The sequence below is a fragment of the Phaseolus vulgaris genome, chromosome 2, assembly GCF_051622355.1.
Source record: "Phaseolus vulgaris cultivar YP4 chromosome 2, ASM5162235v1, whole genome shotgun sequence".
NCBI classification, from domain to species: Eukaryota; Viridiplantae; Streptophyta; class Magnoliopsida; order Fabales; family Fabaceae; genus Phaseolus; species Phaseolus vulgaris.
This window is the reverse complement of record NC_143499.1, coordinates 2,150,892-2,222,980: the sequence shown is the minus strand read 5'-3', so window position 1 is coordinate 2,222,980 and position 72,089 is coordinate 2,150,892. Positions and strand designations below refer to the sequence as shown.

General features: G+C 30.8%; 7 protein-coding genes across 9 annotated transcripts; 3 read left to right on the top strand and 4 right to left on the bottom strand.

Moving 5' to 3' along the window:
* Positions 1–3,252: 3,252 nt before the first annotated feature.
* On the top strand, positions 3,253–4,870 carry LOC137810113 (uncharacterized). The gene has a single exon (XM_068611244.2). It carries the CDS (start codon positions 3,498–3,500, stop codon positions 4,722–4,724), a length of 1,227 nt encoding a protein of 408 aa, XP_068467345.2. The 5' UTR covers positions 3,253–3,497; the 3' UTR covers positions 4,725–4,870.
* Positions 4,871–12,584: 7,714 nt separating this feature from the next.
* Positions 12,585–24,594, bottom strand: LOC137810121 (zeaxanthin epoxidase, chloroplastic). Its single transcript, XM_090298059.1, has 16 exons — positions 23,715–24,594; positions 22,657–22,819; positions 22,428–22,502; positions 22,027–22,127; positions 21,798–21,913; positions 20,396–20,607; positions 19,168–19,259; positions 18,787–18,901; positions 18,581–18,684; positions 14,967–15,012; positions 14,781–14,845; positions 14,594–14,677; positions 14,118–14,172; positions 13,950–14,038; positions 13,782–13,866; positions 12,585–12,865 (listed from the first exon to the last, which is right to left on the bottom strand). Exons 1-16 carry the CDS (start codon positions 24,224–24,226, stop codon positions 12,785–12,787), a joined length of 1,995 nt encoding a protein of 664 aa, XP_090154185.1. The 5' UTR covers positions 24,227–24,594; the 3' UTR covers positions 12,585–12,784.
* Positions 24,595–30,882: 6,288 nt separating this feature from the next.
* On the top strand, positions 30,883–33,892 carry LOC137810120 (Remorin family protein). Of its 3 annotated transcripts, none has more exons than XM_068611253.2 (5): positions 30,883–31,409; positions 31,513–32,247; positions 32,736–33,063; positions 33,208–33,289; positions 33,545–33,892. In XM_068611253.2, exons 2-5 carry the CDS (start codon positions 31,632–31,634, stop codon positions 33,749–33,751), a joined length of 1,233 nt encoding a protein of 410 aa, XP_068467354.2. In that variant the 5' UTR covers positions 30,883–31,409; positions 31,513–31,631; the 3' UTR covers positions 33,752–33,892. The 3 variants fall into 3 exon arrangements, with proteins under 3 accessions (XP_068467354.2, XP_068467355.2, XP_090154183.1); XM_068611254.2 differs by having other exon boundaries at positions 30,982–31,409; positions 33,394–33,892; XM_090298057.1 differs by having other exon boundaries at positions 31,205–31,406.
* A 1,401-nt stretch (positions 33,893–35,293) lies between these two features.
* On the bottom strand, positions 35,294–39,657 carry LOC137810112 (RNA-binding (RRM/RBD/RNP motifs) family protein). The gene is made up of 14 exons (XM_068611243.2): positions 39,468–39,657; positions 39,071–39,295; positions 38,846–38,935; positions 38,173–38,238; positions 37,978–38,043; positions 37,770–37,855; positions 37,599–37,644; positions 37,356–37,410; positions 37,088–37,164; positions 36,727–36,871; positions 36,521–36,648; positions 36,288–36,392; positions 35,681–35,812; positions 35,294–35,543 (listed from the first exon to the last, which is right to left on the bottom strand). The coding sequence occupies exons 2-14, from the start codon at positions 39,089–39,091 to the stop codon at positions 35,487–35,489; spliced, it is 1,074 nt and encodes a 357-aa protein (XP_068467344.1). The 5' UTR covers positions 39,092–39,295; positions 39,468–39,657; the 3' UTR covers positions 35,294–35,486.
* Positions 39,658–40,678: 1,021 nt separating this feature from the next.
* On the bottom strand, positions 40,679–45,371 carry LOC137810119 (triacylglycerol lipase OBL1). Its single transcript, XM_068611252.2, has 5 exons — positions 44,852–45,371; positions 43,302–43,492; positions 43,173–43,206; positions 41,989–42,602; positions 40,679–41,136 (listed from the first exon to the last, which is right to left on the bottom strand). The coding sequence occupies exons 1-5, from the start codon at positions 45,183–45,185 to the stop codon at positions 40,882–40,884; spliced, it is 1,428 nt and encodes a 475-aa protein (XP_068467353.2). The 5' UTR covers positions 45,186–45,371; the 3' UTR covers positions 40,679–40,881.
* A 14,404-nt stretch (positions 45,372–59,775) lies between these two features.
* On the bottom strand, positions 59,776–60,971 carry LOC137810111 (transcription factor HEC2). The gene has a single exon (XM_068611242.2). It carries the CDS (start codon positions 60,739–60,741, stop codon positions 60,010–60,012), a length of 732 nt encoding a protein of 243 aa, XP_068467343.1. The 5' UTR covers positions 60,742–60,971; the 3' UTR covers positions 59,776–60,009.
* A 7,703-nt stretch (positions 60,972–68,674) lies between these two features.
* RALFL34 (ralf-like 34) lies at positions 68,675–69,425 on the top strand. Its single transcript, XM_090298056.1, has one exon. It carries the CDS (start codon positions 68,789–68,791, stop codon positions 69,164–69,166), a length of 378 nt encoding a protein of 125 aa, XP_090154182.1. The 5' UTR covers positions 68,675–68,788; the 3' UTR covers positions 69,167–69,425.
* The last annotated feature ends 2,664 nt before the right edge of the window (positions 69,426–72,089 follow it).

The following is a 72,089-nucleotide window of genomic DNA, read 5'->3' as shown; positions in this document are numbered from 1 at the left end:
TGTAATACAGATACGGATACAGACACTGACACGACACAAATACAGAAGATAAGTATAATCTCTAAAATGTAAGATATAATTTTGAATTATATAAATTGAAAATAAATATTTATGTGTAAATGTTTGTTTCAAATTCTTTTGGAGTAAGAATATATTTTTCATGACTTGTTCAAAAAAATTTGTTCCTTATTTTTATAATTATAATAAAAATTTATACAATAAATTTGAGTTTTTAGAAAATTATTATATTTATACCTTTTAAAATTGTGTTAAAATTATGCTAGAATTTTTAAAAATTCAATAAATATTTTTTAAATTGAACCCTTCACCAATAAGTGTCCTACGAGTGTCGACACTGATACGTATGTCCGACACGGATAAGTCCATTTAAGAGAAGTGTTTGAGTCTCACTGTTATTCCTTTCCTAACTTTCCCATAATTATCATCTTCGACACAAACCTCAAATTTTTCAGTTTTAAAATTATATATAATACTTATAGGCATGCTGTTTGTAATCAGAACAAAATTAAGTAGTTAATACAAAAAATTATAACCCCAAAATTTATTTATATGATCCATAAGTTCACCACCAACACCGTACTCATGGTGCATTATCAGATGTACTGTTTATGTTGTCTATCCATGTTATGTGCAACTATAAAACCTGTCACTTCTACCCAAAAGATGAAAATGAAACACCACCACTTCAGAAAAAAGAGTCACTTACAACTTTATTATAGAAAGATTTTTGTTTATAACTTATTTATTTATTATTAACTTGAATAATTAGCTTTTAAGTTTTTACTTAATAACTTCATTTGATTTTGACACACTATTAATGTGGTGACGTGGATATATTTGAATGTATGGTCTTGAGTAGTCTAGAGTGAACACATAGTCACTTAAGAATAAAATAGTTCTTCTCTGTTTTTTTTCCTGTAACTATAAGACATTTTCTAACTGATAATTTGGACTATTTTGATATGTAAAAATAATGTAAGTGGTTTTTTTCAGTATGAAAAATAGGATCATAATTCCAACCTTTTAATAACTCATTTAAAAAAAATCAAATTTTTACACTATTTAATGTTTTTTTATTGAATTTTAAATTTTTAAAATTCCTAGTTTGATTAAATTTTTTATTACATAGATTATATATAAAAATTATATTAATTTAAATTTTTTAAATATATATTTTATATAAATTAAGATTGATATACTTTATAACTTTTATAATATATCAAACTCAAAATTATTTGATCTTGTTTTTATTCAATTTTAACAAAAATTAATATGAATAGTTACAATGAAACGAGTGATTTTTTTTTTATAAATTTATTCACAGTATAATATTTTATGAATCTTATATAAATGTAATTTGATATATATATATATATATATTTTTTTTTTTTTCTTGGAGTGGTGAAAATTATATTTAATTAAAGATAACATTGGAAATTATTTGCATTTTGACCTGTTATTTAATGTAAGACCTATTGTTAAATATAAATATGTGAAATAATTTTCAAGATTTATAAAAGTTTGCACTATTAAAGTAAGAAAAAGTTGTTAAATTTTTAAGACTGGTAGGTTAGGCTCATGAAAAAAATTGTCAGAAAGAAATTATATACCTTATACGGGTTTAAGTTTCCAACTATATTAATTATTGTTTTAAAAAACTATTATGTATTAGTGCCATTGCAAAAAAATCTAATGATTCAAAGCATAAGCTATTCTCTTATTGTTAGTATATTTTTTTAATTAAATGCTAAAAATAATTTTAAATGATAATGTCGTCCTCTTTAATTATTATATCATAATTTAATTACTTTATCGAATTAAAGGTAGAAGTAAAATAACATTTAAGTTGATTCTTCAATGTTTTTTTTAACAATGAGTTGAGGTGTATTTGATCATTCAATATTAGTTATATTTGATATTGGGAGACGGGAAAGTAATCTATAATATGTATTTGGTGTATTAATCTTCTTTGTGCAAATGTTGAGAAAGATAAATTTAAAGCACAAATAGATAAGAAAATCTTTTTACATTATTAGAAATAAAGAAGGAGTGAAGAGATAGAAGTTGTAGAGGTTAGTACTTAAAAAGACAAAATAGTTCATTTGAATGAACAAGATATTTCACAAGTAAAAACTCAATGAGAGATGAATGACAATGATGTGAAGAAGATAAAAAAAAGTAAAAAGTTCAATAATGTTTTTTTAAGTAGTTTAATAATATTGTCTAGTAGATTATCAATTAATCCATAAAAAATAAATAATGTAATGTGTTTAATGGTTTATTTAGATTTATTAATAATGTATTTGTTTTCCATTGTTATGCAATTTTATTATTGTTGGGAAGGCAACATCTGTGTAGTCATACTTTTGTGCTGTACTTCAACATCTACCCGTTGACAATAGCGTCATACCTAGATCTTGCCTTGGAACAACCATTGCAAGGAAGTTATGGGAGAATGAGTAATTAAGGTCAGGAGTGTGGTATAAGAAAATGCAGTGAACATGGAAACTAATTATGCGTATTAATAAATTATAGGTTTCATTATTAATTTTGGTAGAGGCAGAGGAAAAACATGACAATATATAGTTGAACAGAAAAATAGTACTGGTACTATATGGGAGTTAACAACGCCAAACATAGTAGTTTCATCATGATCATGTGTAAAATAGATATTGGTACTTGGGATGGGAGGCCACTTAATTGCAAGACTTCACCATACTCTCTATTTCAGGGACACCTCGTTAAGCTAATTCTTAATCACTAATGATTACTTCAATATAACTTTTTCTTCATGTTTCTTCTACCTCCCCAAAAACAAAAAGATCGCAAACAAAAATGAAACAAAGAAAAAAAACAGAGATTAACGTTAGAGTACAACACAAACACAGCAATAAGCCATGATTATTGTGTGCTTAACTTTAGGTTCCCCCACCAAACATACCCATGATTGCTACTGAGCCAAACATTGGTCATGCATACTCACTAACATTAATAATAATAATAATCTTAAACAACCAAATAGTGAAAAGAATAACATCAAATATATTTATCTTCATCACCAAAAAAGAAAAGCACAACTAATCTAGCTAAAAAAGATGAAGGGATTATGATAGATAAAAAGATTAGTAGCAAAAAATGACGTTCCCATTGATAAAGGAATACATAACCAATAATAATAATAATAATATAAAAAAAAATAGACTGACTCACTCACAGGTGTTTCCTGAATGAACCGTTGCTCAACAGCTATTATATCATATCACGCCTGCAATTTGGAATTTCCTATTTACCATTTACGACAAAGCATGGGTTATGAGAAAGAAAAAAAAAACGAAAAGAAATCCAAAAGTGGGGTCCACCGTTTTGGTGCTATAAATTAAAGAGGTATGGAAGTTGAAGTCCTCTGTGTGTTAAGACACCAAAGAGAAAGAGAAAAAGCACACTGATTATCACTACTCTTCTTCGATATAACTGCAATGGTGGACGTGGACCGGAGGATGACCGGTCTAAACCCGGCCCATGTAGCCGGTCTGCGCCGTTTATCGGCTCGAGCAGCAGCACCTTCGTCTGTACCGGTCCGTAACGGCGTCGTTTCATTCGCTTCCTTGGCAGATAAGGTCATAAACCACCTTCGGGAATCGGGCATACACGTGCAGCATGGTCTCTCCGACGCCGAGTTCGCACGTGCCGAGGCTGAGTTCGGGTTCGTCTTCCCGCCGGACCTCCGCGCCGTCCTCGCAGCGGGGCTTCCCGTCGGTCCGGGATTCCCGGACTGGCGCTCCGGCGGCTCGCGACTGCATCTGCGCGCGTCGCTGGACCTTCCGATCGCAGCGATTTCATTCCAGATCGCAAGGAACGCGGTGTGGTCGAAGTCGTGGGGTCCGAGGCCGTGTGAGCCGGAGAAGGCGCTGCGAGTGGCGCGGAGCGCGCTGAAGAGAGCACCGCTGTTGATTCCTATCTTCAACCATTGCTACATTCCTTCCAATCCCTCCCTCGCCGGAAACCCTATCTTCTTCGTCGACGAGAACAGAATCTTCTGCTGCGGCTTGGATCTCTCCGATTTCTTCGACCGCGAATCGCTTTTCCGGTGCTCCGAAGCGGAACCTATACTCTTCAAGAAGCAGCGATCCGTAAGCGAGAAATCAACCGGCGTTCCTGTTTCCGCAGGGTTCTCGCGGCGGAGCCTGGACGCCGGCGGGAGGACGCCGCGGTGGGTGGAGTTCTGGACTGACGCCGCCACGGATAAGCGGAGGAGAAACTCATCGTCGTCTTCGTTGTCGTTATCGGCGTCGTCATCGCCGGAGAGGTTTTTCGAGATGCCACGGAGTAAAGTCCCGGGTTGGGTGGAGGAATATATAGGACAAATCGGGTCGGTTTTGAAAGCGGGTGGCTGGAGCGAATCAGATATAAACGAAATGGTTTCGGTTTCGGCTTCTGGATTCTTCGAGGGAGAGATGGTGGTGTTGGATAATCAAGCGCTGTTGGATGCTCTTCTTTTGAAAGCGGATAGGTTTTCGGATTCGCTCCGAAAAGCTGGGTGGAGCTCCGAAGAAGTTTCGGAAGCTTTGGGGTTCGATTTTCGACCCGAGAAGGAGCGGAAACCGGCCAAGAAGCTGTCACCTCAACTCGCGGAGAGGATCGAGAAACTGGCTCAGTCGGTTTCCCGGTCAAGACACGATACTTGGGAGAGGGAAACTGGATGAATAAATTTACCCACACTTTTTAATTTTAATTTTTACGGGTTTGGTTTTCCCTCTTTTGGGTTAGAAAAGAAGGAGAATTGGGGAAACGCGTTGTACTATGAAAACAAAGTGCACAAAATAGATGAAAGAGGTTTCAAATTACACTACTTGATGATCATCTTTTTTTATATAAATATATATATATATATATATATATATATATATATATATATATATGGTATAAGTTGATAATAAATGTTGAACAGTTGAGAAGTTTTGTGCACAGTAAAATGAATACCTTAGTTTTGATTTATTTTTGTTTACTTGCTCTGGTTTCGAAATGGGCACCACAGGTGCACGTGTGTATCTGGACTCACTGCACTTGTACGTATAGTTATTTTATTTGAATTGAAAGGTGAGCCTCCCTCCAATGAGATGAAGATGAAGATGCAGCAGCACAGCACAGGTGAGCATGGTCTCATATCCCATCCAATGCCACTGCACCAAATGCTTGAGGTGCTGTCGTTTTATCTGCCACACAACACCACAGCCCAAGGAATGAAAATCAAACTCCCACTTATCTGTCACATTACAGGATTAGGAAGACCTCTTTTCACTCTAATTTCAATTTCAATGTCATTCATTCACAGAGATACGCCAATTTTTTCCCCTTCTTTTTACTGAACCTCACTTTCCTTGGAATTTGGAAAAGGATGTGCATGCAATGTATGTATGGGCTTGCACGCTCAAAATACCGACAAAAATAAAACAGCAATAATAGTACAACATCTTAGTAGTATTACCATCCAATCAAATCATCTTAAACTTTATCTTTTATGCCAAAGTAACATTCTAATTTCAAAATTGTCTCCACACCTTTCCACTAATATTTTAATTAACCCTTTCATGTTACCATACTCAAATTAAGTAACTAGCCGTTGAATTATGTCATAACAAGGACTTCTCTCATTGCATCAGGTAGCCTAACATTAGATTCAGATTCTCAAATGTTAATAACACGACATCTCATAAAAATTACTGTTGTTACTGTAGTTTATATTTTTGTGTCTTTGTTTCCCGTGCAAATGTTTTGGGGATCATGTCGATCCCCCTAACTTCAACGATCCTTTGGCATCAAATCCATCTCCCCCAATACTATGTTTTCTGCATCTTCTTTTAATACATCCTAAACCTTACTAGCTCTAGAACATTCCAGCTCCTCCAATGTATATAGTTTTCATGTTCACTGAATTTTCTTATACCACACTCCTCAACATCATTGGCAATGGCTGTTCTGAGATAGTTTTATGGTGTAACGCAAGATCAAGGCACGAGACTATTGTCCCAACAATAAGAAAATTACATAAAAAGAAAAAAAAAAACTATTCTCACACATCATTGTTATTCATGTCTCATTGAATGTGATATCTTGAGTTGTGAAGTATATTTCTTCTTCTTAAGAGAAGTATTTGTTTCTTCAAGTTCCAATCTCTAGAACTCATATCTCTCCACTTCTTTATTTGTATCCCAACTTATCATTTCTCTAATACATTATCAGATAAAGCTAAAAATATTGTTGTTTGGAATTTGTTGAGTAAAACTAGATTTTGTTTTGTGTGAAAAGAGGTAGAAAATTTGGAAATAAAAATTGAAGAGGAGGGAGGGAGGAAAGAGGGGGCACGTGACAGTGGCCTCTGATGTCCCAACCCAATGTGTTTGCTCACTTCATCACCGTTTTTTTGTAAACTTCGTAGCTGTTTCCACTCAACTTTGAAACATTTTGTTGGGTGATGAAAAAATGCAATGAAACTCATATTTTGTATTTTTTTTGTTAGCTGTTTGTCTTAATTTGGTTGTTTTGTAAACATTTTGGGGAGCATCTCATCTAAACCAGACACAGGGGCAGGTCCTCATGTGGAGGAGCATTTCTATTTATATTTCTATTTATATTTCATTGCCCCTTTCCACCCACTTTTCAATTCAAATTACTTTTGGACTTTACTACATATTATTCAATGTTAACATATCCACACACACTATTCATTATCTGTCACATCAATTATATTTTAATATCATAAAAAACCTTAAATTAATCAAACTACTCTTTCATCTTCAAACATACTAGTATTATTAGAGAATCACTACAAGAAAATTATGAAATAGAAACCAATTTTTAAATACTAAAATAATTAGTTACAATAAAAACTAAAATAGAGACCATTTTAAAAATTTAAAAAAAAAATTGATTTTTAAATTAGTTTATATTATTTTTTATTATTGTTAAATAGTTTCTAAATTGGTATCTAATTAGCAACTAAGGTTTTAACTACCAATTATTTAGTTTCTAAATTTGGTAGTAAAAACCTTGGTTGCTAATTAGATACCAATTTAGAAACTATTTAACCATAATAGAAAATAATAGAAACTAATTTAAAAACCAAATTTTTTTTTAATTTCTAAAATGGTCTTTAATTTAATTAATATTACAACTAATTATTTTGATTTTTATAAATTGGTTTCTATTTCATGGTTTTCTGGTAGTGAATCAAAACAATTTACCTCAACTCAATGTAACAATGAAAGATAAGTATTGGAGGACAATTTTTTATTTTTATTTTTTATTTTAATAAAGTAATTAAGCTAAAATATAATAATTAAAGAAGACAGCATATCTTTTGGAATTTTGTTACTATCTATTTAAATAAATAAGAATTAATTAGACTAAAAAATAAGAGCATATCTTATCCTTTGAATTATTAGATTGATACATATTAATTATTGTAAGAAACAATCATTAATATAATTGGAAACATAAACGCCTGTAAGGTATATAATCTCTTCTTCTGATATAACTTTTTTTACCAGCCTAACATACCGGACTTAGAAATTTAACAACTTTTTTTACTTTATATAAACATTTTTATATATTTAACCATTAAATTGTAGTTTTCTATCATTGTAATTATTCATATAAATATTTTAAAAAATTAAATAATAATAAGATCAAATCATTTATATTTTAATACACTATAAAAATTATACACTATTTTCATTTTAATTTATATAAAAGATATATTTTAAATATTTTAAATTAATATAATTTATATATATAATCTATGTAATAAAAAAATTTAATCGAACTATAAATTTTAAAAATTAAAAATTCAATAAAAAATATTACATAGTGTAAAAAATTGATTTTTTTAAATGAGTTATTAAAAGGTTGGAATTATGATCCTATTTTTTCACACTGAAAAAGACTACTTACATTATTTTTACATATCAAAATAGTCACAATTATCAGTTAGAAAATGTCTTATAGTCACAAGAAAAAAAACAGAGAAGAACTATTTTGTTCTTAAGTGACTATGTGTTCCCTCTAGACTACTCAAGACCATAAATTCAAACACGTCACCACTTTAATATTGTGTCAAAATCAAATGAAGTTATTAAGTAAAAAAACTTAAAAGCTAATAATTCAAATTAATAATAAATAAATAAATAAATTATAAACAAAAATCTTTCTAATCCTTCTATAATAAAGTTGTAAGTGACTTTTTTTTCTAGAGTGATGGTGTTTCATTTTCATCTTTTGGTAGAAGTGACAGGTTTTATAGTTGCACATAACATGGATAGACAACATAAACATAATGCACCATGAGTAAGGTGTTGGTGGTGAACTTGTGGATCATATAAATAAATTTTGGGATCATAATTTTTGTATTAACTACTTAATTTTGTTTTTATTACAAACAGTATGTTGGAGATCCCACACCGACTAGAGATTAGAGTCTTTCATTGTATATAAATGGGTGCAAACTTCAACCATATAAGTCGATTTTATGAAATTGAGTTAGGCTTAATATGTGTATTATATATAATTTTAAAACTGGAAAAATTGAGGTTTGTGTAGAAGATGATAATTATGGAAAAGTTATGAAAGAGAATAACAGGAAAATGAAAAAGAAGTGAAAAAAGAAAATAGTATTTGTACTATGGTGAATGGCAGTAGAAGTAGAAGATAACATAGAAAATGGAAAAGACAAAAATTGTAACTACAGTAACACAACCCTTGCATTTCCAACTTAGATAACAGAATGAATTTGCAATGCTGCAATCAATAAATGCATCCACCAACGGTCATAGCAGTGCAGATTGGACTTCTTTATTTGTCTTTTATGTGATCTCTGAACTTGACCGTTGATCACTCATCACCTTTCTCTCCCATCATTCATGTGACAGGCCAAGACTTGATGATTTATTCAGTCCATGTACCTCTCTCATCATAATCATAAATACTCAGAAAGAAAAAATGTTGTGTAGTTGTATCTTCCTATTCAAACATTTACACAAAAGTATAATAAGAAGATTGATTAGAAATATATATTGTGAAAAAAATATAGAATTATTCTTATTAAGGTGGCCCATGATTATGATGAGTGTGTTGCTAACTATGAAGCTCAGATACTTCTCTTAAATGGTGTGTCGGTGTATCGGACACCGACACTCGTATAATACATGTAGGACATGTATCCGTGAAATGTTCAATTCAAAAAGTATTTGTTAAATTTCTGACAAATCTAGTACGATTCTAACACAATTTAAAAAAAAAAATACATTAATTTTTTAAAAATTCAAATTTTATTATATAAGTTGTTATTATGATTATAAAAATAAGAAACAAATATTTGTGAATCAGTTATTAAAAACATCTTTCTGCTCCAAAAAAATAATCTGAAACATACTTGTGCACGTAAATCTTTATTGTCAATTTATATAATTCATAATTATATAATATATAGATCTGTGTACCCGTGTTTATTTTAAAGATTTTACGTATTCATGTTCGTATCGTATCAGTATCCGTATCGTATCAGTGTCCGTGTAGTATTTGTGCTACATAGGTTGCCAACCCCAGAGTTGGGATCCTTTGTAGGCTCCACATACCCTTTCATTGAATCCTAGCCATGCTTATGAATGCATAGTTGAAATTGAAGAGTAGAAAGGAGTGATGTGATGGGGAGGTGTGAGCATGGACGGTGGTGGTGGTGAGGCTGAATCCAAGTTATCTTGTCTGGAAGAGAGAGGGTGATGGTAGTGGCCACCACTTCACCCCCTCTCACACTCCTAGTTTGGACTTTGATCCTTCACTTCCATTTTGTTCATGCAAAGGGAGACATCACTGCACAACGTGAAGAATTGAGGGATGGTGACTGTTCCTTGTTGACATTAAGCCAACCTTGTCGAATCTTCCAACATTGTCCTTTGCTATACGGTTTGTGTTTTTACCATGCCATGTCTAGTTTCTTCTACTACTCTGCATTATTAGTTGTAGGTCCAGCTCCATGCTTCAATCCTTCTTACTTTGCCCTTCACCTCTATGCTTTCTCAATCTCATCATGCTCTCACAACACACAAAACCAATCTCAGACCATTATTAAACCATCAACACATAAATCTGTACTTTTGATATGTATCCATCCACGGGCCTATTCAATTGATTACTTCTTCTTCTGCATTACCATAATTATTATTTCAAAACTTTATATATTCACTTTCCAAACCTTGTACATAAACCCTCCTTAGTCCTTTCTGCCAATTCCACGTCATAAATTATACATCTCTTCGAACATGAGTGTGAACTCGAAATATACCCATGTTAAAAGGCTAACTGTTTTCAAAGTTTTGAGCATTTAAGGATGTCTGAACAAATATTTTGAAAGTTCTGAGCATTTAAGGATTTCTGAACAATTGAGAAACTTGGGCCTCTCGTTTTGTTACTAAATAAATATTTCTCTACCATTTGAAAATCTTTAATCAAATATTTTTAGACATGATGACCTTAAATCCCTAATAAACTAATTCACTCACACTTAGCAAACAAGTTTTTCTCAATCTATGTTGCATGCAAAACATAAAAAATTAATTTTGTACTTATTCAACTTTCAGTGGCTACAATACCTTTCTTCAACAATAATAAGCTCTCCATTACAATTCCTAAATTTTGACTCTATTTTCATCAATAATTTGTGTCTCATTCTTAAGTTTAAAATGACTGAGATCAAGTTCTCTACAACATAGGAAGATGTTTTTTTAGATAAGATATATGTTAAATGATTTTGATATTATATTATGGAGTAAATTTTAAATTTAACTAAATCTTACAAAAATGACTTATGAGGTAATGTCTATATTCATTTATATACTATGAAATGTTTTTATTTCTAGTTGACTTAAGATCTCTAATATTCTTCATTATGTTTTTTTTTCCTTAGCTGATTTGCATTTTATCTTGCAACAAAAATTTCATCCTTCATTATGCTCTTTTTTTCTTGGTTCTTAAAGCACTTATAAGTTTTGTAAGGTCATATTTTAATAGACTTTTGATGTTTTCCAATAAAGTAATAGTAGCCTCGAAGGATAATCACCAATACTTTTTTACCTATTCTTGATCGGAAAATTCATAAGTAAGCAATCTCACCTTGTTAGCAATGTTACGAAGTTTGTTAGCATACTCCTTAAATTTAAAGCTAAACAATCTCACCTTGTTAGGATGTACTTGATTGTTTCAGACTCTTTCATTTTTAGCATCTGAAACAAAATACAAAAATTTCATTCCTTGATCATTTTATCTCTTTCATATTCATCTTTGAAGAAATTCTATATCGATTGTCATGATTTTGGTAAAAATATCTTGTGAGACGAACAATAAACAAAAAAACTTCTTCTTTTTCACTTTCTTGCTTTGCTTTCCTTTTGATTTTAATTTGGGCCATTGTTGAATTGATCGGCACATCAATCACAGGGGCTTAGCGTTATAAAAAGCTTAACTTCCTCAAAAGTGAAAGCAGATAAGTTCACTGTACTGGGATGACCGACCGGGCTATTGACCCGGTCAACCTACGCAACCAGACTCCACCTTAAGGTATGAGGTCGACCACGTGGCATATGTGGCCGACCGACATAAGATACTCAAGTCAAAGGTTGATCCGATTAGCAAAGGCTAACCCATGGTTAGGAAACGACATAATCCAACCCTAATCGCTAAACAACCCCCTAATCCGGCCCAACAACAAGGGTTCATCAAGGTAATATAAATATCACGCATTCCAAGGAAGAAGGTACGTCATTATCTACAGTATTCTAACCAGCCGAATACGATACCTCACTGACTTGAGCATTGGAGTGCCATCTGCAGGTACCCCACCCGCCTGAGGAGCCGTTCGGCGAGGAAGTTGGAAAGAGGAGCGTTGGACGCAGTTAAACCGATAGGGTAACATCTGAAGATAATAGTTCTCCCAGTCCCCAAACCAGTTCGAGAACATTCACTAATTTATATGCTTAAATAATTTTTTTGTAATAGAAGGATATTTTTATTATAAACAGAAAGATCCTAAACAATAGCCCACATAACTGCTAATACCAGATAATATACAGGTATTCAATACACACGTTCAACAGTAAATTCAGAGCCTTTGATCATTAATAAATTTGGAGAGCAATAAAAACACTATTTTGTTCCCAGTATGTGACAGATATGTGAATATGAATGTATGAAAAGTATATCGTTGCTTGATATAAGGTCTGTCACCATCTCACTGCAGGGACAACTTGGACCTTGTTTATCGAATAATTGGCCTTAATAGTCTCATAGAAATAATAGCCCTACACTTTCATTCAAACTGCATACGTGTGAATATGAAATGAAACCATTATACAATGACATGAAATGAAACCATTATACAGTGGCATTCCCTATCCAATAAAGTATCCGAGTCATTCTAGATAAAATGCTAGTGTCTGCCTTTTGTTTGCCTTTTGTATGTCAAGTATGAGATGAAAGAACATTGCCAGCAAAATTACATTGCAACATACGAGCACAATTCATGAACTCAATTTCCTTTTATTCTCTTAAGCACAATCAGAAGTTCGTACAAAATGTTCAAATCATGAATGATTGGCATTCTTGTATTATACCCTGCACTAAAAGAATGCAGATGTTGGCTCTACGACTGAGATTTTTGTGCTGTACAACTTTTCTGTAACTTATAAAGACAAACTGTGACTGAACATAATCATAATCATTCTTTCTGATAAGCCTTTGTTCCTTCCTTTTCTGACTCTCTTGGAGCAGATCTTGTTACCTTAACACGATATGAAGCCTGCAAACAACTTCGATAGTTAGACACCATACAAATACACCATTTGAAACCAAATTTTGATATCGTCAAACAAGGACATTAAAGGAATGCAAAAATGATTTATGCAAAAATTACTTAACAGACCTTTTTATACTCATAAAATTATTTTAGTTTAAGTATTTAACTACTGAATTTTGTGTACTCATTAAAGAATTCACTGAAAAGGTTAGTGAACCTAACTTGTACTAGTACACAATATGAGTGGCCTAACCTAATGTTTATAGGTTACAAAGAATGTTCAATTGTTTTAATGTTATGATACTGTTTCCAGGACTATTTCACCTGAATTAACCAAGATTAAGTCAATCCAACTTATACCCAGAGGAATACCTAGCTATATAGCCCACCTACAATTTTTTTTTTGTAAAATAATCTTGATAAGATACCAAGTGCACCTAACGTGTACCAGTGCTGGATCAGTGGAGGCTTTAAAACGTTCAGTTATTTACATGTTTTGCTGTTTCCAGGACTATTGCACCTGAATCAACAATGATTAAGGCATGCCTAGCTATACCTCAAGGCATGCCTAGCTATACCTCAAGGCATGCCTAACTTTACATGTCAAGCAATTTAAGGCATACCACAATTATTTCTTAAAAAAATAATCTTGATAAGTACCCAAGTCAACGTGTACCAGTACTGGATATGTGGAGGCCTAACCTAAATGTTTTGTAGGCTAAAACTTACAAGAATGTTCAATTATTTTTGTGATGCTGTTTCCAGACTACTGAGTATAAAACTTGGTTGTGTTTAATGCAGAGAAGGCCTCAAAAGTTTGGCTACTCTTACCTCTCAAGCATGCACCTATTATAATTTAGAAGCTTTACAAGACAAAAATGTGCAATATTTATGTAATGAAAGTACTTTTTTCTATTACCTTATCAGAACCAAACTCAATCACATCAGATGGACGGACACGAGAAGGATAATTTGAAGGTATCCTGTATCGCCTTCCTTCATTGCTGAAAATGTGAGGGAAATTAAATATACATTTTAAATAATTTAAACTTAGGATAAAATATTAGCCTCATATTTGTTTACTTACTCAGTGATCCAGGTGCCATATAGACTCCGCAAATCAGTCAAGAAGAAGGCACCATCCTTATAGTTAATTCTTGCATGCAATGGAGAAACCTTTAAAATAGAAAGGTTGTTGCATGATGTTTAAGCTTTATGTTTCAAACCATGTTCAGTTCATGAGAAATTATTTTACCTTGGGTGAAGATATTATAATTGAACTGCCCGGATGATCTTTATGCTGTGCACTCCTGCAATCACAAAAGCCTGTCAAAGCATGGATTGATTCAGAGCAAAAGAAACCACAACACAATAAATTAGTCCCTACAATCATAAGTAGTGGTTAATTTAATCTCTGAAATTACACACATGTTGTTTTACTCCCTAAAATTGTCAAACATCAACCATTATTATTCCTTCTATTTATGACTATTAGTAATTTCAAAGACTAGTTTGATTGGTACTTATTTAAGTGTTAAAGTCAAGGACTAATTCAATAATTCATGGACTAATTTCACAACAATTTCTTTTTAAGGACTGAGGAGGTAACACGAGAATTTTTTAAAGACTAATTTGGCGACCAAAGACTTTGAACAACTTATGTGGTAACACATACTCTGTTTGGCATATCAGAACACAAGAATATGTAAGTAGGAGTAACTGAAGGCATACCCGATTATGCAGGGTTTCGTCTCATCTTGACTTAGAGATATAGGTTTTATAAAACCTGCTTGATCACATGGTAATAACATCCACCTATATATCATAGAAGGATGGACACAACAGTTACGTGATTTATAGATAAGGAATAAATTATCCTAAGGATATAATATTCATTCATATTTGGACATGGACATACTCTCCGTTAATGGCACGCTCAAGTGCATCGTTGTCTTCAAACCATGTGTGTAACTGGTCGTTTGCCTTCATAAATAATCAAACCCAATATCTAGATCAGAAAAAAATCTAACGGACATGACCAATAAAAGCCAAGCTAACAATTGTTAGAAACAAAGACAAAAGTAACTTTATTTGAGCAACATACTTTGTCTGAGAGCCTGCAACATATTGGTCTACCTTCAAGTTTGGAGCTGCAAAGTAGCACCATTTTTCATGTAAATGATGAAAGTAAAATTGCACAATTTTCCAAAGGTTTAGTCATGTAAAATGTTTACATTGTTGCAGGGTTAAAACGTAAGTAAGAAACGATGGGCAGAGGAAGATACCATTTAAATGAATAATAATCTGCTTAGATACAAAGATTAGTCAAATAATCTACTACCTCAATACCCTTAACAGCTAGTACATAACAAAAATATTAAAAACTAAGTCTCCTACAAAATTAGTCAAAACTAATTGGCAGATGTTTAGGGATTTAAATTAAGCAGCAACTGATGCAAACATTCAACACTCCTCCTTGCCTCGATAGCAACAAACTAAAAGTTTTTCTCTTAGGTTCTCAAACTTTCCGATGGGGAGTACCTTCATGAAAAGGTCAGGCCACTATTCCCCTGCTTTACAATATAACCATGAAACTTCCCCTTCCTTCTGTACTTCTTTAAGAAAATAGAGCTTGACATTGAAGTGTTTAGCTTTTCAATGTAGAGATTGTGATTGCTGCTTGATTATATACAAACAGCTTGGTTGAATCCATTTGAGCCAGTTGTAGATCACTTAGAATTTTTCTTATTCATAATGCTTGATTAACAGCTGCTGATGCAGTTAGAACTCTACTTCAGCAGTTGATTGCGCCACTAAATCTTGTTTCTTTGAGGCCTAAGAAAAAATTCCAGAACCAAGTGTAAAGCAATATCCAGAAATACTCTTTCATGGAATTCTCCATCTGAAATTTCTTTATTATTTATTTTGCATATTTCCTTTGGCAAATAAATACTCCTTTCTCATCTTGCTTGACTTCCATTCCAAGAAAAAAAAAGAGTCATATATCCACAATCTGTCATTTCAAAAACCTTCAACAAACTTTGTTTCAAATCCTGAATAAGTGCACCATTTCTTCTTGTCACCAAGAGGTCATCCATACACAGAGATACAATCAGAATTTAGCCTTTAAACACTTAACATAAAGAGTTGACTCACTTGGGCTTTTTGTGAAACCAAAACTAAGTACATACACGTCAACTCTACTATACCAAACCATTGGAGCTTGTTTCAAACCATAAAGAGCCTTCTTTAGCAAATACACTTTGTCTTCTTGTCTTGTAATTGCAAATCCATCAAGTTGCTCAACATATATCTCCTCTTATAAATAACTATTGAGGAAAGCAGATTTTACATCTAACTGAAATACCTTCCAACCTTTTTGTTCTGCCAAAGCTACTTAAGTGTTCTTGCAGTGATGACAAGCCTTCTGTGAGATTTTTCCTTCTCATATAAAGCCGTGCAACATGATTGAAGTTACACAATCTTTTGTGCCAAAGCTAGGTAGCATTAGTTGAGTTTGAAGCAACAACTTGTTCTTCTTCCACTAGATCCAAAGAAAAACCCTCTCCTTTCATTTCAACTTTAAACAAGTTTTGCCCATTCACATCTTTGATAAAAGACATTTCATCTTCAAATAAAACTTTGTAACCTTTATCAAAAAACTGACAAATACTTAACAAATTCTTATTAATATCAAATTCAGTGATAGTTTTAGTACCTCAGCAGCCTTCTACTGCATTGCAACAAAGCTCTTTCCATTAAGAGCTATACACTCTCTATTACCTATTATCACCTTTGAAACAATTGTTTTGTTCAACTCCTTGAACAACTCTTCATCATAGGTAATGTGATATGTACATCCATTGTGAGTTAACCAACTCTCATTGTTGTTGGTGGTGGCAAGTCCTTGCAAATTACTACTCTTCTTTTTTGTTGATCAGCCTAGAGAAGTTTAATTAAGTTCGGACAAATCCATTCTCCAACCCAATAAAAAAAATCCAGTTGGATTGGCTAGAGTTTCTACAATTCTTTTGTTAAACTCAATCCAAACCAACTCACCATTTATTGGGTTGGAAATCTGTAGAGTCAACTGGGTCACACAAGTTTTGAAAAATACTTGTGTTAAATTTTATAATTTTCAAACATCTTTTGTTGTTAGATTTTTTAGAATAATTTTTTTAAAAAATGGACTATAGTTTTTGTAAGTGAAATTAAACAAAAAATTATAGATACAATTCAAGTATTAAAAAATTAAAAATAACAAAAAATTAAACTTTGGTCAAGTTCAGATCTGTCACCTAAGCCATAGGGATTGGGTCAATTCAGGTTGGATTGGATTTGACTCAATTGTAAAGAAAACTTAATTCAATCTATTTGGGTTGGGTTGGGTCATCAGGACCTGATGAACAACCCTAGATCAGAGTTGTTGGGAGTTTCAACACCAATGAGACATGAGTAAACCCATATAAAGAATTGTCACCAACTCCAACCCAAAACTTTAATGCTTTGTTTGTGGCTTTTTTTTTAATTTTGTTACTCAACTTTTTCATTTTTACTCAAAGTGAGACTTTCAATTCATACTTAATTCCTAACAAGAAAAACTCCACTGAACCTTCTTTTTCTTCCCTTTGCAACCTTGATTGAGATGCAATTTGGCTTGTAAGGCACCTTCAATCAAGCCTTCCTTGTCTCACAAGCCTTCTTTGTTCCTGGGCTAGCAAAGCGTACAATAATCCTACGAATGAAATATTGTCAAATCTTTGGAATTTTCAAGAGAAGAAATGGTGGATTCAAACTTCTCAGCCATTGTCACCACGATCTTTTGAAACTATCCTTCTATCAGGAAAATCACTTCCAGCCACCCTCACCTTGCTAAGGATGCTTAATTAGAAGTCTGCCAGAGTACTCCTAATTGTTCCTAACTCCTTCATTCGTTGCTTCTCAAACTCCCAGATCAGATTCAGCAATTGCATCCCTTTTGAATTTCTCATTGCCTGCATACACCTTAAGAACATCCCAGAAGGCCTTTGCTGACTTTAGTGTCATGATCCATGGAAAGATAGCTTGGGATACAGTACAAAATAAACACCACTTTGCATTTGATTTTTGTTAATAATGGAGGAATCATATAGTCATCCTCAACAGTCTCCCGAAAATCATCTGCATCTAGATAGGCCTCCACTTTTATTGTCCATATATGATAACTTTGACCTTCAAATATTGGCTATGCTATGATTTGATTATCAGATTGATTTTGACCTCTACCTCAATAACATGTTTAAGTGTTTGATATTTAACTTTAAACCTCACCAGGTCCCTCAAGAATAATTCGATTTTGTGATACCAATTGTAGAATTAAAGAAAAATGAGAAAAGGAAGATACCATTTTGTTGAATAATAATCTCCTTAAGCACAAAAACTTTAAAAGAAAAGTAACATCTTAAACTTTACCTACTACCCCCACTACCCGTAACAGCTGGTAAATAACAAAGTATATGTAGATATTGATCAGCAGATATTTGAATTAAACAGCTATAGATGCAAGCAAACATTCAACAATTTCTCACAACTGCCAGTTTCTTGATCCTCCCTTCCTTTTGTAGAAATAACCTGTTGGCTCAAATTTCTAACATGCATCTTGCATATTCTCAGATATAAAAACTTCAGCAAATCATGATGAAATTTATAAAGCAAAGAAATGTGGGTTTTCATCATTACCTATTGCCACCCAAGACCCAGTTCAACATCAAAGGCATCATCTTGTCAATAAAAAATCTTCCTCCAACTCTTCCAGGATGTGGTATCCGAAACTTGGTCAAAAACTGCAAATGAGAGCAACCATGAATTTGTGAACAGGATGGTATTTTGCTAAGTCACCATCACTATATTCTTCCGTATCTCACTTTTAAAACTGAAGTTCGTACCTCTAATCGCCCAAGACCAACACCAAGATATGCCTTGTAGGTGGTAGCCATCAAAGCTGCCATTCTAGCCATTCCATGAACAATGGCAACTCTTAATCTTCTTTCTCTTTCATAGCTTTAAAGCAACAATGGAATGGGTAAGATACATACTATGAGTCAGCAAAAAGGATTTATAATCAAATCACCCCAATTTGCTAATGATGTAAGATTTACTACTAGAGTATTGGTTGATATATGCAAGCATTTCTATGTTCATATCAATTCCAAAACTTCATTATTTTTCATTTCTTAGTGCTTTGCCTCCCTCTCATGTGTTCCAAAAATAAAGTAAATAAGGTAGCTTTAGATTCAAATTCAGCATTCATTATCATGTTTGGTTACCTTTTTAAGGAACAATCAATATCAATTGGATACCCTGATTTGATACTTTGTTCCCATGCATTGTCTAATTCCAATGCAAGTTGATAACTGTCCTGTAATGATAAAAGAAACTAGTTAGAAAGACTTCACCTTAGCTTTTGAGTGTTCCAAAGATAGTTTGACTACGTTGATGTCCATTCCATCAACAAGTAAGAAATAATTTCATTTTATGTATTCTTTTTTTGGGTTAGTTAGTTCTACATGACGGTTAGTTGCAAGAAAAAAAGTTGTTTTAACAGCTATAAGGAAAACAAGCATAAAGAGGAAGTGAGAAATCTTGGACATTTGTATTAGGTACAAACATGTATGAAACTGCCTTAGTTATGAAGACTACATGCAAAGTCATGTTTACTAAAGCTCATAAGACTTGGACAATGATATACGCATGAAATTGGTGAAGTTAACTGAAAAGTAAAGATAAATTTCATACTTCACTATTTGGTTTAATGGAAATAAGAGATGAGAGTGAAAATAAGATTGGTTGTTTGGTTGAGTGAAAATTGTATAGTAAAAGAAAGGATCCCACTAATACTTTTTCACTCTATTTTTCTCCCATTTTCACTCATCTATCTATCTCTTCAATCAAATACTTCTATTTTGTACTTTATTTCTCACTAATTTTCATTCACTTTTTCTATTTCCACCCACTCTATTCCTTTTCTCTCTACTGAACAAAGAGGAAATAATAGACACAAAATAAGTAAAAGGAATATATATAACTCATGAAGTTCTTAGGGACGTAAGTTGACAAGCATTCATTTATCAAAGGGGTGCATGGGATTAAGATTTTAAAACACTAGTTTGAAATAAATAAAAAATCTCTGAGAATTTGAAAGACGATGTAAGAATGTCATTTATAAGATTTTTTTGAAAGTTCTTTGGATTTTAATAGATTTATATTGTAATAATTCTACAGATTTTAAAAGAAATTAAAAATTACAAGTTAATGAAAAGGTTTGGATAAAAAATCAATGCAATTTTTTCAAGATTTTAATTGCTTCTAAATTATGTCCTCTATGCATTGTTCCAGCTCTTGGATTACTCAAAATTATTGGAATAGCACACACAAAAAATGTTCAATCATTTGAAAGTCTAATGGAATACTCATGACCTTTTTATCAGAAAAATCTTTTAGAATCCTTTCACCTCCTAACCTTTTATGACAATATTTAAGATATATGAATTATACCTCAATAGCCATGCATCCTCCTTGGCCCATATTTGGCTGCATGGCATGGATAGAATCACCAAGCAAGGTGACACGGCCCTTTCCCCATGTAAATGTTGGGGTCCTGTCATATATGTCTCTTCGAAGAATTGCCTCTTCTTCTGTGGCAAGTATCAAATCAATTACGTTATCACACCAACCCTCAAACATCTTAAGCAACCTTTCCTTTTTTCCTGCCACATAGAATTCAAAAGTAAGACATGATAGCTTATCATTTTTTAGAGGCAATCATGTAAAAAATAAAGATGTGCCACAGTTACTGTATTCAATGTATATCTGTGGAGTTATTAGGTTAGACTTCTCATTGTAGTAATCCAGGAAGAGCATCCAGTGGGAGTAGGACATCTTGCTGCTCTTGCATTAAGCTCACTCAATCATAATAGAGTGAACTGCATTGGAGTTGCATGAAACTTCTTATAAAACTTCACACTTTCAGAGAACATGCTTTTGGGAGTGAGTACAACTGATTTTTTCCAAATATGATATTAAAGTCCTACTATTTTTTATGTTGAACCATTCACAAATGTTCCATCTTGTAAATATTTGTATCAGATGTCCCAGTTGGGAAGAAATATGGTAAAAGAGCACTTCTAATAATCCTCAAGCTATAAACTAACTGTGAGAGTTTCATCCATCCCATTTCTAATAATCACTTTGATTGAGAAAGTTGCTGAAAGAGTTTCAATCAAAGCTTCATTTACTTTGACAGGCAAGCTGCAATTGCCATACAAAAAACAACACTCTTGCATGGAAGAACCAAACATTCCAAGATCAAGTGCCACTTTGTCAGGAAGGTAGATGTTCCCAAGTCTGAGTTTGAGGAGCAGTGGGAGTAGTTAGTAAGAGTGTTGGGCTCTGGCCTATTTTTTTGATATTTCATTTGATTTTTCGGATGAGTTTGTATCTGTTTCTATTATTAAGGGATTGGAATGGCAATAAATATCTAATCTAGTATCTATTATTTTGAACTATAAGCGTTATTATTCTGCTGTTTCTTTTATTTCTCTGGTTACAATATATAATATATATACAAGTTAGTATCAGTAATCGATAAGCCAGGACAAAAATTCAAATAGAGGAGTGCTTTAGATACACTCTCTTTACCCTTGATCAAAGTTCATTGGAAATTATATAATCATATGTGAAACTCGTTAAATGAGAAGTAAGACCCACAAACTTTGTGATGTCCAATAAATTTCAGCCAATAAAGAGTGTGTTTAAAAGAATACATTAGAGAGTGTGATGTTAGCATTTCTCATTCAAATATTATGTCTTGTTTATAAATGGAGCACCGAGGAAATTAAACATCAGGAGAACTGTGATCTGACAGATGTCAAATCTCAAACACAATAAAATCACTTACCATTGGGGATATCAGCACCACCAGCAGCTTCTTGATGAAATGCATACCATTGCATCTTTCCAGCACCAACATCCGAAGATACAAAGTATTGTTTATGTCCTAAGAATACTCGGTACCTTCCAACCAGGAAATTCAAGTAAGCTTGTCAATATGATAAAGGTAATACTAAAAGAAAGGCCAATAAATATGGATAACAAGGCATACAAGACATGAATCACGGCCAACTTACCCAACAGATTCAATGTCAGCAGGCACAAAATCTGCAATACCAGTGTAACAAGTATAGCCTGAGTAAGTAGCTTCTGTTTCGCCAAATAACTTACTCCTCACCTATTCACAGAATAATACCATTTAAGATTGTATTAAGAAAGAGTAAATATGAGTTATGACCATAAAGGGACTCTACAGAACTGAATGACATAAAAGAGTTCAGCATTTCTAAGTTCTACTTGGAAGAACAAAGCTGAAAACAGATTCACATGCACACATCAAACAGGATGCGACTAACTATTCTCTAGAAGGATACTTCTACCATAATCAACTTTGTAAATTCCACTGATGTATTCAGATAAGTAAACCTTGGAATTTGCTAAACAAAAAATCTTGGAATCAAAGAGAATTTAACAAGACCTTGGACCATATCCCATCTGCTCCAACCAAGAGATCTCCATCATATTTCTGACCATTCTCCAGCTCCACAGTTACCTGCAATTGTGAAATGCGGGATGACACTAGTGATAAACCAAACATTGTTCAACCACCTCTTCCATTGCACGTTCTTGAAAGAAAACCTTCAAATATACCTATGACAGCAATATGAGGAGAATCTTCAACTTAAAAGCTTTCTTTAAATAATTACCTTGTCTCCATGGTCAACAAAATCAATAACATTACTGTCATTCAAAATGGCATCTTCCCCAACTGCACGAGCAAGGATTTGTTGTAAAGCCATTCGACTAATAACTCTAGTGACTGGAAGCCCACGCTCTGCTGCAGGAGTGAATGTATCAAACTTGATGTACCTAATACCAAACTATATATCAATTCATGGTAGGCATAGTACATGCTAAAATTTCATTAAGTAAACCTTTAAAAGTATATTCAATTTATATAAAATATTATGGAAGCAAGATTCTTATATTAGAAAGAAATACTGTTTTACACTGATTGATCAACCCTGTGCATATATATTCTGGAACCTGCTTCATCCTATTGTTACATGCTAAATGAATATTAAAATTTTACAAATAAGGGATATACACATCAGTTGAGATTTTTGTATCATTTACAAATTCTACCAGCAATCAATTGTTCTTAGAAACTGCCCAGCACTTCAAATAGATTCTCACAACTACACCAATTCCTGAATAATCTCAAACAGCATTGAACAAATTTTTTATGCGTAGTTTGTGGCAAATGAAACATACAATACATGTTAACCAGACTCGTGCAATGAATTGTAGAGCTAAAGTATCATCATGTATAAAGCTCTAAATACTTTAATCAATGTCAATGGCAAACATGATGTTAGTAAAAAAAATTTACTGGAAACACTGACATAATTATCACAATTTGTGTGGCAGTGACACCTCGGAATAAGCAAGCCGGTCAAGCATCAGAGTACATTGTATTGGCACCTCTGAATTAGCCAACCATTCATTTGATGCAGTTCAATTCAAAATCTCTGTTTTACCACATCTTTCTCCCAAACAAGAGGCCACTGTCACGTTTGGATGAACACACACAACACAGTAGTAAATTGAAACTAAATAATTTAGGACTAAAGTCTAATAGTACCCAAATCCACAAATCATAAACTAAAACCAGTCAGGTATCTGATGCAAAAACATTAAGAGCAAGAAGAAAAGCAAGGTACTGAAATCAAAGATTTGTAACAAGTTTCAAATTCACACTTACCAAGAGCCAGAAACCCCATCCACGAGCCCATTGATCCTATCACCTGTGATACAACCAACGCTCAAAACTTCTTCCGCAGCCTCACAATCTATAGCTTCCAAAGCAGCCAAAGCATTGCTTTGTATCTGAATTGGACCCCTATACTGTCCCTCCCCTCTTATAGCACTCATATCCTTCTCAAACACCACCACTTCGAATCCTCTTCTCTTGGCAGCCAAAGCAAACACCAACCCGCCAATCCCTCCACCAGCCACAAGCACCCTAAGCTTCTTCCTCTGAGGAACACCATCCCCTCCATTTTCAGCCACACTTTTCAAAACATCAGGGGGTGCCTCCGCCACTGTTGCTTTGATCGGCATCAGCTTCTTCCATTGCTTTGCTGTTCTGCTTCCATAACTGGCACAAGGCCAAATATCCAGTGAAAGCTCTTGGCACACAGGAACTGAGAAAAGAGTTCTTGAGAAAAGTGGCATTGAGGGATGGAGAGAGTTGCAAGTCAAGGTAAGAGTCATTGTGGAAAGCTGGGATGAAAAGCAGCAGAAAGTCAACAACAGAAGGACATGCAGTGAATGGGAGATTAGATGGTGGCAAGAAGATGAGAAAGTGGAGGCAAATGCATGAATATAAAAGAAGGGAAGCAGGCACTAACAAGGGAAAGGTGGTGGTATACTTTGGGGTGGAAAAAGGCGGCTTCAGAAAAGACATAAAATGTAAAATGTTTGAGACATTTAGATCGACATTCACCAATATGGAGAAAGTCAAAGCCAGGTGGCACTCTGTGGATGAAGAGACTCTTACATGACAGACATCTTAGATTTTGGAACTTCAGAAGTGGAGCAGGTGGCTCTCTCCTGTAAGGTCACCCACATATCAATTATATGATACATCAAATCCCACCGCCAGATTATATAATATTCATCTTATTTCTCATCCTTAAGCACACCACTGTTCCACTGGAGTTAGAGTATACTATTTCTTTTTATTATTTTAAATATTATTTTTTTTATAAAAAAATCACAATAAATAAATATAATATTAAAGATATTCACATTATAAATATATAAGTTATTGCTATTTTTTTATTTGTGATATCCATGTTTTTATAAGAATTCATTCTCACATAAATAAATTTAATTAATTTGTAACGTTGAATTTATTCTGTATTTAAGTCATTAACTAATTATTTATGATGTCATTAAGATTTTTTGTTGATAATATAAGAGTTTCACCTATTTTATTGAACTCGGATGAATAGTTCATTATCAAAGCACATGTCTTGATTATTTAATAATTATAGTGAAATTATAATAGATAATGTTAATAATTTAATTTGATGCGCTATAATCAAAGCACATGTCTTCATAATAAATGCATTGGGTTTTCTTTCAAATTTATAAAGAAAAAACTCAGAACAATTCTATTCTTACCTTTTTTAGAATATATATATCAATTGAAATATTTACAAATGAGCTAATAATTCTTTATATGATATAGTAATTAATCCTTGGAACTTATATTTGATTGCGTAACATATTTCACTGTAATATGTGGCAACAATAAAAATAAATTAAGATATAATTAATTTTTATATAAGATAAATTATTTTTTTTCAAATGAGTTAATGTACAAATTAATATTAATTTAAGAATTAATTAATTATTTTCATAATTTTTTAAAAATTTATTATCACATAAAAACATTTAAATATATCCCAAATGATTTTGCCTATTATCGTAACATGATTAATAGGACAATTAATAGATAAGAGCACTTAGGGTGAGTCGTCTTAACTTAAATACTGCAATTAAGCTATTAATAGGAGGACAGATAATTGTTCCAGCCAATCATAATACATTTTTCCTAAAACAAAAAAAAAAGTATACATAAGAAAATGAAATATCAGTTAATAAATTAAAGTGAGTCTATACGATACCTAATATTGGTTGTACAATTGTTTAGCTGTCGGTCGTTTGATCACTCTCTTGTTTTTTAATAATGAGACAACTTATTTAATTTGGTGCTCGCTCGGAATTAACAAGTAAGTACTCAGTATTCAGTATATCAAGAACTAAGTACTTTATTCCTTTGTAGATAATTTACTTATAGTGTTTGGTCAATATTAATGTTAACTTATTTTCCAAGAAGGTTCCTTGATTTTTTGAGACATTACGTGTATTTAGTGGGATGTGACTCTAATTCTTAAAGAATTTCATCAATTGTTTTAACTACTATTTATTATAACTCCTTTAAATATGTTATGACTCAATCAGTCAATTGTCAATAACAAATAACATAACTCGATCGATACAGACTAGTATACAAATAATATAAAATTAACTAAATTTACTTATATTTTGATTGAAGTACCTTCGTCTTTTTTGCCTTTATTGTATAATCAAAATATCTTCTATTTTATTAAAATATTTTATTAATAATTATTGAGTCATAAAATGTTTATTAATTTTATTCATGATTGATTTTTTATTGCAAGACTTAATTAGCTATGTTAAATAAAATCTGTCTTCGTAATCATATTTTTCATCTTCAAGATTTAAATTTATAATTCTAATTAATTTTACCTTAATTTTATTTGGACTAAAGATAGGTTGATATAATATTTTTCCTTTTGTTACGTTAGTTTATATTTTTTTTATTTCAATTTATATTTTTATTTTACTTTTATGTTTAATATTTATGAATTAATTTATAAATGTCTCCCTATTTATTATGTTATTTTTTTAATTAAAAAAATTTGTTTCCATTACATATATAATACATTCATATTAGATAAATTGTTATTAAAAAAATAATATTAACTAAATTATTTTTTGTAATATACTTGTAATTTTTAATAATCATATTTATTATTTTGTTATTAATATTTTCTGAAAATATTATTTATATTTTAATAAATAATTTATTGTTATTTATCTATATTTATTGATATATTTAATATGTATTTAATATGCTCTTCTGTGATAATTAATAGTTTATTCATTTATTTATTTGTATGCATTTATTTATATGTTATATATTTTAATCAGTCAATTAATGCCTTGTAAAAAAATTCATTTATGGCAATTAATTAGTTCATTTTTTTATTTTATTAATCATATTTTTTTATATATATTTATGTTATGATTGTTTTGAATTTTTTGTGACTTTTTACTATTATTGTGATTTTTTTACTGAGGTGATATTCATTTATATTAACATGTTGTGGTAACATGTACAAGTTTTTCATTTCAGTACCATTATTGTAAAAAAGTATTGTACTTTTTAATATTGGTGCTAGTGCTGTTTATTATTTATAATAAAATTTATATAACTAACTCTATGTGTTTTAATTTAATATAATACTTTATTTATTTCCGAATAATTATAGAATGTAAATAACATTTTTTTAACTTTATTTTTTATTGAATAAAATACATTTATAGTTCTTAAAAAATCCAAATTATACTTAGATATTGATTTTATACAAAATTCTCAATTATTTTAAAAATATTACCTTGTTACTTCTTTTTAAATTACATTTTTTTAATTTTAAATACATTGTATTTATATCCTTGTAACTTGGAAAAATCTCATTAGTAATCTACTTTTTTATTTAATGTTAAATTTGTTTTTAATTAGTATTGATCTTAATTCATTAGTTAATACTATTAGTCAACACTTATAAGTGCTAATTTTTCAGCAGTAGGAGATAATAATACAGAAAAATCAATTATTTTGTTGGCTTCTTTCTCTCTCCATTCAACTATGATACGTTTCTTCAATATGGTATCACAACTTTTTACTTGAAGAACTTTTTTTTGTATACGTGGTTTCTTTAGTTGTAAAGATTGTTATATTTTTTTTTTTCTCTTTCATTTCTTTCATCATGGATTTTGAAGTTGATCAATCATTGAGCTATATTATTTGAATAATGGAGAAAACGCACTTATTTTGGTTTGATTATTATAACTCTTAAAGTAGACCAATGCTCACCGTCCTACCCAGCAAAAAAACATAAGAAAGTTTGTTGATGACTTATTCTTTCAAGTAGTTTTGAATCCCTTATCATTTTCTACTTCCTACCTGGAAACAATGTAACAAAACACTAGTATTATGGTTTATGCACTCTGATTTAATTTCAATTTGGTAAAATATACCAGGGATGAATTATGCACTTAATATTGGAAAAGATTTTTTGTTAAAATATTTTTAAGGGGACTTATGCTTGATTTCTAATCTTCAAAAAGAATTAAACATCAATATTTTCTCAAACTAAGAAGGTTTTATTTCAATAGCATTTACTTTTTAATTTTTGTTTTCTTTTTGTACTTTTATAGACTGATAGGATCCAAATAGTACATTATACTAGTTGGAACAATGGTCTATGATCTTTCGATCGCTCCTCCTTTGTCGTCTTTCTAGTATTCGGTCGATAGTAAATTCGCAAAAGGTTCTCCAATGAAAGTAAGTGCTTTGTATTACAATGAATGATATATTAATAAACTTGTAGTGTAACAATGCTTATTTATAATGTCAATTGGCCTATTTCGTTTATGGTATGTATCTAATATTATCTTTAATAAAAGAATATTACCTGATTTATCACATAGTTACCAGATTTATAGGATATTACTTGATTTATCGTGTATCTTTCTATTTTCTATTAATGTAATCAGTTTGTCCGGTCGGTTACCGATACCGAATAACATGACTCACTCAATTCTGACCGGTACAGTTTTTATGATCTTGTTCATGTTGCACGACTCATAAATTTTGTTCACACATTTTCTTTAAATTTCCATATGAATGTTTTTATAACACATGATATTTTTATATTGCATGTTTTGTTTTATTTATATTATTTAAATATTCTAAGTTGTAATTGAAAGAAAATTGATCCTAGATTTTTCATTATGTTTCAAGGAATGTGATCTTCTATTAAGGGCATTTTCCTTACAATAATTTTGAGTAACAAAACAATATTTCTAACCTCTAATGAACATTCATTTAATATTTCTCAATCTTCATTATCCATTATTTCTCTTTCCCTTAAATACAAATCTCTTATTCATCACAAATCACAAGATCTTTGTTCACTTTGACTCTAACATCCTGTACAAAAACTTCTTTAAATAAGATATAATAATATTGCTGATTTAATATTTCTTTTCTTCTATTGCTTTTTTTTTCTTTTACTACTTTTTTTTCTTTGACTATGATTTTTGTCAGCACCATTTTCTCTCCAATCTTACCTAGAGATCGTGATAGCATGTTATGTAACAATGAAAAAAAAAGGATTTAAATTGAAAGGTATAGAAATAAGTTATGGAAATAATTAAAACAAACCACAACATAAATAGACTCTTTTAGACAAGCTAACTCCAAAAATTCAAAACAAAATATTAGACTAATCATAAAAAAAAATGATGATAATAATCCAACTCAAATGGTTCATAATAAAGAATTTCTCCTCACTAACAAAAATAGTTTTAATGATATAAACATTCCCTACTACATACTATAAAATATATCATTATTAATATCTTATGATATAATTAAATCATCATTAATACTCTCCTACAAGAAAATCATGAAATAGAAATCAATTTTTAGAGACCAAAATAATTAGTTACGATAGTAACTAAATTAGATACCATTTTAGAAACTAAATAAAAAAATTGGTTTCTAAATTAGTTTATATTATTGTTAAATAGTTTTTAAATTGGTATCTAAATAGCAACCAGGGTTTTAACTACCAATTATTTAGTTTCTAAAACCTTGTTGCTAATTAGATACCAATTTAGAAACTATTTAACAATAATATAAATTAATTTATAAACCAATTTTTTTTAGTTTCTAGAATAGTCTCTAATTAATTATTTTGGTCTCTAAAAAATTGGTTTCTATTTCATGATTTTCTTGTAGTATTTGCGATAATAATTTTAAATATTATTAAAATTAAGTTCTATTGTAATAATTATTAATCATTTTATATAATAATAATAAAAAAAAATATCATAAATATATAAGAACATTATCTTTTTATCCACGAATATATAAAACAATAGATTAATTGTGACTATTGTAACTATGATAAGAGGATGAGTGATCATCAAACATTACATAACATGTTTGATATGATCAAATTCTCCATTAAAGATAAAAAGAAGTAGTGAGAGAGTGATGAAATGTAAAAAAGACCGGTAATGATGTTTGGCAAGGGTTGCCTGCAGAACCATATCAAAAGTACTACAACTTGTTTCACTTATTTTACTTTAAGATGACTACAAAAACATTTTTCCCCTCTGAGACAGGACAGATAACATTTGACGTTATGCGCAGGTCTGGTGATGTCTTCACTGGATCTGCCACACAAGATTAACCTTCTGTATCAATAGGGTCAATTGCACAGTGTGGGAACCAACAACAAGACAACTTTCATTCATCACCTGTCACAACACCACAAACTGTTACACCCTTATACGATTCACCTGTTGCTACTGTTGCTGTTGCTCATCTTGCTTATTGCCACAATTAGTTATCATATCCTATTTCTTGATGCCACCAGCCTCAAACTTCGTGATTTCTTTAGTTATAACAACCCAACACAAGGCAATAATCTCGCACAATCAAGCAATGAGTCTCTTCAATTTGTAAGGCTTTTAATTTTGAACCACAAAGTCATAACTAAAAACTGATTATACTGTTTTGGAGAAAGGGAGATATTTCTGATGATGATGATAAGATTTGGCACCCCTTTTCGTCTAAAATAACGAATTATACAAATGCTTGAATGAATGCAACACGTCATCAGACAGTGATATATAGAATGGTTCGATCTCCATTTTGTTTCAATGAAAAGAGTCATTGTTATTCCTGTAATAATACACCTCTCATATACAGCTGGCGGGTGCCATAGTGTCGTTGAAAAGTGTGTGTATCAATTATCATGAAATAAAGATGTTTTTATTGTGTTATTCATATTTTTTTTCAGCTACAGTGATTGTAAAATACTGTTATACTGGTTTCTAAATACCACTTTATACTATGTCTCAGCTTCCGGGCCACAGCATGTGTCTGCTCTTAGGAGTCCCAAGAAATTTTACGGAAAAACCACGTGACAAATGCAAGGACGTGTTTCATATAATGTCTCCCAGAAAAATATTAGATTATGTGGAACAGTTATATAGCTATGATCTCCACTGATTTTCATGTTATGTACGGTAGATATTTTGAAGTTAAAAAGAATAGAAAAGTTAGAGTATGTGTTATGCAAAGATTGAATGGAACAATGGTGGTTTAATTTGCATTATGAAATAATCTGTGATGTCTCACAGCTCATGTCTTCCTTGTCCTATTATCGTTGGTAAGACCACCGCAATACAACGCTTCTTATCTCAAGAGAATGGCTTGGTTCATTGTTATTGGACTTATGCGTTAAGTCTCAACCTATAATTGTCCACACATATGTGTTGTACATATCCCTCTAATATCGATAGAAGCAGAAAATGTTACTTAAACCAGTCCATCATTGCCACTCGACAAAGATTGATGACAGGATGTCACGCTTAGCAACTAAGTCAGTAATAGACTGAAATTCAAGGCTCTAATTTCAGCATTTGGTGTCTTAATTTAACCATTCAAGCCTTTCTTGCTTAATTCTGTGACCCGGATTCAACCATACCAAGTGATTGGGTTGTGAGTGGTCAAAATCTACTACAAATTCTCTTTTTTTCATACAACCAGCATACAGCTTAGTTTTCCTTTGGAGATTAGTGTTTTCTTTTCTTCTTTGTTTCAGAATCATCACCACCAATATTTTCCGACAACTCAAGAGAAAGTATACATTCGAAGTGCCAGAGTGCTTCCTCAAGAGGCTTTTCCAACTGAAAGTAGCTCCAAAAGTGATAGATAAGTGTCATGAAGAAGAGTTCTGGTTCCTCTCAGAAACTTGGTTCATTTCTAAGTCCAGGAGCACCAAACTATAGAGAGAGAAACACTGGGAACCAAAACGGGTGGAGCTCAGAGAGGGTGTTGCAGGCATCGAGCAGCAGCATAAGGCAACAAGCTGGTGTGGCTAACTTGACACCCTTCAACAGTGGAAGAACAATACCCTCAAAATGGGATGATGCAGAGAGGTGGATTTGTAGCCCCGTTTCAGGCTATAGTAATCACAAAACTAATTCCTATGCACAACTTCAGCGGCGACCCAAATCAAAAAGTGGTCCTATTGTGCCTCCAGGAACAGGCTACTGCTTCAATTACTCACCCACAATTCCATTGCGCCAAGGTTTGGCAGTGAAAAACTTCATGATGGGTGGTTCCCCTTTTTCAACGGGAGTGTTGGCACCGGATGCTATTTCTCTTCACCATTATTATGCACATGACGCTGTTTTTGGTCCCCCTTATGACTTTGACAATAGTATGCAATGTTCTAGTCCTCTTCTCGACAATAATACTGTAACTCTCCCATCAGTGTCCAGTGCACCGGTGTGGTCAGAACTGCTGTGTGAGCCATCTTCGCCTAATTCTCAAGGTATAAATATTGGAGTTCTTCTTCGAAGTAGTAGCCTTTCTAAATTTACATTGCATACTTCATTTAAGATGCTGTATATGTATCAAATGGATAAAGATTAGTGGAAACTGATACATTGATTACACGATATAGTTTATAGCCCAGTGTATGTGACTGATTAGTTTCAGGGAACATTTAACTCATACTGTATTCAGAACACAGATATTCAGTCCAACAAGATTAGAAGTCATTCATAAATAAGAGATGCGTATCAAGTACAGATTGGTTGGTCACACATTCCTTTGTTCAATTCCGTAGTATAATTAATGTCTTGGTCTATTTGTGGGAGATAACTCTATCAAAGCAATGATAAGATTTTCTATTTTTTGTGCAGTCACCACAATGAATATTGGGCTGATACGTTCGTTGAATATGAGCAATTATATAACTGTGCATTGACATGCAAGAGAATTCACATATTTAAACGTTTCAGTTGTTTTCCTTTACAGATGAGAAACAAAATGAGACTAAGAATGAGGAAGCATTGACATCTCCTCTCTCTAGATGTGATAGAGGCACTCAAATGAGCCCTCCTGAAACTCAGAATGATGCGCCAAAATCCTCACCCACATCGACCATGAATCAACAAAATAGCCATGCTGCAAAGTTAGAGGTCAGAGATGTGGAGGTAGACACTGAGGCTACTATTATTAGGTGGTCTAAGAGCCATGTACCCAGGCTGAGCTTGCTACCTGGTAAACACTCTAGGAAAAGTAGTAGTACTGAAACCCAACCTTCAGGTTTGGATATTACAGAGTCAACGTTGGACTCTACCAAGTATGTTCTTAGACGCTCAGCTGATTTTAGTGCCATGCATGCCTCTCATTGCCCAATATCATTATTATCAAGATATTTGAATCTCTCCAACATTCATTCAATGATCTAAACAGATTTGATGTCATTGTTTCTTTTTTGGCGCAGGTTTGAGACAGAGGAATCCAAAATCATTGCATGGGAGAGTTTGCAAAAAGCCAAGGCTGAAGCGGCAATGCGAAAACTTGAGGTTTTTTATTCATTAAACTTGAATATATATTGAACTTTCTCATATGATGTGTGTCCCTATTCGAACTCAAATTCGTAAGCAAGATATTACATTCACCAATGTAGGCTCCATCCCTAATCAGTAAAATCGTTGTCGTGTGGTGTCATGCTGAATGATAAAACTCAAAACATTATACACACACTGTATGTATACAATAACTACATTGGGGACATCTCTACTTTTTCTTTTCCCTAGTGATGGAAGTATTTGACACAGATGAAATTGGAAAAGAAGAAATCGTCGTCGATGGAAAAGATTCTAAACAAGCTGAGAAGGGCGCAGATGAAGGCTGAAAAGATGAGAAGCCAAATAACTGCTGAACAGGATCAGCAGCAGGTTTCCAAGACTCGGAAAGTATTTTCATTTCAAAAATATGCCCAGATATGGTCTCCAAGGAGCTGCTTCGGCACTCATGCTCCATGATTAATATTTAATCCAATATACAAGCCCTTAAATTACTAAGGTTTTGTCCCAATGAACACAGAAAAATCATATTCAAGTCATAGGCCTTTTTGTTTGCCTTTTGTACTTCCCAAATAATGTCAATAGTAAATTACTACTGCATTCTTGGTGCCATTTGACATTTTCGGCATTCTTGGTGCCATTTGAATTACTACACCTAATTTTTTATTTTCTTTTCCCTGAACTCAAAAGCTATGAGGTTCAGCCACTTCTCTTAAATAGGCGTATCTGTGTGTCGGACACACGTATCGGTGTCGACACTTGTAAAACACTTATCGGTGAAATGTTCAATTTAAAAAATATTTGTTGAATTTTTAAAAATTCTAATACGATTCTATAACACAATTTTAAAAGGTATAAATACAATAATTTTCTAAAAATTCAAATTCATTGTATAAATTTTTATTATGATTATAAAAATAAGGAACAAATTCTTTTGAATTAGTCATGAAAAATATCTTCATGCTTCCAATAGAATTAAAACATATTTTTACACATAAATATTTATTTTCAATTTATATAATTCAAAATTATATAATATATAGATCCGTGTCTTACATTTTAGAAATTATGCATATATCCGTGTTCGTATCCGTGTCGTGTTAGTATCGTTATACCTCAAAAAAAAAAGTAGTCACTACCATTAATCCATGCAACCTGTGATTCGGTATTAAACAAGTCTAATTGCGGGTGGTCAATAAAATGGAGCGTTTCCCATGACAACTATCACAAGATTTGCATTATAAATAATGTTTAAAATATTTCATTTCTTTAAAAAAAATATGCACATCAATTTAACTTAAATTCTATATCACTAGGACAAACCTGTCGACGAGCTTCCATCTCAATGGCCAAGATAATTTAATTGGTGCCGACACATCATAGACCCGCTTTTAAAGTGCAGTGAAATAGAAGAAAAATATTATTTTCACACACTTTTTTTCATTGCTCCAAATTACAACTTCCACAAAAATATTGTTTTTGCATTACTTCAAATTACAACTTTTACATTATTTTGTACCTCACCTTTTACATTGATCTAAATTACAACTTTTTTTTATCATTTAATGAGGTGTAATTTGGAGGGTTTCAAATTATCAATGCTGTTCTAAATTACTACTTTTTTTTGTCATTTAAAGAGGGGCAATTTCGAGCAGGTGTGAAATTATCAATGTTCTAAATAGAATGATTGGGAACACATCCTTGTGACATCTTTTCAGCGCCAGTCTATATTTTCACGTCAAAACGGAAGAAAAGAGCAAAAGCTCTTATTATTTGTAGCTTCTAGCTTCATGCGATCCAAATATGTTGCTAATTGAAGATTAAGTCAAAGCCCTTTTTCGTTACGTCTATATTACAGGCTTGACCACCAAATGACTGAAAAGCGCAGCCAGGTTCGTTCGCAAATATAATATGGGCATAAATGAATAATTTATTATGGACCATTCATCAGCATCCACTCTGAGAATACACAAGGAACAATACATGGCACGAAATGTAGCATTGTTCTAGAATATATCATATTTTCATAAACTGGGCTTTAGTACAAATGGATACAAGACAATATGTTCAAACAAAAAAGTATTTTCTGGTTTACGATGGATAAAAAAAATCCAATCCATGGTTCTTACAACTTCATAAATCATGATTAAATAACAGCACCACAGTTCGCTGTCATCAATAAGCTGTGTCCCTACTAGTACGGTCTGTACCTCCAATCTGCTCTAGATGGTCTCCCAATTCCATAACCCCACTGCAAAACAAAATTTATAATCAATAGCGGAAACATGAAACTATATTAATACTTCAATGTTTCTTAACATATTGTCCACATTTTCATTTCCCTTATATATATATTGGTTATAAAATCATTAGTATGTAAATACTCACATCGTCAAAGTCTAAGCTACCATACATCCTCCCATAAGATCGCACAGGACCGCCATATCCCCCAAAAGATTCCATCATGAAATTCCCACTGGGCCCTGCATCATCAACGGGTGTGGCCGAATCTATTGCAACCTACAGGTGCAAACCACTAATCAGTCAAATGGTATTTAAACCAAAAAATACATTGAAATAAAACAAAAATATAATTAAATCATATTCACATCCTGATGACATATCATAAGGAATTGACACTTTACTTCAATTATATTTGTCTACTGTGCATATACGATGTGTAATGCAATTACAGTAGAGAGTCCCGTTATATCACACAGATCTCGTTAAGAAATAACAAAACAAATCCACACTTCTAATTACATGTTCTCTCGTGATTTGAATGAACAAAGAGTTAAGCTGTTAAAATATAGTGAGGCTAGAAATGGGCCTTTTTAAAGGAGAGAAGTTAATCTCCACCCTGTACCTACACAGATTCCCTTCAACCACATCTATACATCTAAATTTCAATTACAGAAAAATGAACAAACAGAAACTCATAGCAGATGAAAGTTGGGTAGCACTGCAAGCTAGCAGCAAATTTAAATTACAGTACCTGATGCCCACAAATCTCATGAGACCTTCGTGAGACACGATCTGCAACACCATCTTCAGCAAAAGTAACAAATCCAAAACCTCTATGACCTGTTCTCTTAGGATCCTACCCAAAAAAAGACAGTCAAGTTAGCAAAGCTTTCTCAAACTCGCATGTGCATTTTTTTAATATCTTACCCTTGCAACATAACCATCTAATATCCAGCAAAGTATATGCATTTTTTAATATCTTACCCTTGGAACATAAACATCTAATATACGGCCAAATCTTCCAAAATATTGACGAAGATCCTCAGAAGATGCTTCTGGGGGAAGACGGCCAACAAAAATTTTCTTACTGGTTCTCCGAGCAGGTTCTCCCCCTATTTGATAAAATATGGCAGTCACTAGTTAGTATGAAGCAACTTAAATCATTTTAATTGAACACTTTGCATGCTTACGTCCATAAATTGGGCCAGGATGATCATACAAAGTAGGAGTACCAAGTGCTGCATATCTAGTGGCAGCAGAAATGTAAGCATTGTATGCACCATATCCACCTTGTGGTGGCATTCTGCTGCTGCCAATAGGCTTAAAGTCTTCATCCTGGAAAAAGAAATATACAATCTTATTTAACTAAAAGGATAAGGAAATTTAAATTTTAAATAATTAAACATTTTTTAATCATTAAACAGTACACTTGGGTAGTGAATGATATCCACTATCAAAATTTAATTAATTTGAATAAAGAAGTCTTGGTTATTACTCTGCAATTTCCAGAGACTATTCTACAATAAAATGACAAGCTATAAAAACTCTTACCTTAGGTGTAGCTCGATCAACCACCACCGCAGAACCTCCCAGTTCATGGGTTTCTGACATCAAACTCTCCACAGAATCTGTAAGACAAAACATGTTCCTTACAGTAATTAAGACATCCCATCCACGGTATTTCAGAATTCCAAAAACCAAAATAGTAAATAAAAATATTGCATGTAAAAATTCCAAGTGATACACAAGATCCCAGATAAAGTAGATAAAATATGCAGAAACTTAAGATTAGAGCACACACGCTAATATATATGCCAACCTGCACTTGCAAAAGTGATGAAACCAATTCCACGATGTGTTTTGGAGCCTTGATCCTGCAGGAAGAAATGGTAAATTGTCCATAATTAAGAAATATGTATAACCCGCAAAAATCTGAAGTTTATGTGCACAGCCATAAATGAGAATTCAACAGCGAGCATAAATACAAAAAAAAAATAATTAAATATACATACCAACTGCATTTAAATTCTGAATGGATAACAACCAAATAGGAGTAACGTACCTTTGGCATGTACAGATCTGTTATATCACCATACTTCTCAAAATGACTGAAAGAAAAAAAATATATATATAAGGTCAGGTCGTATAAATTCAATTAACACAAGAATATATTACTAAAGGAAAAAAAAAAACCTCGGTGAATTATTATAGAAGATACTACACACTCATATACCTTCGGAAAGCAGCTTCTGTAACTGATTGTGGGATCCTGGCTACAAATATTCTAGTAACTTTTTTTACCGGTGCCCTCATTTCCTCCTTTAATGTGAAAGCATTACAAGAATAAGTAGTAGAATCATAATATATGGTTCTTGTATTTTGTATAAAATGCGCATGAACCAGACTAAATTTCAAGTTTCGAATTAAAATTTGGTTATAACCTTCGGTGTGGCCACTTTGACTTCCAGCGTCCTATTACCAAGAATATGTTCACCTGATAATACATCCTGCAGCCAGAAAGTCATCCAAATCAAGATATAGTAGACATTATAGAGGGGTGTCTAAAATGAGAGCTAGAGAGATGAGAGGAGGTAATCTTGACCATAAAACTCTCCCTTTCTGTGTAAAGAGGCTACCTTAGCATCATCCACTGAAGCAAATGTAACATATCCAAAACCACGAGACCGTCCAGTTGACCGCTCCTAAAAGAAATAAAGCGGATTAAAATGCGTCTTCAGACAAGTTAATGGTATAGGGGCAATCTAACCTAACCCTGTGCAGAAAAATTATATTTCACATCACCGGCGCCAGCTCGATATTTCTTCTCTTTTTTTCTCTGTATTTGTGGAACTAAGACCAAGTATGTTACTTTTACTCTACCATAACCTTTTGACATCAAATTTGGACAATGAAGGACCAATTTGATGTATTACTCTGATAGTACCAGAAAACTAAACTAATTTTATTTTCGGAGGGCCAAAATGGATGTTTACTCGAAATGGATTAATATTCCTAAAGCTTTGAGCTCAAGTACATGGCAGTTGGATGAACAAAAACATCTTCAAAAGCAGCATAAAGAATTAACCACCACTTCCTTCTTAATTTATTTTCTTGAAAAAAATGTAAGCAGCAAGGACTTTTAATTAAATTCAAAGCAAATAGGAGTAGAGACGGGACGGGATGAAGTAAAATTACAGCGGATAAACACATAAAATAAACAATCTATTGCATTTAGTATCGACACAGTAGACGAGTATAAAAAGATTATGAAATAACAACACAACAGAAGAATGGAAAGTAAAGGCTAACCTTCATGACAATGCAATCTTCCAGCTCCCCAAATTTGCTCATGTATTCCCTTAATCCTTCAGTATCGACATCCCACGGAATTCCCAAAACCTAATACGCAATTTTAAAGGACACGAATCAAGAAAAAAAATAAAATCAAACGATGCCATTTTTTTATATCATAATGAACATGTAAGCATACGAATAGAGGAATAAATATGAACAAATTGAATGAACATGACTAACCACAAGCTTTCGCTGCTCCATCAAAAAGTTCAACAAATCACAATGAAAGAGAACGAAACGCTGCACAAGGAAAAATCCCTGTCCACCACTCTGAGAATAAAAACACACAAAAAAAAGGGGGGGAAATAAACTATCCACCTCCTCCTCCTCTTGGGGTAATGGAATCTCTCAGCAGAGCACTCAGCGCTCTCACCCCTCTCTCTCTCAAATCCTCACACTCGCCGCCTGCACATAACAAGCACACTTCTTTCTCACACACAAATATCGTCGTCATCATCATCATCATCATATACTACCAAATGAAAATCAGCTTTTGGGGGTTGGAGTCTACTGTAAAGGATAAACAAAGATGTATTACAAATTGAAAAAAGATTCGGTGAATTAGGCGCTCACTGACCTTGGTGAATACGAAATTGAAAACCCTAAATCGAAGATCTTCCTCTCTCGCTAGCTCTCTCTATCTCTCCTCCTTCCTCTCCCGCTCGTGACGCTTTTTCGCTCCGTCCCTTCTTTCCTTTACCGGGCCATCATTAACATGCCCACTTTGCAATCTCTATCAATCAATTGGGCTGGGCCGGGTTGGACCCGGTTTAGTGTTGAACCAACTATTAACCAAACCGTTAAAATACATCCTCTCCTTTAACATTATTTATTTTTGAAAATCGTTAATTATATACATTACTATAATAATTACTGTATTTTTTTACAAAAAAAAATATTCTATTAATAAATTATAGTTTAATCTTAAACTTATTTAAATATTTAAGTAAAATATCAATAAATTAGAGTATTATTGAAAAAAAGTAATAAATAAGCTAAATTAAAATGTTTTAAATAACATACAATATGTGAGAAAAACTGTGATGAATGTGTTATTGGCATGCAAACCATCTAGTCAAATAATTCTTAGATATGAGAATGAAATTTTTATTTGTGGATTTTCTCAATTTCTTGGTTTTTCTGTCTTTTTTTATTAGATGAGTTGTTCTTGTTGACAATCTTCTATGGCTTCAAGCTTGTACCGAGTTACGCTGGATTGGAATTCTTTTGGATTTCAAAATTGTGGTGAATCTTTTGATTTAGAGTTAAAGATATTTATGGTGTTCATCTTTACCATTGTATTACGAGTATAATTTTTTATAACTATTCTTGGAATTATGTTTAATTAGATTTTTTTTGTCAAATGAAAAATTTATTATACGCGATGAAAAAATAAATTAGTAACTTTGCTCAAAAGTAATGTCATAATATCATAATGTTTCTACTAAAAAATAACTATTGTTAACATTAAATCATACAGGAAATACAGTTGCTGATTTTTATCCTGATAAAATTATTTATGTATATATATATATACAAGGTCACACTGTTAATATAAAACCATATTTATAATTTAATTTTTAATAGATTAATCAGGGCAAGCTTGAGCAATTGATCGTTTCAATATAAATTATAAGTATCGTGAAATTAAAATTCAAAATTAATTTTTTAACATAACTTTAAAAAAAAACAAGCCAAACTATCATTAACTATTGCAATCAAGTCCAGAACGCTTTGAAATTATGGTTTCCTCCATGTCAAAGTCAAAATATAGAAACAGAAAGATGATTATCAGAAAGGATATAAAATTTCCATATATTTCCATATATTTATCAGAAAGTAGCAAACGAGGAATAAACATTTACCAAAGTTGAAATGAAGAACTTCACATTAGCCTCATTAATGATAAATGATGCAGCAAATGAAACAGACTTTAAGGTTGGCTCGCTTATTAAGGAAATACTAGTAAGTCACATTATTGGACTCATGAATCAATCTGCTTTGAAGTGCCTTTCAATTGATCCGAGAAGAGTGGAATTAACATAATCTTGTGTACCATGAGCAGGTAAACCAGGCACAACTAAACCAAATAATCTGAACCCAAACAGAAACCATCCTTCTCTATAGTGGGTTCCATGTTTGGTGGCAATGGTAAAGCTCCTTATCATTTCCAAAACAGCATTGAACACCATTGGTATCACGCACCATGGCGAGAAATAGTTCTTATTCGGCTCTTCTTCCAGAATCTGCAATAACCAAACAACTTGTTAATTCTTCGCTTCACCTTGTTCTTCGGATCCATGCATGTTATCAAAAACCATTTTGCAATCTCGATATACTATTTTTTCTCAAACATTGTCTTTTCATAAATTTAAATTTGTATTGGCTCAAATATCCTTTTGACTGTATATGATCCAGTGACACTAATAGTGTAGGTGACTCTTTTATATATATATGTATATTATATATTATCAGCAAAGAATAGAATGAAGGCTCTTAAATATCTAATTTTCATTTAATTATTAATAGGTTAAATAACGAGTTAACTCCTTTATAACTAGATACTATATTATACAAAATTATTTATTGTTGTTTTCCAAAATATATATATGAAATTAGGCTTCCCAACAAAACTGTTAACTTAAGTGCATATAAAATTAAAATATGGGCTTTGAACAGAAGTCTATAATTTAGTTTAGAGTGCTAATACTTTGACACCTATAAGAAAAAAAAATACTCATTTAACAGCTTAAAATATTAATACTTTTTTTTTTTAACTTAAAATACCAGTGCATATTTTATATTGTTAAAATGGAATGTGTTGTTACTTTGTATGAAGAATACTGGTTTGTAAATTGATATTACTTACTTACTTGTATTCGTCTATATTAATATACATTTATGTATGCTGATAAAAACTGAATCCATGTGCTATGTTTTCATTGACCAACTTATAAGTGTTTTTTTCTAATAAAAAGTGATACTTATGTCTCGTCCTCTAATTAATATTATCTGCATTAAAAAAATGCAGAGAGATGTGATTTGATGATGAACAGTAAAATCAAACGAACGAATTCAGAACAAGAAAAAGTACTTACCCTGAGTTCATAGCGCCTGTTAAAGAAAAGACAGACCCCGAAGTGCTTGAACAGCAAGTCCTTATCATCGTAGGGCAACCTCGGAACTATGTCATTGCAATAAACAAACCTGCAATACCTGATAGAATTCTCCCTCAATTTTTGTTTCATGAAGTCTGCATATGCTCCATCTCCAACTCTAGGTTGCCCAAATGTGTAGATCCCTTCACACCTCTCCAACAGCAACTTCTCATCATGCAAGAACATGATCGTAGGGTACAGAATTGCGAGCGCTCCTCCCAAACTATGACCCGTGATAATGAACTTTGCATTGGGATTTTCACTCAACCCTTTCCTTAAAATGTCTCTGATAACATAGTAGGCCAACGGGGGAAGATTTTCATCCCTTTGAATCTCCTTAGGCCACCCCACGTTTTTTTGTAGCCCTAAAGCTTTCATAAAGCCACCATGCATTTTTCCAACGCCGGGAATCCCATACCACGAGATGTCAAGGTCAGTGCACCATGCATCTGCATCAAAGGGTTCAGTTCCTCGGAAAGCCACCACGTAAGTATCCTGCTCCTCATTCTTGTCCAAAAGAATCAACACTTGGGTTGTGGCCTTTCCTTGAAAATCTGCCATGTGCAATGCAACCAGGGGTTAAGCACAAGAGATTAGTTAACGCTGAATTGTGTGAACAGACTTCTCAGTTTTCAATTAAATTTGGTATTACTTCTTAATTGTGACTAATTATAAAGTTTATTTAAAAAATAATAGAAATTAAAGTTAATTTTAATGAAATTTTTGAGAGATTTAAAAATAATTTTACCTTCAACTAATTATTCTTCCACACACAAGTTTTTTAAGAGAGCTAAGAACTAACACGGTTAACTCTCTTATAACTATACACTGGAATGAGTAAAATAACTTTTACATTTAACATCAACCAAGTAGTTAAGTTGATTAAATATTTTTGTTTTCATATAATATATAAAAATATACTCTTTTTAAATTACCTTTAATTATATTTATTGAGAATGATAGTAAAATTTAAAGATAAAAACCATTTTTGAAATAGTAATATCAAATGTGATTTAGGAAACTAAAATTTGATATTTAAGTTGCCATGACTTTTTTTTTTTTTTTTTACTTGTGAGAAAGTGCGTTAAGACATGCAGATGAGATTGCTTATTTTTAGTTCTTACCATTCCAGCAGTCAAAAAACCCCACGAATTCCATCTGTAAGAGGTCACAAGTCTCAAACAATATTAATTAGGAATGCATCTCAAACTGAGGAGAACACAGAAAATGTAAAGAAAAAATAATTGTTTTACCTTCCATTGAGTTTTGACTAGAGCTCTAAGGTAAGCTGCATTCTCGTAGGATGCTTTTGAAGCCATCATGGCTAATGAAACATAGTACCTGCAGTCATCACGCTTGATAGCATCCAACTTTATTCGCGCATCCAAATTTCCGATACAAGACAAATAATTTGGTGCATTACGATCGGGGACGACCAAGTGACCTGTTTTGTTTAAATTTTAGTTCGTGAGATTTTATACCGATGACTTTCACTGGATAATTCATACATATGTTTGATTGGAAACTGTAGTAATAAATTAGATTTAAACTTTCTTTCGATACAAATTTTTTTATTTTGAGATTGACTCCACTTTTTTTTGGTTCTTTTATTATGTATCTTTCACAATTATTTCTTATCAAATAACACTTTTTTATAAAAAAAAAAAAAACTGAAAAGTAGAAAAGGTGATGTGCCCGTTATAAAAAATGAGAAAACAAATAAACTAAAACCTATGAAGCTTATATTTTATTTGTACTCTAATTTATATGTTTCCACTCTTATTTATTTTCTATTTCTGCCTTGAAGTATTATGAGTTAAAATAATTATACTTGACAACCCACTTAATTATATATAATCTCTGATGTGACAATTTGTAATAAAAATATAAAATAAATTTATAATTAAATAATATAAGAAATAGTAAAATAATAGTATTGATTGATAATTATAATGCGAGTTTAAAAAAAAAATTATTGAAAATCGTTCTGAGTTATGGGACAACGAGAGAGAAGATATGAAAGATAATATTTCTATTTAATGCCAAACAGCACATTTATTTATTACTACAAGAAAACTATGTCGGGGCCCATTTCTCCAAATGTTCCACAATGAGCCTGCGACACGTTCAGGGGTGAATTTGTTTTATAGTGTTACCCAATCAGACTCTGATGAATAATATTTTGAAAAGGAGATTTAACAACTGGCAGACAATTTTTTAATTGAAAAAGTTTGTTCAATTTTAATTTAACCTGTTTTTTTAAATATATGAGATAAGGTTATATCAATATCAACATCAACAATCAATCAAATATATCGATTATAATGTACAGAGAAAAGTGATGACAAAGTTCGAATTCATCTAATACAAAATAAAAAATAAATATAGCATGTATTATACAAATCATGAAAAAAGTTATATCATTAACAGATAATATATAATTAATTTTTTCTAAATAATATTGAAGGCGAGCTAGAATGAACTAAACCCAAAAAATATTAAATCAATGGGAGATAAATCAGAACTAGTCATGGAGAAGAGGAACCAAAAACTCTTGTCAGAATCACTTGGACTACTCTTTCTAGGGTAAAGAAAAACGATAGATGGATGCAGATTTCTGCACAAAAATTCCACCGTGGAAAAAGGAAGAGACTGGTAGGGTTTTTAGCTTTGCACAAAACAGTGGCTGTGAAGTAAATGGATCTGATGTGGTAAACATTTTTGTTAAGCTAAAACACAACCAAGTGCTAAGTTTAAAAGAAAAAAGTCTCAGATCTATGCAAGATGCATTCAAAGAAATTACCTGTGAGGAAGTTAACGGCAATCATGATGAAACCTCCGTTAAGGAAATAGAGGTTGACGAGGAACTCGACGAAAGAGCCGAATAACGCAAGTGGCTTCGCGACGAGCAGCAGAAACTTCTGGAGCACAACGGAGACGAAGATAAGCCATCTGTGGCGGAAGCTTCCCTCGTAAGCTCCCTCAGCGTGACTGTCCACAAATTTTCGGTGTCCTATGTTTCGGGAAACCAGCACACGAAAAAGATCGAAGAAATGAGCGTCTTCTGGGTTCAGCAACATGTAACTGTCAGCAAAACCCTTGTTGCATCTGCAATCGCCATTGGGTTTCTGCGCCATGCCCAACAAACTCCACAAATTAGCAGAAGAAGAGGAAGGGACAAATGATAAAGCTCGCCTCCCTTTAATTATTTATACTTGAGATCTCAGAATGTTTCACTCTATTTACTGTTAGCAGCATGTCCCCAAAATATTGGTATTTCTGCAAAGCTTTTTTTAATTCAATTTGGTCAGGGAAATAAAAAGAACCAGTAACCCTAAAAATAAAAATACAATAATACAGTTTGTACAATAATTTGAAAAACAATGACTTTTAAAAGATAATTTAATTTATTAAATCATTCATATATGGCTAAACGAAGCACTGTTGGTGGATACTGCAAATAATGCAGAGAAAATATATTTATATATATTTTTTCCTCTACTCTTATTTATGAGACTTTATTTTGAGTTTTTAAAAGAGAAAAATAAAAAATTATTTACTTTATATATTAAAATAAGTTTATACACGAATTAAAAATATAATATTTTGTTATAAATGAAGCACGGGTTCTAGAAGATAAAGTTAAGTATAAAGTGGCTAAATCGGCTTACAAATATCTTATCTTATTTTTTCATATAAAATATCTTATCTTTCTTTAAAAATAAAAATCGTGTTTTTTAATCTTAACTTCTTTCCCACCTTTTTCAGAGTTTGGTGGCCAAGTGGCACCGTGAAAGGACAAAACCAAATCATTCACTGCAAAATCCACGTGGTGATCTTGCTTAAACTGGTTTTTTAATTACTAAGCATAAAACATATTATTTTTGCGAAAATTGATTTTTTAATTAACTAGTTTCAGAGTATTTTCACGTGTCTAAATAAGTATCTGAAAATAATTATTAAAAAAAGAAAAGTTAGTTTGTGAGTATTATTTTGTCGATTTCATTGTGAATTTTTAATAAAGATATATACTTCCAAACATATATCTTTTACTTTTTACTTTTTAGAGTTTAATGACTTATTTTGTTATATTATTTATTTATGTTTATAATTTTATCCTATTATGAATTTAAAAGTTTGTATTTATTTTAACTTCTTTTTGTAAAAGTGTTTGGTGGTGTAACCAAGTGGAGGAGGGGTGTGAATAGATGGTAGGAGTGACTAGGAGCAAAGCATAGTGAATGGAGAAGAATGACGTGTCGAGTGGTGTGAAAAGAAGGCATTTGAATTCAGGAGATGTGGAACTTTTGTGGTCATCACAATGGTTCAATGCCTTCTTCCTATTGTGAAGAAGCACGATGGGGCTAAAGAGAACAACACTTTAATTAAATAATAAGGAGAAATTAAAAATAATAATGAAACTCGTTATATGGTAGTATAAACAAGATTTAATTACTTTATTCGTCTTTACATTTAGGTCAATATTCAATTTAGTACAGTGATTTTTTAAAAAAATAAAATTGTATTAATTTGATCTATATTTTTTAAAATATATTCAAAATGGTCTTTTTCGCTAAGTTAACGTTAAGTGGAGTACCACGTAAACCGCTCAAACCCTAATGTGTCGCGTCGTGAAGCCGCGGTTTTCAAATCTTATGTGGATATCCAACCGAGAATAGAACATGCACGACCATCCTGTTTTCCACGTTCTCTAAGCTCTCCTTCACCGTTCCCAAGCCTAAAGACCTTCTCATTTGCAGTGTTCTCGAATACTACAATCGTTCATATGATTAACATCACCCCCAAAAATGAACGTCACCTCGATTGTTTCAAGAATCGTAACTTCTTCAAAGTCACCACCATCGACGACCCTGTTATACGCAGACTCGCGAACTAGGACAAAGCCGCGGTGAAGAAAAAGTGGAACCGACTGTCGGCGGCGGAGCGAGCTTGAAGGAGGTTGAAAGAGAAAGAGAAACTCACATCTATTATGCCGCATAAACCTTCCTATCTGCCACATAAGTAACACTTGATGTCATAAAGTGAGACTTAACGGAAATTATCATTTTGGATACATTTTAAAATATATGACCAAATTGATATTTTAAAAAATCACTGTAGTAAATTAAATATTGATCTTAAATGTAGAAACAAATAAAGTAATTAAATTTATAAATAATAAAAAATTATCACTTTGAATAAAATAAAATAAAAAACGCGTTAGTACTATTACAGTTCAATGACATTGAGACAGTCAATTAATTTTTTAGGTTGTACATCTTGTTTAGGACAACCGTTTACAGGACACTGTTGAATTGAAAAGAAAACCACCTTATAAATGCAAGAAGGTACATTAGAGTGTGGGGACAATGGGAACATCGACAACATATAAATGTGAACCAAAAAAAAACAAATGAAACTAATACTAAGTACAACACGTTGACTGATACTTAATTTTAATTAGATAATAAACAAAAGTAAGGAAATGAAAAAAAAAAGTGAAAAAATTAAATTATTTAAAAGAAAATGAATAAAAAGTTAAATATATTTGTTTACTAATAATTTTTTATTATTAATTTAAAAATATTAATTTAATTACTTATTTTATTATAATATAAAACATACAAATTAATAGCATAATTAATTGTATTAAAATACAATAGGATATTTTCATAAATATTGATGACATTGAAAAGATAATCTATTATGTTTAACAAACATTTACTACTCAAGCAATGTAAAAGATAAAAGGGATTTTTTTTTCACATTTTTTCATGTTTATACAGAAAATTTAACGTGTTACTTTCCATTCTTTGGTGTTTTTTAATTATCTTGTATTTAATATTTTGTATTTTTAATCTCTATTCTCGTTGTTATACTATACTTTCTAAGCCTTGATATAATCAACCTGCGAGATTGATGCATTAAATTTTGAAGTCTTCTTTTTGGTATTTCACACCAATTAAAATTTGCATTATTATAACGCTGTTTCATTAATTATCTATCAGCATACACATAAATAATAAAAGTCCATCAAGATCACCATAACTGTATTAGCTGTACACTTACTTTAATTAAATTTAGTCAATAAAAGATGTGAACAATAAATACAGTTAAAATTTGTGATTTAATTAACAAAATTTCTAATTATTTATTTTAATCTATAGATCAAAGTGTCAATGTAAGATAATTTTATATTATAATTACTGTGGAAACAATTTTTTGACAAAAAAAGTATTACTACCTATAATAATTATGAGATAAAAAATATATTATTAAATTATAAAAAAACATTATAAAAAATTTAAAAAAAATTACTGCGGGGTAAAATTTTATTACGTAAGTAATTTTATTACTAAAACTAGTTAATTGAACTTTAAAAAAATACCTGGTTAAAAAAATATATAAAAACATTTAATTAAAAAATAAAACAATAATAAATTGATAAAAGAAATATGAAAAATATTTATTAATACTCGCATAAACACAAGTGTATCTGTAAGGACCGATAAAAATAGTCTTAAAGTAGAAGTAGAAGTAGAAGTGTATAGACCCTTTGGCCTGTATGGAGATGATGTCATGAAGTTTTGTTGGGAGTAAGAGGGAGTGTTGTAGGCATTTCTTATCGATTTTTTAAGTAGTGGTTTTTTAGGTGTTGGTAGGGATAAGTCGTGAGAAATAGGTTAAAGGTTGTTTGTTTTGTATATGGGTTGGACCACCCCTAAAGTAGTTCACATTTATTTATTGTTTATTGCTGATAAAAAAAGTAGAAGTAAATGACATTTGGATATTTTATTATTAAAGTCAACAAAGTATATAAATAAATAAAAATTAGTTATTTTGATTTCATTTTAAAAAAATCATCATGTCTCTAAAAGTTTCATTATTCCTTTTTCTATCTTTTCTCCAATATTCTAACCTCCTTGTTTAGATCAACGTCATTGGACTTCATTGGTCAAAATCTCATATAAAGTAACTTCATCTTGACTCCTTTTCCTTTGATTTAGTTTTGATCTAATTAGGTTTGTCTTAAGTTTAGGCTTGCATGTGATATTTTTTTCTTCAAAACTAGTATGAGTTAGCTCAGGATCCTAATGATATAGTAAGATTTCTTTTATCACGACTTTGTGGTGCAGGTTAAGCTACCCTTGAACTTTTAGTGAACATATGTTCAAACTCAGGTAAGGGAAACTAGTTTAAATTTGCAATATAAACCTAAGCTAGAAGATCTTAATGTGAGGCTGACGTGGTCATCAATCTCGAATTTTCTTGCAAAATTTTTTGTTTTTTTAGTAGATTTGAATTTGATTCAGATTGGAATGTGAAATTGTGGATATGGTAGATGTGATAAAATGTATATGGGTTTTGATTTGAATGATTTAATAAATGTATTTGAATAGTTTGTTGAATCACTTAAAATATAATATTGGATTAGATTTGGTTGTTTAATTTTAGATGATTTTGGTTTAGAGAGCATATATATGTATAGATCTATAGACTAACATAATAACTAAATGAGATTGCTTGAATAATTCTAAGCAAGAATTGTCATTTTAATGTGTAGATTTATAAAAATAAGAGTTTGAATGTAATTTTGGTAGAAAAATAAGAGATATAGCAGGTTTATGCAGATTTTTTTTGCACTCAGACAAGATAATTCTCGCTCAAGTGAGAATAGAGTGAAAAATTGGATGCTCTCATGTCTGTTTTTGCCCAAACGAGAATTTTATGTGGATTTTAATTATATTTAATTGATTTATTTTTTTAGTTTATGTATTTTATCTGATTTTGTTGATAAATTTTGTTTTGATTGAACTTTTAAGTTTTAGTGTGATATGAGATATAAAATATGAAAAATTTGATCGAGACATAATATTTTCAGGAAATGAAATACCATGTTGAGATGGTTAGGGCACTGGACTAGTGATTTGTCGAGAATGAGGTATCCTGACTTTAATAATATAATGAAATCATATAGATGAAGTTATTCTGGTAGTGATAGTTGATGGAGATTCATATGAATGGGTTAGTTGTTTGAAAGATAACTAACTTTATCTGTTATACGAGTTAACATCGTCATACTAGGAGATATGATATTGAGATTATTATGCGCATAGTTGTGTGAATTTCACGTTGAGATAGTATGACAAATGTATATTTCTAAGTTTAAATCAATGCACGAGTATTCCCGAATTAGAGTCGAGTGTATGAATATGTGGGTCAGTGTAACATGCTTATATTTTTCCCACATCTAATAACCATAATTTGTAGTATATATTACTCTTTCATAAAGTGTTTCAAATTATATGCCTCTCCATAGGGATATTTTTATGACTTTTTACGGCAAGTGCACGACATTGTCAGAAGTAATAATTTGTCCATAAGGTCGGATATTGATCCCTCGAGGAACAGTGAATTACAGTAATCGCTAAATATAAAACAGAACAATAAAAGTGTGTTGAAAGTGATTGTGCTGGCGATGATCAATAAGAAAACAGACAAAGAATTGATTGCTTCAAGTTGGAAAATTAGGGATTAGGTTTCATCTGTCTCACTCTTATGTATTTTGATTAGCATGTTAACATTATGTTCTTTTGATTGAAATTGACGCCCATATAAAAGTCATTTATAACGATTCCTCGCATATAAAATTCTTAAGAATGTTCCCTAAATATCGATCACTCGCATAATTATAAGAACAATTTAGAATCAAGCTTAGACGTTAATAGCAATTAACATTTCAAGTTTATTCATAACACTCAAATATGTTAAGTTTTGTTGTTTAGATCAGAACCCTAAAAATACTTTCGAGTCAGATTAAGATTCTCAAACATGTCACAAATATTTAGAAGCAAAACATCAATACCAATAATCAATCAAAAACAAAATATATTATATTCTAATTAAATATTACCTTAATACATAAGAGTTTGAACAGATTATTCTCAATCCCAAATGGTAGACTTAGCTACGCATACTTATAACACCTTCCATTCTCCCAATTGGTTACAATTCATTCAATGGTGTTTTTCTCTCAATTTGGCACACTAGGGTTGTGTCTATAGCCTCCTATTTTACCTAATTTATTAGGGTTAGGTAACTTCCTGTGTCGTGCTTTTGATTTGTTCATAAAAACATAAAATTAATACTAGAATTCTTAAAAATGGCTAGTTTACCTTGTGTTTTGTGTTATGTTTATTTCTTTAATTTGTAATGATCGTGTTAATTTACACGGGAGCCAATGATGTTCCAGGTGAGAGCTAGATAGTAAGAAGATGGAGATGTTTATTTTTCTTTGCGTTTTGTTTGATATGTATATATAAATACTAAAAATCCTATGAAGAGAAACATATTTTAAAATAATGTGTGAAAAAGTTATATATATATATATATATATATATATATAAATATTTCATATTTTAAAATAATGTGTGAAAAAGTTATATATATATATATAAATATTTCATGCAAATGGTTATTAGATGTAATAAAATAGAGATGTTCCATATATGTATTTTTCAAATATTTTTAAAAATTTGTTATGTTTTATTTATTATAGATATTACATTATAAGTTTATAATAATTATAATTTTATTAAATTAATATATGTCTCAAATTTACAAATGCCTTTATAATTTTTATTATATATATATATATATATATATATATATATATATATTAACGAAAACATTAATTTTTAATTTGATAATATTATAAAAAATAATTCCTACTTAAATAAAAGATAATTTCTCTTAAAGAATAATTATATATATATATATATATATATTAAAAGATAAAAAATATTATATATATAACCGTTATTTCTAAAAGAAGTTATTTAATTATTTTAAAATAAAAAATTATTCAATTATTTATTTTATTAAATAAACAAATAAATTATTTTTATTAAAAGATAAATAATTTAAATACATTTTTTTTTTATAAAAAAATACTATTGAAATAAAAGTATATCATTAATTTATAAAAATAAATATTTTTTTCTAGTTTTGTATGTAATTTTTTTATTGTGTAGGTTTTTATGGGGAATAATTAGTTGAATTTTTTTAAAAAAAATTGTTATTTAAAGGGTAAGGTTTTAAAAAGTTAGTTTTTTTTTAAAATTAAATTTTTAAATTAAAATAAATAATTATTAAATTTATTATATTTTAATATTATGAGAGGTAAAATTAGAAAATAAAAGGTGTAAGGAAAAAAAAAAAGTAATCCCTTTATATCTTGTTATAAATCATAGATTATATATGCATGCTGGGTTTGGTGAGGTAGGATCTGTGATATCATAAATTATGATATCAGTTTTTTTACATTACAGTTGTCAGAATCTTGTTCATAGTTATGAGTCATTAATAAAAAACCAATTAATGAACAAGTCAAATGTTCAACAACCTCAAAGCATGGGGACCTCGTGGTTCATTCTTTATATATTTTTTCTAACCAAGTCATTAACTACACTGTCATCACATGTTAAAGATGTCTAAAATAACCACAATAAAATTCCATATAATAATGTGTTTCACGAAAGAAAACGGAAAGTGCAGAAAATAAAACAAAAATTACGAAAAACAAGAAGTCAGAAATTTTGAACAAGCAAATCTAAATATATATATATATATATACCAACATAATTAATTATAATTTTTGTATTATCAATTATATTTGTAAACGTTTTATTGTTGTTTATGTTGACATGATTATATAATTTTTTAATATTAACAATTTTTAATAATTATATTATTAGTATTTTAGTAACATATATTTTTATATTAGAATAAAATATTAAAAAGTAAATAAAATAAAATAAAATATTTTATCAATATATGCTTTTATATTATAAAGTAAATATTTAAATAAAAAATACTAAAAAAAACAATACAATAACTGATTTAGTATTTTATATATTAAAATAAAACAAATAATTAAAAAATATTAAAATAAAAAATTAAGTAATTAATTTTAAATCAATCTATTTTAATATATTTTAATTTTGAAATATAAATTTCATACTTATTAAAAATTTATAATAATTTATTAAATTAATTTAAAATATATTTTAGTTTTAATTTATATTTTTTTTAAACATGTATTTTATGCCAAATTAGTTTTGAAAAATATTTTATAAACTATTTTCTAAAAATATTAATATACAGAAAATATTTTATTATATAAATCAAATCAACTAACATTTTTTCTTCATTTCTCTTTAATTATCTCTATTTCTTTTACAATTAAAACAATTTAACCATTTTACTTTTTTTTCCCTTTCCACTTCCTCTTCAAACCAAATAAAACATAAGAGTCATAAAGAAGGATATATAATCCTAAATTGTCAAATACTTTACTAGTACTCCACGTTAAAAATAAAATATTATAAACTATATTAGTTTATGGAAAATGCTACTGTTTAAAAAAATGAAATTAATATTTATTTTAGAAGAGTGGAAAATGCTACTGTTAAAAAGTTATTACATTGCATCCTTTGTAATTCAAATTATATATATTTTGCGCATTATAAATTAAATAAAACACATTTCCTGATATAAACGTTTATTTTTTCAAGAAACTGATATTTCAGTTTTTGATATATAAGTTAAAATTTCATATTTTTAGTCACTGGGCCAACAATGTTGTCGTCCTTACAGAAAGTTGAGGAAAGTTGCATTCGCACTCCCATCTTTTCAAATGTACACCCCCTGTATGGTGGTGAAATAACAAAATTTTCCCTGGAAAATATATTATATATTGTAATTTTTGGAATGTATTTTCCAAATCTAAAAATACCTTACAAAACATGCAATTCAAAGTGTATTTTTTTATATTTTCTACTAGAACAAACATTATAAAATACAAAATAAAAAATAAATTCTCATATGTATGTTTTCGTAATACAAATTATATATTTTGATTATACAATTCAAAATACAAAATTTATTATAAAATATCCATTCCATAACATAAATTTTATGTTCTGAAATATATATTTCAAAATATAAATTTTATATTTTAGAATCTATGTTCTTGAGATAAAAATCAATTATGGAGTATCAAAATAAAAGATATTACTTTTATTCATAATATATAATTTGAAGTTCAACGGATTTCATAATTTAAAACTGAAAATGCAAAATAAAAACCCCGATAATTTATCTTTGACAAAGTAATTTTGGAATTTCAAATTTTATGGGGGGTGCAGCTTGAAAGTATAGGGTTGCAAAATACAAACACCAAGTTGTGACTTCATATTCTCTTAGGGCCGCATCATTAGCTCAAACTTTAATTGTTAGTTTTTGGGAATTGTTACTCGCACCTTCAGAATTTATTATTATACCCATTTTCCTTTATATTCATATATCCTTGTTTTGAATCCAATATTCCAAGTAGGGATGGTAATCCTTTCAGTCCACCCCATGCGAGTTAATCCGCAGGGCTTGTATAAGATTATTTTTTTAAAAATTAATAAAAAATATTTTTTGAATATTTTTTTATTTTTTTATTAATTTTTTTTCTTATTTAGAAACAATAGTAAGGATAAAAAAAATGCATATTTATAAAAAAATTTGTAAGCATGACAATTTATGTTCGTGTTGCGACTATGTTATGCCATACTGTAAGTTTTTCGTATTCAAATTGGTGTCTTGAGTCATTGACTTGTATGAAGTCAGTCAAAGTATCTAGAAGATAGGTAGGTAAAGTCTTCTAAGTGTTATCCTGTTGGTTATCCAACTGTTGCCAAATTTTTTGAAGATGAGAGTATCTTAGTCAGTTCTTTGTATAAGGGTTCAAGTATCCCTGAAATACCTCATATTATTTCATTTATTTTTTTACTGATAAAAAAAAAGGTTATGCCATGAACAAAAATATCATAATATCCATGCATTTACAGGCTATCAAATCATTTTGTGTACATTTAAATTGTTATATATTAAGTTATAACTTATATTTTAATTCAAACAACATATAAGAAACAATAAATTTAAAAAAATTAATTAAGAACTTACTAGAAATAGAGTCCAAAAAAAAAAAAGGTTTTATGTTTTGATTTTAATACAACATCATGTTTTTCTATTGCGAAGAAGAGGATGTGGAAAATGACAATACTAGTGTGTATCTCTAAAATATTATTATGAGCTATCATCGTTATCATATCAAGCTCATAAGTTCATATCAATAATATTTTTCTTTTTCTTTTGGTTGTGGTTGTTGTTATGTGTTCCTTTCATAATATTTTTTTCAAGGTAATATTGTGGTAAGTTTATTCAAGAATGTCCCTAACAATCTCTCTCTATATATATTAAATGTCATGTTTATATTTTGATTTTTATAATTTTAGGAATATAAATTTATAATTTTAATAATTAAATAATAATTTTTTTAATTATAAATATAGTATATTAACTCTTAATTTGTATTTCTAAATATACGTTAATGTTTGAATTAATATATAAATTATTTAAAAAAACATGTGCAAATTAATTTTGGAAAAGAACTACACTTGTTTTTCACAAATTTATTTGATCTCGATAAAACTAAAGATAGAGATAAATATTAAAATTTTAAATCTCTTGTATGTAATTTCGCCCCACCATTCTTTTATAGAGACACCTCCATCAGGTTGGATAACCAAATAGAAAGAAAGGAGAGAGAAAATTATATACTTTAAGAATATAAAGAAAAAAATATTAGACAAAGTGAATAGAAAAAAATTATGCAAATAGAATCTACGCAGTCAACATTTTCTCTACGCCACTCAGACTCAATCAATCCGAATTTTGTTTTATTTCATTTGACTGTATATTGGCCTTAGATCTCTTTATTCACCAAAAATTTCAAAATGTATTCCAGAACCATTTTTTCTTTCCTTTCCCTTACATCAACTTGTTATTTCATCAAATTAAATATCTTAATCATAACAAGATGAATCTAGAAAACTATTGACTGACTTTGTCTTCTTCCTTTTTGTCGGGTGGTCAACTCGCACTTTAGTCTGTTCCTCCCACTTTTGCGTTATTCCTTCAGGTTTCTGTCGCTTAATTCTAGGTGAATGTCGAATGGGTGATGTCTGTAGAAGACACTCCAACGCTTAAGTCAGCAAAAAGTACTTGACGCTCGGTTGTCAGAGTATATATATTCAGTAACAAGTACCTTGTTATTGAAATGTGCGTTATTTATATTATTTTAATGGGTTTACCTTATTAGGTCGAATTAGTGGAATGAATCGTACTTAGGAATGTATTACCTAGTTCTTAATGGTGGTTTAACTTTGCTAACTTTGATTTGAGCGTTAATGGGTTAGGTGTGTTCGTCGACCCGCATGAACGTACATGACTCGATCGACCCGCATGGACATACATGACTCGATCAATCCGCACAGACGTACATAACTCAGTCGATTCGATAATGAAAACCGAGTTGTAACATACAATTACAATAACAAAATAATTAAATTCTATACCAATGTCTAAATCCCACCTTTCCTTACAAAAAATTAAACCATCCTCAATCAATTTCATGGTTATTCATATTTTAGGGTAAGTTAATCGCTATTTTTTTTTCGTTAATTAAATATTTTATATTAATAATCGGTAGGTCTTTTAATTATTATTATTTTTTAATTAAGTCTCCTAAGTAAATATGATTAAGTTCTTATCTTACCCACAAAATATAAATAACTGGACCTGATTTCATTAATTTATAATATATGCAAACTTAATAAGAAATTAGAATTCGAGAGACCAATGGAGATAAAGTTTTTTTTTTTAATTCTAATTTATAAAGGTGAAGTAAAAATATAATGGTGTATATTCTGATATTTCTGGTCTCTCATAGTTAATACATGGGTATTCAATCATTGTTCCTCCATCATTTATTCGTTCTTATTCCCTATCACCTGCATGTACTTTTTCACCAATAACTGTTACTCCATTATCATGCTCCTGAATCTGAATTATATTTGCGCAGTTAATTAGGTCAAATATATACAACCTGATAAAGAACACACTTCAACATAACACAATTTTTTTTTATAAATAATTTCAATTGAAAAAACTTAATCCTATTAAAATATATTTTAAAAATTGAGATCTGTATTTGCTTATACAAGCAAACTGATATCAGTAACAAGGAAATTTGAAATCTGAGATTCTTTAATAATATTTCTCTGCTTTACTTAATCACTTATAAGCTTACCATTATGAAGTTCAACAAACTGGTCGCTGTCATAGAGAATATAATATTATAATAATCAGAAAGATAGATAGACAGATAAGGAAATAAATGCTGCAGTCGTTGTCTCTGAAATTTCTTTGCATTTTTCACGATTGTTGGCTACAAAATTTGAATGTATTCTCACTGGCCATTTCTCTCTTTTTCCCTGTTACGTGTTTTTTGACCTAAAAATACAAGAATGTACTATATATATATACACATAAACTTGAGTGCAATGTCGGTGTAATCTCAGAAAGGATGAACGAAGCTTATCCCATTCCATCTATTCAGGACAATATCTGCAGGTGAATTACAGATAGAGCAAGTAACTTTCTGAAGCAATTATTGATTAAGTGTTTAAAATACTATTAAAATGAAATATGCAGAATGGTGTATAAAAAACAAATGGAAAGTGAAAGAAAAGATGAAAGAATACGATAAGGAATGTGTCAGAGGAGGATACAATGCACTATAGAGAAGGTGGGAAGGTGCAGAGATAATGCATATGCTGATAGCAAGGTGCCCCGTGGTGCTTTAGTTTTTATTCACCAACACATTACAATAATAATAATTAAAAACCCTATCTCATTGCCTGCATGGGACCCTATTACTCTATTTCACATGGCCTCATTTTGCTATAGTAGTCACTTCTCCATATTTTTCTCACCTTCTCTTTCTTTCCTTTCATTTTTTTTCTGATATACATTTTCATCACAGAGTAAGAAAGAAAAATAAAAATGAGACATTTCTGAAGCATGATCCTTGAGACACGAACAACCAAATTATTCGACCTTGCCGTGGGGGGCAACCTACTTCGTTTAACCTCAGGGGCCCTTTCCCTTTCTAGAATACCTGAAATGGATGATTAGGTATACACATAAATTATTAGCTGTTCCATGAAGGTCTATTCATATCTATATAATATATAATTAATTAAGTCTTCAAGTATTATTAGCTATATTTTTAAGCCACATTTTTTTAATAAAAACTAACTTTTTCAATAAATATAAACACACATAATATAAAAATTTAATCTTAGTATATAATAATGTATTCTGGCTAAATAAATAGGTTTTCAATACTCAACATCAATGGTTAGTGTTTCTCAAAGTGCATCCATGTATGTATACTGTTTGACTTTTGCCAATGCTATATAAAAGTGTGAGATTTGGCCAGAATACATTATATATTAAGATTCAGAAGAAAAAAAAAACTGTAACTACTTGTTTGAAAAAATAAATATTTCTTAGAGAAAAAATTAAATCAATTTTTTTTATAAACGAAAACTAATCTATGTAAAACTTTTAAAAATTATATAAAAAATACATATTAATTTATACATAAATTATAGTTTTAATTCGGGAAGAAGTTTAATTTTTTTCTATTTTGAAAAAAAAATCTCTAAATATAATCAGGTTGAAAATTTAAGTAATTAAAATTTTCATTCAACACAAAAAAAAGATACATATTATTAGTTCTTCGGAATCGTACATACTATTTTTTGGATTTTTCTCCATGGAAATGCTATTAATTATCAAACATTATTTTCCTTCTCTTTTAATATCTCTTTTTGGTGGATAAACAATATATCATTAATAATCTTATATATTTTTCAACATAAAATGTTACCATGTCTGATTTTACTCGCATTGACTTCATAATTTGTTATTAAAACAATGTTTTACAGGATTAAGAGACAAAAATATTTATAAATTATCTTTAATTTCAATTCTAATTACGTAATTTACAAAAATATTGTCTCGCATTCCAACAACAATGGAATAAGATGAGAAAGAATTACATATGAAACAAGAGAGTTAATGTGATGAAGATTATAAGAAACTGTATATTTGTTAAAATGGATAAAATAAATATAACTGTTTTCTTTGATCCCTCGTTTCTTTCCTTCATTGCGATAGCTTTTCACGTAGTTTTCCTATATTCACAACAAAACAGAATACAGTATGACTATTTTATTTTATAATGAGAAATTGGATTTAAATAAATTTGTGTAATTTTTCGTATAACAAGGAAACAAGGAAAAATGTGGAATAAGATGAGTTATAATAAAGAGATATAAAAAATAATATTAGAAAAATCTCTTTTAATAATTAGTATGAGAAATAAACAATAATTATGCATGCATGCATGCATGCTGGTTGAGCGATGTAGTTTTGTGCCGTGGATCAGCATGGTTAAAATAAACCGCCATATGCCATTGCATGTGATCCCTCATAAAGATACACATAGATGGCCAAAAAACCGAAAATGGCCCATTAAAATTGGGCATTTAGAAGACCAAAACAAGATCGGTCAAACTTTTGTTTTATATATTTATATTATATTATATATCTCAGTGATTGCTGCAAGAATCTAGATCATTCGTAAGATTTGCTTGTTATTATTCAAATATTTTTCTGGCATTCATTCTTATTTGGAAACGAAATTAATTAAGGAGTTAGGATAATCAGTGAAGAGTGATTATAAAGATACAAAAAGAAGAAAGATGAAGAAAATAATATTCATTCGTATTAGTTTTATTGATTGCTTTCCCCGTTTAGATATGAAAAGAGAAAAAGAAAAATTCTTGAAACGACGACAATTACACTGGCAAACACTGTCTTTGTTGTAACGCATGCACGATGACAAAAAAACTATGATGAAGATCAATATACACCTCATATATAATTCATTGATTTTCACTTTTCATGCATGTATGAAGCAAACAACTTCTTCTGAACTCAACTCAGCATGTGTTTAGAAGCTGCAGAACCCAGCATATGGCACGGTTGGCAACTCTTGACAAAAGAAGAATAATTAACGTTATTATTGGCGTTGGACACAGTACCAGGGAAGCCAAAAACACTCAAGGGTCTTGTTGCTCCCGCTTGTTCCAGCGTCTGCACTTGTTTCTTCAAGAACTTTACGTAGTGTATGGCTTCATCCAACATAGAAGCCGTGTCCATTTTGGTCCCACCAGGAACTAATCTCTGAAGGATCCTTATTCGTTCGCTTATCCTTTCCCTTCGGTGCCTCGCTGCCACACTCTGCGGATCCTTCGAAATCTTCACGTTCCTTCTCTTCGGAGGCTTGATAGACTCAGGGTCTATGTGAATAGGTTGCATGACTGCTACGCGGAAAATCATCTCCCTCATGGCAGCCACGGAATTCTTCTTCTCCGAAAACGAAGGGTTGGGTTCAAGAGGAGGAGGTGTCATGGGTTGTTGGAGACCAAAACTGGAGGAAGGGGGTGGTGGATTGATCAAAGAGTGTGGTGGAGATATAACGTTTGGGTTATCGTTGGAGAAGACAGGCAGTGTGGTGGTGGAGCTTAAGAACTCGTTTTCTGGGTAGAGAAGAGTGGTGGTGTTATAAAAAGGTTCACATAATTCGGGGAACTTTTCCATTTGCATCATCATCATCATGTCCATGCTGGTGTCACTCGTGGAAGTTTTGAGTATGTCCACGTCCATGAGTTTGAAACTGCGAGAGACACGGAGGAATGGAAGAAAGGGGAGAAGGGGGAAAAGGAGTATGGGAAGGGAGAGGAAGAGGGTGTGAAAGTAAGTAGGGTTTGCACTTTGCAGAAGAGAGATAGAGAATAATATAAAAGAGTGCAGAGATTGCAGAAAGTGGTGCAGGATTATTATCTCTGTAACCGACCAATGTAGCAGGTAATGGAAGGGCTTTTTATAGCAAGTTGAGAGCAATGTATTTGAAAAATGATCTAAAAATGGAAAGGGGAAGAAAATCCATGATGGACTTGACATTTTTATTGATTGGAGAGCGCCCATGACGTGTGGGGTTACCTTTAGGAATAAGGGTTGATTTGTTGAGCACCGTTGATGTTTATCTTTGTGAATTGTCAAAGGTGGAAGCATTTAAGATCAATGGTTGAGAATGAGGAGGTGAGGGGCCACAGGCATTGGGGTAGGGGTGGATGAATGCTGGTGCGAGGTGCATGAACCAGGTTGAATTCCTTGGTTCCTTTTTACTGAGAAAGGTAGCTTGGTGTTGTTTGGTTTGTTTCTGGGTTGAATATTAGTATTATTTTATTTGGTGAGGAGGTAGTGAGATAATAAAGGCAGAGAATGGTAGCCCCAGTGTCACATGAGAGTGGTCAGAAGAACATTGGGAGATAAAATTGATTACTACAAGGTTAATTGTGGTAATGAAGGGAGGGATGATGAAGGAGATAAGAGGGTGGGGATAGTGGTCCCAACCATGTATAGAAGGAGATATGCTTTATTGGTTAGCGGAAAGATAGACTTTATGGAAAGGAAAGGAAAGGGAAAAACAGTCCAAAAAGAAAGAGAAGAATGAGTGGAAGAGGGTATATGGAAATTGGAATTATCAACTCAAACCCACACTCACTCGCCAACTCCATTTATATCTGGGGACGCCTTTCGAGGTGGATTCAGAACCCTACTAACTCCTATTATTATTGCTCCTTCTCCACTTCACTCAAACCTTGCATTGCATGCTCTTTTTCTTTTTTCTAGTTATAACCATTTCAGCCCTCGTTTTCCAAATCATCATTCCTCTTCAGAATTTGCTTTTGCTTAAGATTTGTTTTTATGTCAGCTAATTTCTGTTTATTTTTAAAACCTGCTACTGATATTTACTTTTTTTTGTGGCAGTGCAGAAGCTACGCGACAAGATAATTGATCTTGAACTCGTAATTTCTTGTATAATATTGGAGTGAATGAACATGCATATATTATTAACTCAACTTGACACAATGTAAAATAACAATATTGATTCTTACTTACGATACTCTCGTATTTATATACTCGTGCAAATCTTTAAATGCGTTTTTTTTAAGATTATTATTGTACTTTTCAATCATTAATTTACTGAGATTTTTTTTGTCGGCTTGTATTATTGGAGTTTAGTTTGTACCATCTCATATCTACTCTAAATAAAACCAATTTAATGAGTTAAATAATCACTTTATTGGTTTGTGATGATGATTTATGTTTAAACTTGATATTAAAATATATTCTAATGAAGTTTGATGAATCTATCGTGTTACTCGCAATTCGACCACTCAATTTTATGTATAAGATGTACATGTCTCAATATCAATTTTATGTATAAGATGTACATGCTTCAATATGAGGGAGTGCGTTCGAAATCTCACATCCGCTACAAATAAAATAAGTTTATAGTATATAAGTAGAGAAAATCGTCGTCTTATAATTAAGTTTTTGCGAGGATGAGTTAGGATCAAACTCATTTCTTAATATTCAGATAGACATCTAGGCAAACACAATTCTCCAATGAAAAAACAATTATAATAGTAAGTGAAGTCAGATGACAAAGAAATTGATGAGGAAAACTTTGCACCAAAGATGATCCATACAAAATTGTTTATTCATTTTTCAAAAGAATAATGATAATTTGACACTATCATTTTTTCACGCACACATTCGACAACCAATAATATTTTTATTTTATCTTAAAATTTTGTTTGTATATTTTATTAGTTAAATATAATAATTTATTGTTGAAAGGAGTTGTAAAGTGGAAATAAGAGAAAAAAGTGAATGTAAAATAATAATTATTGCTTTCAAAATAGAGGATGCAAGTTCAAACACCTATTTTTGTCAAACATATTAAATTTATTTCTTTAGTTTTTTATATTTATTGAATTTAGTTTTCAATTTCTATATAAAATAGATATGTTTCATGTAAGAATTGACTTAGATTGTAATTTATATTGCAAAATTTCAAAACAAATTTAGATGGTATTGTTTCATTAGAACACTAAGAAACAAAAAGCAATGCAATTTTAAACTTATTAAATTTTTGTTATGGAACTATGTACTTCTTTTTCCTTGACTAAATGTTTATCTTTATGAAAGTTTTTTCCAAATAAGATTTTAACTAGACAATTTTTGAAACAAATTGTGTTAGTATTATTATTGGGCCTTTTACCTTTTGTAACCGCTTTTGTATTGGACTCCCTTTCTTTGGGTCCATTTCTTTTGCTTTTTAGTTTTACATACACATTTTGTAATTTTATTTCTTTACACAATACAATAATATTCTCAAAATAATTTTTCTCTCTATTTTGTTTTCTACTCGCTTTTTCTAGGATATCCTATTATGGTATCAAAGCTCTTCATTTGAAGAGCTTTGCGGTACACTCTCGTATGCTTTTCTTTCTTTGATTTCTTGTTCAAATTTTTCTTTTGTTTTTAGATATGGCTAAAAAATGCCCAACACAATCGACTCAATCTAACCAATTGAATCAATCGATAAATAATTACCTTTATTTGCATCCTAATGAAAATCATGCCACTTCGTTGGTTTTGTCCGTGCTCAACTCCATAAACTATCATTCTTGCTGAGCACGAAAAACAAAGTCGAGTTCATTATGGGCTCACATCCTTGTCAAACCAATAATCATTCAACGTATTCGGCTTGGAAAATATGTATCAACATGGTAGTTTCTTGGTTAGTTCATTTTGTCTATATTCCTATTAAGCAGAGCATCATATGGATAATTGGTAGCTAAAATTTTCGTAGCTAATTGGATATCAATTTAGAAACTATTTATTAATAATAGAAAATACCAATAATTTTTTAGTCTCTAAAATAATATATAATTTAGTCAATATAAAAACTAATTATTTCTTGTCTCTAAAATTGGATTCTATTTCATGATTTTCTAGTAGTGAATATCTGTAAACTCTAATGGTCCCTCTATGGCCTTCGTCAAACTGGAAGACAATGGTATGCAAAGTTATCCACTTTCTTAACTTCACATAATTATATTTTATCATTTACTGGTCATTCACTGTTCTTAAAACATAATGACACTAATATCACTGTTTTATGGTGCATGTAGATGATACTGTGCTCACTGGAAATGATCATGTTGAGATCATTCATATCACCAATATGTTGGATCAACATTTCAAGATAAAGAATTTGGGGGACCTCACATATTTCTTAGGCCTTGAAGTAGCATGCAACAATTCTAGAATACATCTAAGTCAAAGAAAGTATACTTTAGATCTTCTCCATGAAACGGATATGCAAGATTGTGCACCTATGCTTACATCAATGATTCATTCTTCTCGCCTTTCATCCAACGAGAACATCAAACTTATTGAAGAGCAATTATCTACTTACCACTGATTAATTGGGAGCCTGATCTATCTCACCAACACAAGGCTTGACATTGTCTTCAGTGACAACAATTTCAGTCAGTTTGTCTATGCTCCTCTAAGAATCATCAGCATGTTGCATTTCGTATTTCAAAGTATTTTAAAAGTAATCTTGGTTCTGGTATTTTTCTTTATAGTAATAGTATTAATAAGCTAAGAGCATGTAGTGACTCAGATTGAACCACTTGTCCTCAATCAAGGAAATCTGTAATTCGCTTTTTTATTTTTCTAGTTAAGTGTCTTATCTCATGGAAGTTCAAAATGCAGTATACTATTTCCAAAAGGTCTTAAATAGGTGAGTTAGGTCGATTTTTTTAAAGTGAGCTTAGTCAATAATAACTAATAAGCAAACCAATCATCCTCAAAATCTCCACAAAATTGGAAAAAGAAACTTTGTTTCTTTGTACCTCATCTAAAACTATACTTCTTTCTCCTAAAAGAACACATGGTAAACAACTTTACATATTTTAAATAAAAAATAATTTAAGAAAGGTTATAATCTCTACATACATGTAAATGAGTTACATTAGATTAGATTGTATGAGTAAACTAGTGATGTTTGATTATTTGTCCAATTTAGTTAATCCACTTTTTTTTCCTATTAGGATGTTAGTCTATTTTGTTTTCTTATTGGTAATATTGTGATTATATATTATTAAGTAAAAAAAAAACTTATCCATATTCTCGATGACTGGAATAATAATATTTTTTCTTATAAAATTTGGATTGAAAGCTAAGACGGAATTGGTTAAGACCTAATTTGTTTAAGTATGCAAGCTAAACTATTTATTCAAAGACATGATCTCATATGGTCTCTCTATAAAATATTTTCTAAAATAATTAAAAATATTTTACAGAATGTATTAAATATTAAAACAACATGTGTTTGATTTAATTTTTATTAATAAATAATAGTAATTCATATGATTTTTTTTATCAGAAAAAAATGAATAAATAGAATATTTAAGAAATATTGAAACTCTTATAAAAAAAACTATTATCACAAAAGAAATCATACTATATATAACTCTATATAAACCTACATTATTCAAAATTACACAATTAAAAAAGATAAAACAAGTTTAATAAAACGAATATAAACTCACACTGAAACTATAGAAAGAAAAATATTTACCAGCTAAGTCAAAAGAAATACCCATATGAAGCAACCCAACCCACTGTTGCTAAAGCCACTAGATCTAGCTTTTACAAGATTTGCGTATCAAATAGTACTGTGTAGATAAACTAAAATCTCAGCTTCTGTTGCAGGGACCCATTTGATAGTGGAAGACGTATATTACTGTGTTAAGAAAATATTAGGAAACTTAAAAATATATCAGATTGTAGTATCACATAGCAGATAAGAAGATAAGCTGTATAACTAAATTCCACACAAAAATGTGGTCCCTTAATTTAATATATATATATATATATATATATATATATATGTGTGTGTGTGTATGCATACTATTTTTTCATGTATTTTTTAATGATGCATAATTATTTCACGATTCATCATTTCTATTCAGAATAAGTTTACCTTTAGTGAGATTTCCAAATAACTAGAACACTTAACTTATGTCTTTAAAGAATCAGTTTACTTCTAAACCCTAAATTACTTAAACGCAGATAATCCTAATTAATTAAAGACCGATACACCAGAAAACATACATATGGATAGATAAGATAAGAGGGAATTTTGATATGGGAGGCTTATGGGAAAAAATGTTATCGTTTTTAAGAATAATCTTTAAGAATAAAATTTGAAAAATAAATGAAAGAATAGGTTAACTATTTTATAGTTTTATATTTTTTAAATTAGAAATAAAAATGATATATCAATATTAAAATTAACGTGTCAGTATTGTATAATTTTATATTTTTTACATTTTATTATTATTTTATTTTTTGATTTACGAACTTTTTGTGTATTTCTTTACCTTTCAATATTTTGTCGTTGGATCCAAAACGTACCCTTAGATTGTGTTTTGGATTGTAGAGGAGATTTGAGTGAGTGAATTTGGAGTAATTTAAGAGAAAAATGAGCTTATTTGGATTGGTTATGTTAAAGTAAATTTGTAAGCGAAGTTTATTAAAGTTTGTGAATGATAGATGGTTGAGTAAATTTTTTAAAAGGTGTAAAATATAAATTTACAAACTTATCCTTATCTTTAAAAATATTTAAATAATAATAAAATAGTTAATTTATATATTTATTTTTTAATTAATAATAATAATATTATTATATAAATAACTATTTTTTTATTATTATTAATTAATATTATTTATTTTTATTAATAATATTATTAAATTTGATATAAATAAAATTAAGGGTAATTTTAACTTTTTAATAGTATTATGTTAATTTTTAATAGTTATAAAATATATATTTAATATAATATATGTTTAGTTCTACTTTCCTCTCCCAAATCTTTGTATATTTGCAAAGAAAGAAAAATATAATTTTTATATTGATTTTTTAATTCTAACAGTATTTTATTTTTTTATTTTCTCACTTTCTATACCTTTTTATGCCTTTCTTTCCTTGCAAAAATTCCACTCCTATAAACAAATAAGCCTTTAGTAAAGTTTGAGGAGTCCTAATTTGTTTTATTTTGAACATGCTACTTATTCGTTGGGCTTTTGTAGGTAGAATTATATATTTTCCATGAATAGTACTTAGCGGATTCTCTCTACACTTCCCACGCTTATGCCTCCATTTTCAAAGAAAAAGTGAAAAGTCATTTCTATCTTTTTAAAAAAAAAAATTAAATCCTATTTCTTTCACTCAAAATCTCATTCTCATTTAATTATTCTCTATCAAAATCTGGCACCTCCATGTTTTTTTTTTTCTCCAACGAAAGCACCTCCATTTTTTTTTAACAGAAGAATGAATTTGAGAGACATTTTAGCACAGTAAAAGACTAGGGGTTGAAGGAAGCATTTATATGAGAAGTTTGTACAACTAGAAATATAACATTGTTCAGAAACATACTAGTTTTGTAGAATTCAATATCTATAGGATATTGGATATACCGTTTATACAATTCGATTTATTAAATTCTCAAACACATTTCAGATTATATAATCAAGTATATAACATTGAATTTGATAAATAACATATCCTACATTATGATTTATAAAAATTTCAACAGATAACAGATTATACAATATAATTTATGAAATTTTAAAAAAAAAAATGTTACAAAACTACAATCCCATAACAATAACAAAATAAATAAAATATAATACAAAACAACTTACCTCAATCACCACATTCACATCAATCATAAACACCACCAACCACCACAACCAAAAAATTCAAGAAATTGCCTCCTTCAAAATTAACAACATAACACTCTCCAAGACTATAAAATTTTAACATATAGTGAGGGTAAAAGTGAAATTAAAAAAATATGTGGAGGTGGAGGGAGAAGCGTTGGAGGAGGTGAGGGAGAATCCACCATACTACTTTCAGCAAAAACAAATTATTATGGGCCTGCTTTCTATGTAATGTGATGGGTTGCTATGTGGGCTTTAAGAACGAAGTACTGTGTATTCAAATTTTCAAAACTGTAATTTTGACAGTCCTCTTTTCCTTTGTATTTAGAATTGCCCCTTTTGTATTTTCAATCCATGATTCACTTTTTCACCAAAAGTAATATCTCAAACCTAAACACGTTCTTTTGTGATACTTAAACACACTTTCTCTAATACTCTGTTTAGTACAAAAGAAAGAGAGGGAGTGAGTGAAAAGAAAATAAGAAGATAAAAGGTCAGAGAAATAGAAGGTTTTTTGTTGAAAAGAAAAAAAACTATCTGTTATTAGTTTGCATTGGTGAATTTAAATGATTTTGGTTGAATGAGTGTGATTATATTTTAAGAGGATTTATGATGCTGCACCGTAGTAGTTTTTTTAGGTTAGGCATTGCAGCTGATTGAGCTACCAGATTTAGTTACAAACAATGGAGCCGGTGATCCGCATTTAATTCAAACTCACCGTTCGTCGGCACCACCGCGGCGCCTTTACTAAGTACCGTTGCGTAGTGTTTCACGACACGACCGACACGACACATATTCCACCATGCTTTTGAATAAAACCCCATCAATACGTTCCCCACCGTTAGATGGAATCTAAGGCATAGCATCGAAGCGAAATGAGGTGGGGGCGCACGATAATAGAGGAGGGACACGCGTAAATTGAGGCATTGATGAGGCACAGCTGTAAACCAGTAAGGTACCAGCTTTGGCGCTTACACCATGTGACTCTGTGTCTGCTGTCCCTTCCAAAACACCAAATTATAACTCCATCTTCACTCTTCATACTTCACTCTCTCTTCCCATGGCTTCTTCTCTTCCTCTTCTCTCCCTCGCCCTCTTACTATGCCTTCTCTTCAGCCACCACGGTGGCGTGCACGCGCAGATGGACGAGACTGCACTCAACCTCATGTCCGACGCGTTGGACTGGCCGACCACAATGTCGCTCTACGATGATGTCGACGAAGAAGACGAAGAAGATGTCGAGAGCGGTTTTAGTCGCAGATCATTGTTCTGGCGGCGAATGAAGTACTACATCTCCTACGGTGCTCTTTCTGCTAACAGAATCCCGTGCCCTCCTCGCTCTGGAAGATCTTACTACACTCACAACTGCTACAAGGCGCGTGGACCCGTCCATCCCTACTCCAGAGGCTGCTCTGTCATCACGCGCTGCCGGAGATGACTTTGGATCTCGTCACACGCGCCTCACGCCTCAGATCGCAAATAAAAACCGCCGTTTAGGATGCTGTCTGTTTAGTGTAGTAAGCGTGATTAGTGTTGTTCGCAAGTCAAATGTTGTCGTGTTTGAGTAGGTTTGGGGTTATGCATCGACTCGTTGCGCTGCGCTAATGAATCTGCTTGCATTGCATGCTTTTTGTATTGCTTCTTTCTATTTATTCGTTTGTATAAACCCTAAAAGTAATGAGAATATTGCAACTCTATACCTGGTGGAACCAAATGTACTTTGCTTTTGTTTATCCCATCGTTAATCAAACAAACTCCATGCGTTGCCACTTCTGTTCGCTGTTTCCCTTTCTGCTTCTGCCTTTTATTTTTCAAAACTATTGTATTTCAGCTTTTATTTTTAATTCATTTGAGTTTTCCATAAAAGACATTAAATAAACTCAATTTATATTTATAATAATATGCAATTAAATATTCTTGTTTGATTTTGAGTCTAGAGAAATATGAAAAAACACATTAAAATAATTATTACTTTTTTCTTCCAATAATTCATTAGATATTGGATAAGAACAGTGGTGTGATGAAGAAAATGAAGGAAGAGTGTAATAAAGAGGATGATTGAAGTCTATCCAATAGCAATCTTGTATAGATGGGTACTTTTCTAGAATTGCAGTTAGGGGACCAAGAATTTTAAATTATTTGCCAACAACTCCCTTAACGTTTATCAATTCATACTAGCCCTCATAAATGCCACATCTTTCCTTCATTTAACTTCCTAACAACACAAATCCGTGTTCGTCTACAGTATATCACCAGAAACCAAAGCAGCAATAAGAAACCAATAAAATAAATTTAAAACAATTTTTACAATTATTTAAAAAGTTTACTGAGTGGTAAAATTATTAAAAATATTCTTAATCGATGAATGGATAATAAAAAATGGGAATCTTTTCCAGCAACCTTACCTATCCATCTGTCATGCTTTGGAAAAACTAAACACTTTGTAAACTACTTTATCTAGGCCGTAGCAGCTACAGTTTGTGTTTGGAGGAACAACTTTGAAGGAGTTAGTCTTGTAGCTGCAGGGACATGTTTTTTAGATCAGATATTTATGTGTGCAGATTCAAATTCTTTGCTGAAATTTTGAATAGTGGATGTTCTTTCAGCACTTTTAAGATTTTTAAGATTGGCGTGCTGGTGCTGTCACAATGTCAATAGGCACTGCTGGTGAATTCCAAAGGGAATCTTGGAATTTGGCTGGGATGATTCGTAAATTTGCTTCATTTAGTTTTGAAGCCACACATTGTTTCTTTGCTGGTTGTTCTTTTGGTTTGGTTTAGCTTATTGGCAGTTTGGTGGAAGTGAGCTTTTGTTGTTAGTAATTCTTGAGGAAATGAAACTGCATCCTTTTCTTTGCAGGTGAGAGCCTCCTACTAAATCAACAATTTCTTGTATATGGATTTAGGGTGTGTTTGGATTGAGGAGAGGATATGAGGGAGTGGATTTGTAGTGATTTGAGAGGAAAGTGTAATGAAAGTGAGGTTGTTTGGATTAATGTATGTTAGAGTGAATTTGTGAGGAAAGTTTATTGAAGTTAGTGAGTGATATGATGGTTGTAAGAGATTTTTTATTTTGTTTTCAAATGTATAAAATATAAATTTACAAATTTACCCTTTCCTTAAAAAATATTTAAATAATAAAGTATGAGATATTTTTGTGTAAGTTTTAGTTAATTAAAATTTTATAAATATATATAAAAAATATTTTCATAAAATTAAATTAAAATTATCTTTTATTATTGTTAATATTATTATTTAATAAATTTATTTTTATTATTATTAATATGTATTTTTTTAATTATTATTATTATTATTATAAAAAATTATTTTAGTTACTAGTATTATGTATAATTTTATTACTTTTTTATATATTATTCCTATTTTAAATTTTAAATATATTACTATTATTTTATAGTTTTTACATTTATATTACTAATTTATTTTCTTTTATTATTACTATATAAATACATGTATATTATTGTTATATGAATATATTTATTTTATTACTATTATATTATATTATTATTAATTATTTTATTTTTATTTATGTTATAAATATATAGTATTTTTCATTATAATATAATATATATAAATAAATATATATATATATATAGTTATTTTATATGTATATAAAAAGATAATTAAGGATAATTTTGACTTTGTACCGGTACCATGTGAATTTTTTGTAAACTTTCGCTTCTAATCTTCGCATGAAACAGAGGGTTCATTTTATCCCTCCTCAAATCAACGTTTTTCCATCCTCTTAAATCATTGAAACAAACTCTAAATGTTTACCGTAGCACTTTTTTCTCTTTTTTTCTCCAATAATTTTGATCTAGTAAAACTCAAATTACGTAAACAGTACATTGAAAGACTAATAGCCTATTTTAAAATCAGAACTCTCTTTTTCGCCTATTCATTATTTTCAAATGAAAATCGTGAAATAGACTTAATAACACATTTGACACAAGAAAAGTTTTTAATTTTTTAAAATCCAAAGATCTCACGTTTGAATTTCATATAGAATTTATTTTTTCAATAAATAATATAGCACAATTAAAAAACAATACTTTTTGGGAAATTTTTAAGAATGTTTTTACAAAATTGTGTTTATGAGGTGAGAATTATATTTTTTTGAAGCTTAAAAAAACTTTACCGCCTAAAATAGCACGTTAATTTTGTGCAATTATGTTTACTGTATAAAACTTTATAGCCTTAAAAGTTTTTTTATTTTTTTTATTATTTTGTTATGAATTAGAGTTGACAAATTCTTCCTCTATCTCTCTATCTCTATGTATTTTTTTATGCACTGTAAACATTTAGTTTTAATCCTTCTAAATTTTTAAATAATTCTAAATAAAA

Bases quoted from the DNA above. Each gene is read 5' to 3' on its own strand.
- LOC137810121 (XM_090298059.1), bottom strand. From the start codon at position 24,226: ATGACTCTTACCTTGACTTGCAACTCTCTCCATCCCTCAATGCCACTT. The intron at 14,173-14,593 runs GTATGCCTTCAG...TTGTGATTGCAG, and splicing joins ACGAAACCCTGCATAATCGG to GAGTGCACAGCATAAAGATC. The intron at 13,867-13,949 runs GTAAGTAAACAA...TCACATTTTCAG, and splicing joins TATGGCACCTGGATCACTGA to CAATGAAGGAAGGCGATACA.
- LOC137810120 (XM_068611253.2), top strand. From the start codon at position 31,632: ATGAAGAAGAGTTCTGGTTCCTCTCAGAAACTTGGTTCATTTCTAAGT. The intron at 32,248-32,735 runs GTATAAATATTG...TTTCCTTTACAG, and splicing joins ATCTTCGCCTAATTCTCAAG to ATGAGAAACAAAATGAGACT. The intron at 33,290-33,544 runs GTTTTTTATTCA...TATTTGACACAG, and splicing joins CGGCAATGCGAAAACTTGAG to ATGAAATTGGAAAAGAAGAA.
- LOC137810112 (XM_068611243.2), bottom strand. From the start codon at position 39,091: ATGGAGCAGCGAAAGCTTGTG. The intron at 38,239-38,845 runs GTTAGCCTTTAC...TATTTCTTTTAG, and splicing joins AAGATTGCATTGTCATGAAG to GAGCGGTCAACTGGACGGTC. The intron at 37,165-37,355 runs GTTGGCATATAT...TTTGTCTTACAG, and splicing joins CATCACTTTTGCAAGTGCAG to ATTCTGTGGAGAGTTTGATG.
- RALFL34 (XM_090298056.1), top strand. From the start codon at position 68,789: ATGGCTTCTTCTCTTCCTCTTCTCTCCCTCGCCCTCTTACTATGCCTT.
- LOC137810113 (XM_068611244.2), top strand. From the start codon at position 3,498: ATGGTGGACGTGGACCGGAGGATGACCGGTCTAAACCCGGCCCATGTA.
- LOC137810111 (XM_068611242.2), bottom strand. From the start codon at position 60,741: ATGGACGTGGACATACTCAAAACTTCCACGAGTGACACCAGCATGGAC.
- LOC137810119 (XM_068611252.2), bottom strand. From the start codon at position 45,185: ATGGCGCAGAAACCCAATGGCGATTGCAGATGCAACAAGGGTTTTGCT. The intron at 43,493-44,851 runs GTAATTTCTTTG...TAAACAAAACAG, and splicing joins TGCCGTTAACTTCCTCACAG to GTCACTTGGTCGTCCCCGAT. The intron at 43,207-43,301 runs GTAAAACAATTA...GACCTCTTACAG, and splicing joins TAGTCAAAACTCAATGGAAG to ATGGAATTCGTGGGGTTTTT.